The sequence below is a fragment of the Lepidochelys kempii genome, chromosome 2, assembly GCF_965140265.1.
Source record: "Lepidochelys kempii isolate rLepKem1 chromosome 2, rLepKem1.hap2, whole genome shotgun sequence".
Lineage (NCBI taxonomy): Eukaryota > Metazoa > Chordata > Testudines > Cheloniidae > Lepidochelys > Lepidochelys kempii.
In genome coordinates this window covers 130,035,777-130,107,865 of record NC_133257.1, presented here as the reverse complement: position 1 = coordinate 130,107,865, position 72,089 = coordinate 130,035,777, and positions in this window count along the sequence as shown.

Genomic DNA, 72,089 nt, shown 5'->3' with positions numbered 1-72,089 from the left:
AAATTAATTGTATCCAGTTTGCAAATTAAATCCAATTCAACAGTCTCTCATTGAAGTGTTCGCCAAGTGGTTTTTGAATGTTATAATTCTTGATGTCTGATTTGTGTCCATTTATTCTTTTACGTAGAGACTGTCCAGTTTGACCAATGTACATGGCAGAGGGGCATTGCTGGCACATGATGGCATATATCACATTGGTGGATGTGCAGGTGAACGAGCCTCTGATAGTGTGGCTGATGTGATTAGCTCTATGATGGTGTCCCCTGAATAGATATGTGGACACAGTTGTCGTCGGGCTTTGTTGCAAGAATAGGTTCCTGGGTTAGTGGTTCTGTTGTGTGGTGTGTGGTTGCTGGTGAGTATTTGCTTCAGGTTGGGGGCTGTCTGTAAGCAAGGACTAGCCTGTCTCCCAAGATCTGTGAGAGTGATGGGTCGTCCTTCAGGATAGGTTGTAGATCCTTGATGATGCACTGAAGAGGTTTTAGTTGGGGGCTGAAGGTGATAGCTAGTGGCGTTCTATTATTTTCTTTGTTGGGCCTGTCCTGTAGTAGGTAACTTCTGGGTACTCTTCTGGCTCTGTCAATCTGTTTCTTCACTTCAGCAGGTGAGTATTATAGTTGTAAGAATGCTTGATAGACATCAAGAATTATAACATTCAAAAACCAGTCGGAGAACACTTCAATCTCTTTGGTCACTCCATTACAGACCTAAAAGTTGCAATTCTTCAACAAAAAAAAACATCAAAAACAGACTCCACGGAGAGACTGCTGAATTGTAATTAATTTGCAAACTGGATACAATTAACTTGGGCTTGAATAAAGACTGGGAGTGGATGGGTCATTACACAAAGTAAAACTATTTCCCCATGTTTATTTCCCCACCACCACCACTGTTCCTGAGACGTTCTTGTCAACTGCTGGAAATGGCCCACCTTGATTATCACTACAAAAGGTCTCCCCCCGACCCTCCCGCTCTCCTGTTGGTAATAGCTCAAATTACCTGATCACTCTTGTTACAGTGTGTATGGTAACACCCATTGTTTCATGTTCTCTATGTATATACATCTCCCCACTGTATTTTCCACTGAATGCATCCAATGAAGTGAGCTGTAGCTCATAAAAGCTTATACTTAAATAAATGTGTTAGTCTCTAAGGTGCCACAAGCACTCCTTTTCTTTTTACAGTCTTCAGAGACTTTTTCCTTAGCAGTATCCATAGGGTCAGCTGTGATGCCCCCTAGAGTGCCGCGCTCATGCATCGGCATATCAGGAGCCACCGACCCCATGCCCTCTCAGTTCCTTCTTGCCAGCAGCTCCGACAGAGGGGCAGAAGAGCGGGTAATGGAATGGGCATGAGTAATACATCCTGAAGAACAACAGTTACGAAAGGTAGGTAACTGTTTTTTTTTATTCGAGTGCTTGCTCATGTCAATTCCATTCTAGGTGACTCACAAGCAGTATCCCTAGAGGTGGGCTCAGAGTTCACAGCCTAGTGGATTGCAGTACTGCTCTACCGAAGCCAGCATTGTTCCATGCCTGCTGGGTAAGCACCTAATGGGACATAAACGTGTAGACAGACGACCAGGTGGCTTCCCTACAGAGGTCCTGGATTGCCACTTGGGCTAGGAAAGCTGCCGAAGAGATTTGTGCCCTGGTTGAGTGGGCAGTGACAATCGCTGGAGGTGGCACCTTCACCTCGTCGTAGCAGTAGGGAATGCAGGCAGTGATCCAAAAAGAAATTATTTGAGCACCGGATGACCTTTCATTCTGTCGGGCACTGCAATGAACAGATGCATAGATTTGCGGAATGCCTTGGTCTGTTCAATGTAGAAGACTAGTAAGACAATGTAGAAGACATGTAGGGAATGCAGCCGATGCTCCTCCTCTGACTTATGGGTCTTTGGAAAAAAGATGGGCAGATACATTTCCTGATCCATATGAAGCTGGGAGACCATGTTGGGCAGGAAGACTGGGTGTGGATGCAGTTGGAACTTGTCCTTGTAAAAGACTGTATAGGGCGGTTCCAAGGTAAGTGTTCTAATCTCAGAGACCCTGTGAGCTGAAGTTATTGCGACCAAAAATGCGACCTTCCAAGAAAGGAGGAGGAGAGAACAGGAAGCCAGAGGCTTGAAAGGAAGTGCCAGGAACTGGGATAATACGACAATTAGGTCCCACGGAGGGACTGCGTCCCTGACGTGTGGGTAGAGGCACTCAAGGCTCTTGAGGAAGCTGGCACTTATGCTGTGGGCAAAATTCAACCTGCCCTCTAGTGGCAGATGGAAAGCCAAAATAGCAGCAGATGGACCTTAATGGATGACAGGGACAGGCCTCAGAGCTTGAGCTGCAGAAGGTAGTCCAGGATTAAGTGCAGCGAAGCCTGCTCGGGTCGAATGCCTTAATTCAAACTGCAGGGTGAAGCCTCAAGAATCTGTGTCGAGCACCCAATGGTCAGAGGTCAGCCACAACCAGGCCAATTGGAAGGGACATAGACGGTTGAGGAAAAAGCAGGGGGGAGGATCCTGGGCAGTGGCTGGGGCGCCATCCTTGGGCGCATCCTCAAATACCTGCTTCTGGTTGCCCTCATCTCAAGAGGGCCAAGCTGGGCAGAGGAGCAGGAAGATGAAGGATGCCATTACTTAAATCCCTTGACTTTCTCCTTCCTTCTGTAGGATATGGACTGGGGGATGCCCCATGACCTGGATGGAGGCAGAGGAGAGAGTGGCTGGAATGGCTTTCTAGTCTGTTGAGGGGTGTGCAGGCCTAAGGACCAAAGGGTGGCACGGGAGTCTTTAAGGCAGTGGAGCTGTGCATCGGTCAGCTCCAAGAGCCCTTCTCCCTCAAACGGGAGATCCTGGAGAGTAGTCTGCATCTCCTGGGACAGCCTGGAGCACTGTAACCAGGAGCTCCACCTCATGACCACTGCAGAGATGACCATCCTGGCTGCTGAGACTGTAGCGTCCCAGGCCATCTGGAGGGTGCCTCTTGTTACCTCTTTGCCCGCATCCATGAAGGTGGCAAACTCCTGGGCTTGGTCCTGTGGAAGGCCCTCCTTGAACTTGCTGATGGAGTCCCACAAGTTGAAGTTGAACCTGCCTAGCAGAGCCTGATGGTTAGACACCCAAACTTGCAGGCTGGCCACTGAATAAACTTTTCTGCCAAATAAGTCTAGTCTTTTGGCATCTTTATTTTTGGGGGTGCCACTGGCCTGGAGCTGCCTGTCTCTTTCTTTGATGGTAGACACTACCAGGGACCCTGCAGGAGGGTGGGTATACAGGTATTCAAATCTCTTTGCCGGAACATAATATTTGTTTTCCGCTTTCTTGGAAGTAGGTGGAATGTAAGATGGGGTCTGTCACACTGAGTTGGCAATTTTCAGGACCCCTGGGTGTACGGGCAACGCGACCCTGGCCAGGGTTGAGGAGGGTATGCCATTGAAGAGGTTGTTGAACTCCTCTTCTAGTTCCTCGATCTCCTCTGCTAGCTCCTCGACCCTTTTGAGCAGTGCCATGCTCCTTGAAATCATCAAGAGGACTACTTGCTTGCGAGGGGCCCTTCACCGCCTCATCCGGAGATGAAGAAGATGATTGTACAACAGAGGGAGGGGAGGCTTCCCCTTGCCTGTCTGGAGATGGCTGCTTGGGCGTCAAGTCCTGCTGCGCTGCTCCCTCGTCAGACTCGGCACTGTGCTCCGATGCCGGCTGGGCTGGAGGCAGTTTGTCTGATGCAGCCTGAGAGGAACGGTTGGAGTACGGGACTGGCATGATGGGTACACCTCATGGGCTCCAGTATTGACACTGGGTGGGTCACTGCCCTTGCTGCCACGTCGCCACCACTAGGGCCGCGCCCATTTCATGGGCTGTTGTGGCTGTCCAAGGTGAGGGGCTGAACTCTCCCTCCGGCTTGGACCACTGCCCTTCCAGTGACCAGGGTGGAGCCATAGATGCCTGAGTCTGTTGGCTGACTCTTGTCAGCGATCGGTGAGGAAAGGGTGAGAAAGCGCCCAAAGAGTGGTACTGGAGAGTCAGAGACCAATGCTGTGACTGGGAACAATTCTGCACCAAGCGGTATCAACACCAGGGGGGAAAGCCTAGGTGATGGGGATCTGTGCCTCAGTGAACTCTGGCGGGAGGCCCAGCAGTACTGTGGGTATGGGATCGGTATCATGGCTTTGGGCGTCCCATGCCTCGTAAGTGACAACCTTGGCATTAGAGACCTGGGTCTCCTACATGGAGTTAAAGGCTGTGGTGCCTGGGTTCTAGGCCGTGATGACACAGATCAATGCCTGCAGTCTGGGGACTGGGGAGGCTCCATCACTTTAGAGGAAGGTCCCATAACCTGCTTCCACTTAGATGTCGGGGCCTTAACCAGGTCCATCGCTTGGTTTGGCATCTGCAGTGCTGGACAGCCTACTTGATCCTTGGCCGCCAGGGCACCTTGGGCACAGGTGGCCCTACAAGGGGCCAGAATCCCCTGCCACTCCCGGGAATTGGAGGCAGATCCCTGGCTGGGCTTGGGGGTCTGACTACAGCAGTACCCCCAGTGTAGCTCCATAGCAGGCACGTGACCCTTTGCCCGAAGCCCCCATGTCCTGCGATGCCGACAGGCTCTTAGGCTTCAGCCACTTCTTGGGCACCAGCGAAGGGGAAGGCGTGTTCCGGTGCCAGCAGTGTGCTGCACGCCGACTCCAAAGTACTAGGCGTGGAGTCTGACTAGGAGGGATCCAAGGCAGGATGAAGAAGAGCAGCCTCCATGAGGAGGGCCCTCAAGTGGATATCTCACTCCTGAGTTTGAGGGTGAAAGTTCTTGCAGATCCTGCACTTACCTTTTCTGTGTGATTCCTCCAGACACTTCAGACAGCTATCGTGGGGTCACTAATGGGCTTCGACTGGGTACATGATGAACATGGCTTAAAGCCTGAGGAATGGGGCATGCCCCACTCCACAACAAAGTTTCAGCTGGGACTTTAACTACTAAAACTATCTAACACTAAACTTAATGGTCAAACTAAGTACCTAAAGCTAAGGAGACAGAACAATTGGCTGAAAGAACTGCTAATGCTCTTGCAGTGCAAGAAAAGGCACTCTGACCAATCATCACAGGGGGTAAGAAGGAACTGAGAGAGTGTAGGATCAGCGTCGTGTGATATACCAACGCATAAGCGTGGCACTCAAGGGGGTGCCACAGCCGACCCTATGGATACCGCTAGCGCAAAAGTCTCTGACGAATGTGCACATGGATGTGCACGCACCTGGAATGAAATTGACATGAGCAAGCACTCAAAGAACTCTCTTTTTAAATGAGAGCTTAGAATCTGCAGAATTTGAATGTATCAACTGAGACTCATAAAAACATTCATTCAACTGGATTCCTCTGTGGGCTGTTTGATACCTTGCCATTATTCAATATTCTTCAAATTCTAATTCTTTTTTGTTGCTCTTTTTATCCCACAAAACAGTCATACAATGTAATAAAATAAGGTGCCTCTCAGCTAAACCGATCTTGGAGAAAAGAGAAAACTGTTCAGCAAAACAACTGCAACTGTGTTAGGACTAACTAAGCAATAAAATAATCAAATTTAGGCATTCTCTCTCTGCTTTTACGTTTTATGCAGTTAGATTTTGGAGAAATGTTTATTGTTAGTTGTGATGCAGTTGTTTGTTTAGAAGCTTATTTAGATGTCATCACCACTATAAGTTGGTTCTTTCTGTCTTATTCTCTCTCTCCAGTGGAATAATTTCTTAAATGCAGAGCTACTGACCCAAGGATGCCATGCAAGAATATATATATATTTCATTATATCAGTGATAGAATCTGATCAGGAAGTGTAACACAGATAATTAATTATAGTTCTGGACCCTTAATATTTGTGACACTGCCTTTTTTGTTATATTAACTGTATACAATTTTAATGTGGAATTATTATTTATGCAATATTTTTGTTTCATGTAGGACCCAATTCAAAGTCTTTAGTCAGTCTTTACTCAGGCAAACTTCCCAGTTACTTCAATGGGAAATTTTCCTGTGTCAGGAGTGAATAAGGACTTCAAAATTAGATTCTATATTGTGAAAAAAATATATAGCTCAGGATTTAGGATTACAAAAAGTAGAAAATCATAAATGAATGATTGAGTCACATTGGTATTCCCAAGGGCCATCTAATTTTAAATAGACATACTTTTTATCTATTCTGAGCACAAGTACACAGGTATTTAAACATTTATTTTTTTTATTACTACAAAGACATCTTGGTTTTAGTTTGCATATTTCTTTAAGCCAAAACTACTCATGTATTTTTTTGGAAAGTTTAAACAAGTTAAAATAAGTTCATGCTCATAGAAAAGATTCTCTCAACAGGAAAGACAATATTTTTAATTAGTGTCATCCTAATTTAAGGTTAATCCTGGCTAACTGATTTGCATATATTTTCCCTATGGGCAGGGGAAAAAGAAGCTAACATTAAATTCAAAACAGAGAAGTACTCCACACTAAACTGCTAAAGTGAATAAAAAGCAGCATAAACATTCAAAAACTCGATTAGAATATTATAGTTAAACTGTTTGCTGCATAGTTAAGATGAAATTAACCCTACCATAGAGGTTTCTTAAAAAGTGCTTAGAAATGAGCTGAACTGTTGTGGTAGACTTGTCTAGGGGATGGTTATAAATAGGTCACATGTGTGTGGGGGGACATCACCTGTGTTCATGGTAGGTATTCTTCATGCTAGTCCTGGCTTAGCTGGTTCAAGGAAGAAAGTGAGTATTACTGGATCTGTGCTTATGCAATTTCCATGTGGAGTCACTGAGCAAGGAAGGTGCTGTATTGTAGCCCATTGTTGGGAACACTGGGCATGGCCACTATGTAACTCGAGGGGATGGAAGATCACGAGTGTCGATGAAGCCCCCTCGCACTAGGCCCAAGTGTCCTTGGCCCCCCAGCCTGGAGGCACTGACGCACAACGGGCAACAAACCTTGCTGTTGCTTGCCTCTGGCAATGGGTGCCGGCAACACCATGGGGTCCTTCACTTCAGTCGATTCCTCCTCCCTCACCCCACAGAGGTCACTAAACAAAACACATTTACTCATGCTTGTGCACATGTTCTGAATTTCACCTACAAATGGAGCTGGGTGAAACTTTTCAGATGAATAATGTACTCACTAAAAAATGTGGTTCCAAGTTGACCAAAACTATTCACAATTTGGCATCAATATTTGGTGAATAGACTCAGCTGAAAAAAAATCCTTTTTTTTTCAAAAGTCTACAAATTTAATTTCAATTTCTGAAATGCAGCATTCTACTTTTTGTTTTGAAACTAGATTTGAACAAGATTCATTTTTTTTCATAAAAGGGTTAAAAAACACTTGAAAAGCAAAGTATTTCAGGTTGGATGTTTCATTTGACCTAGGGAAAAAATGGTTTTCAATTCAAGCCATCAAACCAAAAAATTAATTATTTGCCCAGCTCTACCAACAATGAATAATAATGAGAAAATAACACTAGACAGCTGTGTACTCAGAACCAAAGTCAGCTCTCATTTCCCTTGGTGTAAATTCAGAGCAATGTTAACAGAACTACTCCAATGAAAATTCTGAGCAACTGAGTACTCCTAGGCGCGGGAAGTGGGGTGTGGGGGGTGCTGCAGCACTCCCAGGTTTTGTGCACAGTGTTGCGGCCACTGGCTCCATGCCCCTGCTGCCCAGGGTCCCGGCCACCAGTCCCGCTGCTGCCCGGGGCTCCGCCACCATCCCTGGGTCCTGCCTGGCTGCCAGCAACGGGGGCTCCGCTGCCAGCCCCAGGGTCCTGCCCAGCTGCCATTCCTGCACTTGGGGGCTCCACTTTTGGCCCCACGGTACCGGCCACTGGCCATGAATGCAGGGTCTCGGCTGCTGGCCCCAAGGTCCTGGCCGCCAGCCCCGCATGTGGGGTCCTGCCCAGCCATTGGCCCCACATGCGAAGTCTTGGCAGCTCGCCCTATGCCCTGGGCTTCACACCTGCCCCCAGCTGTGGCCGCCGTCTCTGCCACCTTATCCCTGTCAGCATCCCCACTCCTGGAGCCACGACCATGCTCCCAGCCCCAGCTCCATGGGGCAGTGAGGGGCATGGACAAAGGTAAGGGGGCGCAGCTCCACACACCCACTCCAAAAACTGTTCCAGTACCACTGGTGGCCCTGTATCTTTTCCCTCAACCCCAGTCCCTTTCCCCTCAACCTCAGCCCCTTTCCCTTACCACACTGTTTTAAATCTACTTATTGTGGTATAGGAAATAAGCAAATGAAGAATTTAATAGTGCAAAGAGGAAAAAGCTAGAGGGCAGTGTTATGTTCTTATTAGGCTAATCTACACTATAAGCACTACAGTGGCACCGCTTCCCTATCGGCATAATAAAACCACCTCCGAGAGTGGTGGTAGCTATGCCGGCCAGAGAAACTCTACCAACCATACCAGCCATACCAACACTTAGGTTGGTGTTATTGACATTGCTCAGGGGGTGGCTTATTCAACTGATTTAACTTGAGATTCTAGACTACAGAAAATACTAGAATTTGTACTAGGAAAATGTTTGTCTGCAGCTACTCCCTCCAAAACTCTCCTGTTAGCTGCCTCTCTTTGTGTCAATGAGTTACTTTCACCATCATTACATAGGAACTGATGAAAGACAAAAATTCATCACAATCTCCCCTCCCCCCCCAAAAAATCATTTATTCTTAAGTTAAATAAAAATAATTTTTGGACCAAATGTAATGAAATATTTTTGTCATGATTGTTTGAGGGCAAACTCTAAGCCATTCATTAGAAAATTCTTGTGAGTTTTTAAAAATCTCTCAAAGGAGAAAAAGGATTAGCTATGGATTTATTTTTCAAAAGACACAGACCCCAGTACTGCAAACTCTTACCTATCTACTTAACTTTACTCTTAGGAATTACTATCTAAGGGTTTGTCTACACTACCAGCTGGATCCACAGGCAGCGATCGATCCAGTGGGGGTCGATTTATCGCGTCTAGTATAAATCGACCGCCAGTCGCTCTACTGTCAACTCCTCCTCAATGAGAAGCGCAAGGGGAATTGACAGGAGAGCATCTCCCCGTCAACACACTGCAGTGAAAACACCAAGGTAAGTAGATCTAAATACGTCAACTTCAGCTACGTTATTCACCAGGCTGGACCCATCCTACTGTGCTAGGCCCTGTACAAACATATAATACAAGTAATTTCTACCACAAAACTGTATACTCTCTTAAGTGTTTTCAAGAGTGGGATTTTAATCTTGACTCTCCCACTAATTTGCTATGGGACTATAGTTATATTTTCAATCATCATAATAACCGAGTTTTTTGAGAATACTGTATACATTTAAAGGGTAATGTTTTCAAAAGTGCCTAAATGCCTTAGGAGTTTCAGTCTCATTTTCATAATGACTTAAGAAACCAACTTCCATTGACATTCAATGAGACTTAGGCTCCTAAATGCCTAAATCACGTTCAAAATGGCACTGAAGCTCCTAAGTCATTTAGGAGCCTTTGAAAATTTTACACCATATTAATGTAACAGAGTGACAGCTGTTAGAATAGAACACAGGACCCTTGCTCTTAGCACAATCCCTATACCATCCACAGGAGTGTTCCTTCTCCTTGAATTTTTGCAGTCTCTTTAAAAATGTGCACCACATGTATTGGCTGAAACGTCATAAAAATGATGTGTTCTCACTAGTTATCACATGCTTCACTTTGTTTCTGGGCATTTTTAAAATGTCATTGTAAAATTTCTTAATAATATTGAATCGACATAAACGGTATTTTTTGGCAAATAAATTATTTGTCCAAAAATATTCACTCACCTCTAGTCATGAGCTTTCCAACTGATACTAAAAATATCCAGATAAAAGGGATTTCCTCTGATATTTGCTTCCAGGTGCTTGAGGGCAATCAGTATGTCCTAAAATGTGAGAACTAAGGCACTACGTACACCTATTCTTTGTCTTTTATTGCAAGATCTTTTCACGTAGAACACTTACAACTGAAATATTTAAAAGTTCACAGAAAATGCAGGAGCACTGATAAGCACAGTAGTTAAAAGAACAGGAGTACTTGTGGCACCTTAGAGACTAACCAATTTATTAGAGCATAAGCTTTCGTGGGCTTATGTCAGGGTTCCCTCCCCACTCTGAACTCAAGGGTACAGATGTGGGGACCCACATGAAAGACCCCCTAAGTTTATTTCTACCAGCTTAGGTTAAAACTTCCCCAAATTCTTTGTCCTTGGAGGGTACGCTGCCACCACCAAGTGATTTAACAAAGAATCAGGGAAAGGACCACTTGGAGTTCCTAATCCCCCAAAATATCCCACCCCACCCCCAAGCTCTTACACCCCCTTTGCTGGGGAGGCTTGAGAATAATATTCTAATCAATTGGTTACAAAGTGATAACAGACCCAAACCCCTGGGTCTTAGGACAATAGAGAAATCAGTCAGGTTCTTAAAAGAAGGATTTTATTTAAAAAAAAAAAGGTAAAAATCACCTCTATAAAATCAGGATGGAAAATAACTTTACAGGGTAACAAAAGATTCAAAAACACACAGAACTTCCTCTAGGCTTAGTTTCAAAGTTACAAAAAAACAGCAATAAACTTCCCTCCAGCAAAGGAAAAATTCACAAGCAGAACAAAAGATAATCTAACACGCCTTGCCTGGCGTTAAGTTAAATTGCTTAAGCCTCTTCATTCTCTCACTGTTTTCAGTCAGCTATAGTTTTCTAAATCATTATGACATTTTTCAGGTTAAGCCCAACTGCAAACAAACAAACCAAACTTGTGCAAAAGTTGTCAACTCTTTTAGATTGAGGACTCTCAAAAAAAAACAAAAACCCTTTACTTTCCTATGTAATATTCTAGAGACTTTTTTTGACTAGAGTAGAAAGCTGGAATTTTGTACAGAAGAAGCCCATATAAAGGAGGAAATGCCTTTGAGGGTCCTGTGAAGTGCTTTTGATAGTACTGAGTTCTAAGGCTGAGAATTGTATTTTATATATGAATAGTGCAAGTGACATGATTTTAGCAGCTTTTAGCAATGGTTAGAGGAAAGGTAGAGTATGTTGCATGTAAATTCTTAGATTACTTAATGGCTAAATGAAAGATTAATACAAATGAACAATAAACGAGGCAAGGCTTTTCAGGAGCTCTTATGTCTGTTCAATGTTTGCACAGTACCTAGAATGATGGGGTCCTAGTCCATGACTTGGGATTCTAGGTGCCACAGTAATACAAATAATTAATAATAAAACTTATTTCCTGCACCTTATAAAAACATATAACCTTAATTTTTGTCTCCTTGTGCTTATGCATGGTGGGGATATGGTCATATACTGCCACATGAATAATACAATCTACCACATATAGTTTATAAAATATTTTTTCTTCACCTCACTGTGAGGTAGATTGTGCCTTTCGGCATAGATTCATAGATATTCATAGATATTTAGGTCAGAAGGGACCATTATGATCATCTAGTCTGACCTCCTGCACAATGCAGGCCACAGAATTTCACCCACCACTCCTAAAAAAGACCTCACACCTATATCTGTGCTATTGAAGTCCTCAAATTGTAGTTTGAAGACCTCAAGGAGCAGAGAATCCTCCAGCAAGTGACCCGTGCCCCATGCTACAGAGGAAGGCGAAAAACCTCCAGGGCCTTCCAATCTGCCCTGGAGGAAAATTCCTTCCCGACCCCAAATATGGCGATCAGCTAAACCCTGAGCATATGGGCAAGATTCATCAGCCAGATACTACAGAAAATTCTTTCCCGGGTAACTTGGATCTTACCCCATCTAAAAACCCATCACAGGCCATTGTGCCTATTTACCATGAATATTTAATTACCAAAACCATGTTATCCCATCATACCATCTCCTCCATAAACTTATCGAGTTTAATCTTAAAGCAAGATAGATCTTTTGCCCCCACTACTTCCCTCGGAAGGCTATTCCAAAACTTCACTCCTCTGATGGTTAGAAACCTTCGTCTAATTTCTAATCTAAATTTCCTAGTGGCCAGTTTATATCCATTTGTTCTTGTGTCCACATTGGTATTGAGTTTAAATAATTCCTCTCCCTCTCTGGTATTTATCCCTCTGATATATTTATAGAGAGCAATCATATCTCCCCTCAACCTTCTTTTAGTTAGGCTAAACAAGCCAAGCTCCCTGAGTCTCCTTTCATAAGACAAGTTTTCCATTCCTCGGATCATCCTAGTAGCCCTTCTCTGTACCTGTTCCAGTTTGAATTCATCCTTCTTAAACATGGGAGACCAGAACTGCACACAGTATTCCAGGTGAGGTCTCACCAGTGCCTTATATAACGGTACTAAAACCTCCTTATCCCTACTGGAAATACCTCTCCTGATGCATCCCAAGACGACATTAGCTTTTTTCACAGCCATATCACATTGGCAGCTCATAGTCAACCTATGATCAACCAATACTCCAAGGTCCTTTTCCTCCTCCGTTACTTCTAGTTGATGCGTCCCTAGCTTATAACTAAAATTCTTGTTATTAATCCCTAAATGCATGACCTTACACTTCTCACTATTAAATTTCATCCTATTCCTATTACTCCAGTTTACAAGGTCATCCAGATCCTCCTGTAGGGTATCCCTATCCTTCTCTAAATTAGCAATACCTCCCAGCTTTGTATCATCTGCAAACTTTATTAGCACACTCCCACTTTTTGTGCCCAGGTCAGTAATAAAAAGATTAAATAAGATTGGTCCCAAAACTGATCCTTGAGGAACTCCACTGGTAACCTCCCTCCAACTTGACAGTTCACCTTTCAGTAGGACCCGTTGTAGTCTCCCCTTTAACCAATTCCCTATCCACCTTTCAATTTTCCTATTGATGCCCATCTTATCCAATTTAACTAATAATTCCCCATGTGGCACAGTATCAAACGCCTTACTAAAATCTAAATAAATTAGATCCACTGCGTTTCCTTTATCTAAAAAATCTGTTACTCTCTCAAAGAAGGAAATCAGGTTGGTTTGGCACGATCTACCTTTTGTAAAACCATGTTGTATTTTGTCCCATTTACCATTGACTTCAATGTCCTTAACTACCTTCTCCTTCAAAATTTTTTCCAAGACCTTGCATACTACAGATGTCAAACTAACAGGCCTATAATTACTTGGATCACTTTTTTTCCCTTTCTTAAAAATAGGAACTATGTTAGCAATTCTCCAATCATACGGTACAACCCCTGAATTTACAGATTCATTAAAAATTCTTGCTAATGGGCTTGCAATTTCTTGTGCCAATTCTTTTAATATTCTTGGATGAAGATTATCTGGGCCCCCCGATTTAGCCCCATTAAGCTGTTTGAGTTTCGCTTCTACCTCAGATATGGTGATGTCTACCTCCATATCCTCATTCCCATTTATCATGCTACCATTATCCCTAAGATCCTCTTTAGTCTTATTAAAGACTGAGGCAAAGTATTTGTTTAGATATTGGGCCATGCCTAGATTATCCTTGACCTCCACTCCATCCTCAGTTTTTAGCGGTCCCACTTCTTCTTTCTTTGTTTTTTTTGCATAGCTCTGAGCACCAACCCAAAAGTACCCTCTGGAGGCAGAGTGACTTTCACACACTTCTCTGAACAACAGTTCTCCTCTTGCTTCCTCCTTGCTCTGGAGAATGTAAATATTTGCTACTCACCTACCAACATCAGATTACAACCTGTACTGGCTAAACTGTGCTGATCAGTAAGGGGATGAGGTGAAGCCAAGTGTCGGTCTTTTCCCTGACACTCTTCAAACACCTACTTGGGGTGCGGAGAATAAAAGGGCATGCAGCACTTTCTTACTCCATGGGTTTTGTGGCCATGGCTTGAACCTCATGCTAGCAGAAACTCTTTGAAAAGCTGCTAAGTAAAGCCTGAGCTATTAAACTGTTTTATACAATAAAGGCAAGTGCTGGGAAATCACCCTCAGGACATACTTTGCATGTGTGGGATGTAGGAGAGAGGTGGCTGGGACCGCTAGCTGTTTTTATTGTTTATTTTCAAGTTGCTTTCCCATTGAGGGAAATTTTGGAGCCTTTTAATTGCTCTCTTAGCTGAGCACTTGGACTGGCCATGCACTCCCTTTATAAGACTAGCTGAGGGAAGAGATTGGGGGTGAGGGTGGTCGGGTCTTTGGGATACTCCTTGTTCTACCCAGAATGGGAGAGGGGATTTAAAACAGAGCCTGCATGACACAGATGCTGAGTGTGGGTCTTAGCAGCATGAGTAGAGTGCACTTGTTTAAAAAAAAATCATGGCCGTCTGAGAGGATCTTACTATTCACAGTAGAAAGGAGAGGCTAGGAGCGTAGCTAAGAGAGACACTTTTATAGAAATAAGGGAGCAAACCAAAATGTGTTGCTTCTTAACCTGGAGAACTCTTTGAATACTCTAAGGGCCAGATGGGGGTTCTTGTTTTATAAATAGGCTGGGCCAGACCTTCATATGCATCAACAATCTTGGGAATTAAACTGCCCCCCAAGTAGAGCAGCTCTATGTCAATCCTGCAGCCATCCTTTTCACCACACCGCTGCCTCCTGGGAAATGGCATAGCACATTCCAGGGATAGGTTGGGTGGCATAGTGGGCAAGGGGAATCCCTACCTGCATAGGACTAGGCATGTCTAAAGGCTTAGCCATCCCACAGCTTGGACAAGAGTAGAGCCTGTACCCTTATGGTGCTAGCTAGATAATGAACATATAAACTGAGTATGTACAATGTTCTATTTCCAGAGTCATCTGAGTTAGAGATGGAAAAGACTCTATCACAGGGGAGTGGTCCCTACAGCACATTTGCAAGTATTTAGTTAAGTCTCTTTAAACATAGCGAAGTATGGGCTTTTCACCTCTCATCTTGAGAGAAAAATCCTTTGTTTAAAACCTGTCTGTAAAAGAAGTTTTCCCTGATATCCAGACTACATTTTCCCCTCTTACCTCTTGTCCTTTACTCCTAGTTGTGACACTGTAAATTACTTCTCTCTGCCCAAATATGGTCTATAATAGCAAGATGTGATCACACCAGGACCATCTACAGAGGAACTATTATTTCCATGTTAACTGGTGATGCTATGTACATAGTTCAACATTGCATTCACCTTTCTATTGCTTTGTCACATTGTAAATTAATGTATAGTTTGGTATTCTCTATAATGGCCAGCTCTTTACAGTATAAGCAGTTTCCAGGTTCCTCCCTCCCACTGAAAACCTGCATGCTGGATTATTTTCCACAAATATATTAGCTGCATTTTTGTCCAAGTTAAATCTCATTCTGTTTTCTATACAGGTTTCTAATGTCATTAGGTCACTATTTCCCTCTCCTGTCTGGTGGTGGCAACTCTACCCAGTTGAGTATAATCTGTAAATGTGACTGATATGATAATTATTCCTTTTTCCAGATATCTAGTGAATATATTAAATAACAGTTCTTGCAGTACACTACTAGACACTTCCTCTCTCCAATTACACAGCACATTATTTATAATTCCCCTTTCTCTAAAGTGCTTCAGACAGTTTTTTGGCCCATATGACAGTGGTATTCCAAGCAACAGGACATTTTCAAGTGAGCTTTCATGAAGCAGTATCAAATTTTGATGATTATTCTATGCTAAAAGGCCTAGCTAAAAGGCTAAAAGGTACAGTAATATTCTCAAACAACTAAAAAGATATGACTCTTTTAACTGGTTAACCCAGCAGGACTGTCAAATACCTCTCCTCTCCTTCAAGACTACTTACGGCCTCCTTACCTTCCCCCATTTTTGGAAGCGTGGGGAAACAGAGAAATTGTGCTGCATAACTTGAAATCCAGCCAGACTGTCAACCCAGAACTGAGGATCACTCTTTAAGAGTTCATAGAATCATAGAATAGCAGGGTTGGAAGGGACCTCAGGAGGTCATCTATCCAACCCTCTGCTCAAAGCAGGACTAATCCACAACGAAATCAGACCAATCCGCAACTAAATTATCCACTTCATAACTGGACAAGAAGACTGTCAGATGAAGCCCCTTACTGGCCTCAGCTGCCACACAGGGAGAGAGGTAGCCTCCTGGGTAATTAGATCTCAACACATTTAGGGCCATCTAAGCAAAAATCAAGATGTTGGAAATACAATGGGAAATGAATTGGAAGCCAGTGAAGATCTTGGAGCACTGGTGCAATGCAGAACACTTTTTAAGCACCAATAAGAATGTAGGCCATTACATTTGCACTCGTAGAGATTTTCTGAATTATCTCCAGGAATAGCAGCACTTAGAACAAGTTAGAATTGTCTAATCAATACATGACAAAAGCGTGAATAATTTAAGTGAGTTCTGCTTACAAAGAAAGGGCCCAAGCTTCTAGCCTAGCACAGATGGGGAAAAAAAGTGTTGTCCACACAGCAGCAGTGGTCATTCAGAAACCATTGAGGAATCTAACATGAGTGCACAGTTATTAGCTTCTGTTACTTGATCTCTCAAGTGAACGGAGGTAATCAACAATTCTTCATAAGCTTTCAGAAATGTTTCACTTATTGTGTTCCCTTCCTCTAATAATTGTCAAAAGTTAATTAAAAACAGAAAGTTTGTTTGGAAAGATCTGTGCTTTAGAAATCCACTATTCTCAGTGTTTCTGGTTCCTTATCTTCTAGATATGTAATGGTGTTCACAAATTGCCAGGATAATTTTTGAGTCAGTGTATTTTCTTTACACCAGTCATTTGGTACTGCCCTCAGCTGTGAACTAATTACAAAAAATGATTCACCACCTTACTGTGGACTAGCTTTCTGAGGCTGCCACAGGAAAAATGGTGTGCAGGGACTTGAACAATAAAGATTCCAACAGCAGCCCCATCTCATGAAACCCCAACCCCACTTCTGGGGCCTATTCCAGCAGACACTGAGGCACATTGGCACATTTACTTCTCAGTCCCACAGTGCACAAAGTTAAGCAAGTACGATTTTAGAGGACAGAGTTTGCAAGATTAAGCCCTTCAGGGTACAGCAGTCCTATACCAGGATCCATCCCATACTATGGACCAGATCCTCAGATGGTGTAAAACAGCATAGCATCATCTAAATCAATGGAGCAGTGCCAATTTAACACCAGCTGAGGGTCTGACCCTTGATGTATTAATGCAAACTAGAGTTCAAAGAACAGAACGGAGTTTCATGAAAATGTCATCCACTTTGTTGAGATTTTGACCAGCTCTACAGCAAATAATCCTAATGTCTTTTTTTTAAATCAGGAATATATGGAAATGTTTCCATTAATGTCATGAATTATCAATGTACTCATTTATGAAGACTCACATTCTAAAGGGGCAATTAAGCTAGAGGGCAATACAAATGTGCCATGAGCTTTAATTTCCCACTTGTATTAAACTGTAATGATCTGTTTCAATTGTAAAATCAAACTGAGTAACTGGATAAGTTTATAATACTTACACAGAACTAGGTGAGAAGTGAGGATCAACTATTTTTTGTTCCTTTTCATTGGAATTTTGCTGAAGTGAACCTGTCAAAATAACTACAGTTATTGCAAGAATAATGAGTTTACAAAATGTGAAAACATTTGAGCCAATCTTCATACTGAAATGCCTCTTCACCTTTTTTTAAAATAAAAGACGCCAACATTCACAGTGCAGTTAGTGGACCTGATGATTCTGATCCCACTTCAGTGAACACCAGAAGTAGCCCCAAGAAAGTCAGTGGAGTTGCACTGGTGTAAAACCAGCATGTGAGATCAGAATCAGTTTGAATGGGAGTGTCCCTTAGTAAGGTCGAAATAAAAACTGACCAGAAAGTTCCTAAGAACCTTACGACTTAGCTAATATTTATTTTCATTTTACTTCTTACTGAGCAAAAGACTTAAGTAATTAAACATGAAGTTGGGAGGATGCTTTAGAAATAATGATGGTAAAATGAGGCCCATTCTCCTCTCCCTACATTCAGGAACTCCTATTAGTGTCAGTGAGAATGATGTACATGTAGGGGCTGACAAATAGGCTCCCAACAGTGTTCACATTTAATTCCAGCCTTCTGGTTTGGAAAGCAGAAGCTGTCATCTAATTGTCCTCTTGTTACTGGCTCTAGTAATTAACTATTTAGACAAATGATTGATAGTTACCAGATAATTACATGGTTACAACACAGTGGTTATATGTGCTTTGTAGTAAAAGAAATAACCAAGCAACAGTAAAAGTAAAGAGCTGGATATTTTACTGTCTATTCATCTCGTGCATCCTGCGATATGAAACTTTAAAATAGTCTACTAGGGCTTTAAGCAAGACACTGCATCTTTCTTTCTTTCTTTCTTTCTTTCTTTCTTTCTTTCTTTCTTTCTTTCTTTCTTTCTTTCTTTCTTTCTTTCTTTCTTTCTTTCTTTCTTTCTTTCTAAGAGATTGCATGGAACATTGCCTTTCCCTACCCCTTCCTTCTTATATACTGTATGGTGTTTTACTTGCTTAAAAAGAGATCCTCCGTATCCTTTATATTATGATTAATAAGATTCCACTGTTGGCACAGAGCCCTTTGGGAATTGGTTATTTATTCAACAGAAAAATACATTTCTGAGAAAAGAGGTTTCAAATCTGGGAGAATAAATAACTCAAGCTAGTTCTCTTCCTTTTTGTTTCAATCCTCAGGTGTTCATGCCTTATGCATAAGAAATTTCACACAGTCCTCTCCAACCATCCGCACAGCCTGCACTAGTGCATTTAACACTTTCACCCTTTCTCCAGGAAGGAAAGCAGGTAGGTACTCCATTCAGATGGGGTAACCACTAATTAGCATACTAGTTTACTTATGGTGAGAGGAGGAAAGGAAATTCTACTTCTACTAGAAGTAAATCTGATAGTATCAGCTATTCCCTTTTGGAAAAGAGGTATACAATTTAATATAGATGAAATGGTTCCATAGAAATTACTCAAATGTACTGAATTAAATAATTATCCTTTTTTTGTGTAGGTTTTTGAACCATCCTTTACAAATAGTAAGGAGGGATACTTTTCTATTACATTGTATAGAGTATTTTGAAAAAATTAAAGCATATTTTTTCTAATATATTTTATGAGACTTTTCTACAAGGGAGAAAAGGAAAAGTCTTCAGTCATTTCTTTTAACCTAGTAGGACAGATTTTCCCATGCTGAAAATATTGCAGCAACAGGTAGACGCTAATGCCCAAGAACTTAATCTTTGCCCTAGAGGTTCTGGTGAGTAGCCTAAGAATTTGCTGATAATAACTGTTAAGGAAAGTCCCCTGGAACATTTCAATTATAATTTATCTGTACGCTGCAACACCTCCCAGTGAAACACAGTGTCACACATAATTATACAGAACCCAGAGATAACACAAAAGACCATCTGTAAGCTATGAACAAATGTAGCTTTTGAATATTTGAGCTTATATTAGGCTTGAAATTTTTAAAGCTCAAAACAAGTGTGGCTTAACAAAATGGTATGAGAGTAGTAACATTTTAAAAAACAGGGCTCTTCAGATTTCTCTACTGTTCTGTAGTCTGCTCAGTATTGTTTAGAAACTAATATCTGTTTGTCCTACAGTAATATTTTGTAAGTAAACTTATCTCTGTTTTTGACACACACTTTGTTACTCAACTACCAGTGACCTCTATACGTGAAATGTCCTCTGAAATGGTCTGAAACTTAGTACAGAAACATAAGATCTGATTAAAGGTTGGCAGGGAGTGATGCACTCCCTCTGGAGTTGCACTCAGTTTTGGATGGCATTCCTGCTTTAGGTATCAACCATTTAACTCCCCTTCAGACCTAAAAACACACATGGGGCTTGTCTAGATGAAGCAGTAGTGCATGGCAAGCTGGGGTATAAATCTACAGCATAATAGTGTGCCACCTGCTAACAGTCCATATGGACCCTGCTGCTGCGCTCTACAAGTTTCCAAATATGGACACACAAACCCATACAAAACTCCCAGGCACCACAAAACCACCATGAGAACTTGCCATTTTGGATAGAAGTCTGAGAACAGGAGACATGTCTTGAACAGGCTTTAAACATGGACCTCTCTGTCCTGCAGATATAATACATCCAGGTGAAAGGGGAAGCTTATTGGTGGGGCACGATAGGAAATTTTCACTTAACATGCCTGTGCCATAATTGTTCCCTGGATTAGTGGCTGTCAACCAGTTTATCATGATGGGCCGCATATGCAGCTCTCTATGTGTTATGTGGTCCGCATCCGCACTCCTGTATGGCCCTGAGGTTGTCCCCGGGTCTGCAGCTGTGTGCTGATTGGACTGCAAATGGTGTGCGGGACATGGGTTTGAGAACCAAAGCACTTCAGACTCTAGTGCTGTTAATCTGATATCTTTGACTAACAGTATATTTATTTAGTATATAGTAGAAACTGACTACTTTAATTCAGTAATCACGAAGGGTAAAGAATGGATGAAGAGTAAAACAGTTGGATTTCCCACTGCCCATAAAGTAACCATTATGAAAGATAAAAGTAAAGTCAAGGACAATTGAGCCCAAGATGACAAGTAACTTTATAGAAAGTAGATGACAGACTTACAGGTGAACAAGGTAATCTCTGGAGGTTAATAGAAACTGTACACAAAGACAATTTGAAAGACAAACTCTAAAAATTTGTTCCCATTTACAGGCACCTTATCTAAGTGTGCTGAAGGGCAAAACAGAGATTAACTGAGTCAGAAAAGCTCTGTTAATGGAGGCAACCTGGGAGAATCAGAAAGGTGCTTTAAATAAGTGAAAAAGCTACGCATATGGGATAAGACTATATTGATGATATCCAAAAATACCAGCTTAGTGGCATGACAGATATGGCAATCGTAGGCATATCTTGAGGCTATTGTGTTTAACATTATGAATGTCATCTGTGGGGGAGAGCCAGCCTTGAAAGCATGAAAAACTTCAAGACTATTACACTACAATGGACCAGATGATAATTGGCCCTTATTCATAGACCTTAGTGTCATTTGTTATATGTATCTTTGAGTTCCTTACTGACTGAGTGGGTTCATTGTAAAATCTGGAATCATTAGGAGGTGATTAGTGCAAAATACAAATTTGGTTATGCAGATGCCCAGCCATTGAACTCTTAACCCCTGGGGAAACAGCAATGACTAGCTTCACCTGTTTCAGGTAGCTGGGTAAAAAGGGGGACTGAGGTATGAAGGCTAAGTTTGAAATGACTTAAGAGGCTGCTTCTTTGGCTACAAACTGACTTGATGAAAGCAAGAGAGACAACCCCTTAGAGAAGGGTTTGAAAGGCTTTGGAACCTTTCAGAGACTCCCATGATGACTGATGGGGTGGCACTCTGGTAAACTTAAATATGAGTTTAGATCCTTTTATTATTTTATGGGTTTTCTCTATAAATCTTTTTATCCTAAACTAAACTGCTTTGAAAGTGCTGTGTAGTTACTTGTAGCCACTGGCATACAGAGCACATAGCCTTTGGAGAGAAAGCAAAGCACGGGGCAGGATTTTAGTCAGACCTCCCGGGATAAAACAGTGAAGTGCAAGGGGGCAGCAAGCCTAATCCCCTCATCTAGAAGCAGAGAGAAACAAAATCCCTGCTCAGACAGATGACAGCTAAAGGCCTGAGTCCCGGGAGGGCATTCTTTGAGCAGACCACAGAGTGGGACAAAGTTTGGCCCACTCTGTGGTCTGCTCAAGGACAAAGCTGCAGTTACTCCAGACCCTGTGGCAAATAGACCTCTTTAGAAAAGGAGACATTAAAGAGAAACATTTGTCAAGGAGAGAAAAACCTATAGATTTAAGGGGTCCCCTGGATGATGAGTTTGAGGAGGATGAACCACCCTCACTCACTTACAATACATCTCATTTTTCTAACTGCAGACACAAATTTCAGAGCATTCTCTCTGATGGCTCAGCCTGCAACTGGTCATGCTTAAAATTTGCCAGCAACCATATTGAGGAAGATTCCTAGTAGTTTTTTGATCTTAGTCGAGTTTCCATTACTAATTTTGAATGGACCAGACAGGCAACCAGAGAGGTGAGAGGGCCCAATATACGTCTGTGGAACAGACTGTACTTACTTCAACCATCCTATAAAACTTTCTCTAGATTTTTTTCAATCCCATGGTTTTCCAGGTGTTCAAGGGCATGATCCAGCAAGATAGTAAGCACCTTCCACTTTTCTTGCAATCAGTGGGACTGAGTACTCAGGACTTTGCACTATCAGGCCCCAATTGGTCAAATTATAATAGATGTTCAGATCATCGAAACATAGGGCTGGAAGGCACCTCAAGCTGTCATCAAGTCCAGCTTCCTGTGCTGAGGCTGGACCAAGTAAACCTAGACCAACCCTGACAGGTGCTTGTCCAAGCTGTTCTTAAAAACGTCCAATGGTGGGGATTCCACAGATTCCCTTGGAACCTATTCCAGAACTTACCTACCCATAGTTAGAAATGTTTTACTAATATTTAAACTAATCTCCCTTGCTTCAGATTAAGCCCATTACTTCTTGTATTAAGACCATAACTTCATGTCATCTTTCAAATTTTCTTTAGAGCTTCCTGAATGGACGTTTGCATCCAGTCCTTTCTGATGTTTCCCATTCCCAGTCTAAACTTTTTTGCTGTTTTTGCAAGATCAGGCAATGATCTCTCCCCTTCTCCTCCTCCCAAAGAACGACTGCAGAAGTGTGTGTGTGGGGGGGAAAGCAACCAAAATGGGACAAATTCCAGCAGTGTTACAAACCTGTGTGCCAGGTTGCAATGCCACACACTGAAATTTGGCCTAGTCATGACTCCATCATGTCAGTACAGATGGGGCTCTGCTATTATGCTACACAATTCCAGTCAAGGGCCAAGAGGTGGCACGTTGCTCCCTGGCCAAGGTCAAGTTCTCAGAAGTTGATGTCATGCCCCCCACCTCTTTAAAAAGTGGGAGGAGCAAGGCAATGCCCTCCTCCCCCATTCTCTGGCACCTATGAGAACCAGCTTTGTCTGGAGAATTCTCACCAGATTTTTTATGTGTATAGATAAGTTTCTGGTGAAATGGAGGTTGGAGGAAAAAAGAGACCAAAGATTTCAAGTACAATATATGCAGGAAGTGTTGGCTTGATGAAAATCTGTTAGAACAACAGTCCATAAATTTAATCTTAGAAAACAGTTGAGAAATTTCTAAGTGAGATCAATTATACTAGGAGAGTGCAAAGTCAGTTTATAATAACCACAGTTTACATCAGTGATTGTCTAATCTGGCTCAACTGTGTGAAGCATCATTCTCACTCTTTTTCTTTTTGTTTTGTTTTTAAAGCAAGGCAACAAGAGAGACATAATGTTAGCCAGATTAATTAAGGGTATTACAGGCACTCTCTTCCATCTATGATCTGCACAGTGAATAATGTTTAGCTAATATAAGCAATGTTAATTATATCAATTCTACAAATTCAAGACATTTTCCATGATGTGCTACATTGAGGTCATATTAAATGTTCTTTGCTTCCTACTGAGTTGCTTCAGAAGCACATTTGAACCTTTAGTTTAAAAGAAACTTTTTCAATAATGTCACCATTGAAAACAGGTATCATCCAAGTTTTCATGAATGTTTGTCAGCTAATCCGGCACTTCCTTGTTGATTACGCACAAAAGAGTTTTTAAACTGGAGAATCCTCACACTCGTCTATTGTACTGGTAAATCACTAACAGTTTAAAAAGTTATGGTATTGAGACAATTATATTTGATAGGTCAATTTCATTATTAAATGTTGATATAAAATATATTCCAAAATTGATGCATGGCTATATATTTTTATTATACAGAGATCAGATTTATTCATTTTTAATAATACATGTCACCTATTTTGTTTTTCATGTTGATTTCAAGTTAAAACTTGGGGAAATTGATATTAACATCTTCCTGCATACAGATAAAGCACCTGCTTCTCCACTGCATTGCAACTTGTACACTCATTTTTATATTTGTGTAAAGAAGATGTAAAATGCTACCAAATACGAATGAACTCACATAGAAGTTTGATAAAAGACAAAAACAACACATCTCCCATGGGATCCCATCTCACAAAATGGTCACTCTATATCCGACCTTTCAGTCCTCACCTTCAAATGAAACCTACATGACACCTTCAAAAAGACAAGCCTGGGATCTTAAATTCATAGCTTTGTTAGACAATAAAAAATATGTACTGAATCAGGGCTGTCCTTACCCATACGCAAAACACGCAGCTGCGCAGGGCACCAGGAAATTTGTCCCCAAATTTCCTGGTGCCCTACGCAGCTGCGTGCTACTCCAGCCCCTGCTCCGGCTCTTCCCCAGGCTCCTGCCCCTGCTCTGCCCCACCCTGCTCCGCCCCAGCCCCACCCCCACCCCCACTCCTCTGAAGACTGCAGCCAGGCCTGACCCTGCACTCACCGCGTGGTAAGCGGAGCGACCTGGTCCCAGCCACGCTGCTGGCGAGTTCCCTCCTCCCCCCAAGCCTGGGAGCAAGGGGAGCAGAGCAGCCTGGGGCCTCAGGCCTCCATGGGATGGGGTGGGGCTGGCCTCAGGCCTCCATGGGGGATGGGAGGGGGCCTAGCCACTTCCTGTGGGAAGTGGAGTGACTCAGCCTCAGCCTGCTCTGCTCCCCTGGCTCCCAGGCTTGGGGGGTGGGGGGAATCACCCCCCCCAGCACTCCCCGGTGGCACAGCTGGGAGCCAGGGGAGCGGAGCAGGCTGAGGCTGGGTCACTCCACTTCCCACAGGAAGTGGCCACCCCCTGTCCCCCGTGGAAACCTGGGGCCAGCCCCTCTCCCCCTGCTCTTCCCGCGGAGGTCTGGGGCCCCACACAGTCCGCTCGTGGGGGACTGTATAGGGCCCCACAATAGCTAGGGTCGGCCCTGTAGTGAATAGAGACCCTGGATTTATGGCTTATTACAACAATCTATAACCCACTAACCCCTTCTCCCTTTTTTTTCCGCTTTTCCCTGGTGACTTGAGAGGCATTAACTGGCTACTTCTGCTTGAATGGCCCCTTGACATGTGTGTTAACTACTTATGCTGAACAATCTGTTCCACCTTGTATTTAGCTGTGATTCACTGAGTCCATTTCCCAGACATGAAGAACAATTCTGTGTAAGCTTAAAATTTTGTCTCTCTCACCAACAGAAATTGGTCCAGCAAAAGAAATTACCTAAGCCACCTTGGTTTATTCACCAAATAAGAAGGCAGAGAAAGGTTATTCCATTTCACAGAGGATTTCGATATTTTCAGATTTGCTTTTGTTCTGATTTTGATCAAAAATAAAAATCTGGAAATTCTCCATGAAAAGAAATGGAGTACTGGCTCTGAAACAGACCACCCCCAGGGGATGTCCTGGACCACAGAACTGAGAAGCCTTGGAGTCCCTGAATCTGAGATGGTCTGCCAGGCAGACTGCTTCAGAACTGTGGATTCTGGGAGCCCTGAAAGCTTGGGCTGCTCAGGAGCCATAAGGCTGGAAGCCAGGACTCTTAGGACTGGCAGGGATTCAGGTAGATTTATGGTGGAAACGTGCCTGGGTTCTGCTGGAACTTTATCAAAATCAAACCGCCTTCATGGCACATTTCAATTTCGATGAATCAGAAAATTTCAACTAACAAATATTTCTTTTGATTTTTTTTCTGACCTGTTCCCCCTGAAATCTTTGGGTCACATTCAGTCCTGTTCCCCCTTATAGAGAGTTGAATTTAATCCTCTAGCAAGGCTGCATGATTTAACATGTCCAAGACTTTTCACACATATAGGAATCAGTATTATCTTGATCTGCAAGAGCAGGGTGCTTTAGAAATGTGCGTAATACAAAATAATGACCTTAATTAATATTTTGTGGCACAATACCTAGACTTATAGTATTTTGTGACTCTCACTTCACTGTTTCTAGTCATTCATGTGTCTCACTGTAGTAATCCAGTGTCAAGAATATATTAGCAAACTCTGATATTAATGGAGTTAATTTAAACTAATTTAAAGCTTTGCTGTTAACAAATGACACAAAAGGCACTGGAAAGGGATTTTAGGTTTATCATTAATGATCTTGAAATACAAATGTCTGCTTAAAAATATCTGACAACATTTCTGTTGTCCATAAATAGCAGAAATTGTATTTATAATTTTGACTGTTTCATGGCATTCCATGTTTCAGATAAGTTTGCAATTTGGATGGCATAACTTTGGATATAATTTGAAAAAAAAATTATGTTATATTAACCATAGATTAAAATGTTGTATATCATCTATGTAAAATGAAAGGCAATGGTCAATTGGTTCTATATTTTGCTTTACTTAGAAAAAAGAATGAATAATTCTGGTCTGAGAGGGCAAAGAAGATCAACCAAAATTCCAAAATAAGGTGTCTAAAATGAAGCATTTAGAGGAAGATTTTAAAAGGCACAAATATAAATCGGGCACCTAATTCCCATGACATTTCAGTGAGAGTTAAGTGTCTAATTGCCATGAGTGCCTTCTAAACACTCTCTCATACATTTGTAGACACGAGTGCTGGCTTCTTCCTTTCCCTGAGGGCGCTCAACTCCCGCTCAGCCCCAGGCACCTCCCCCACTCAACTCCTTCCCTCTAGGCCCCCCCGCCCTTGCTCTGCCTCTTCCTGCCCTGACACCACCCCTGCCCCCCCTCTTCCTTCCCTGTTCTGCCTCCTCCCACAAATGCGCCCCGGCCCTGCTCCTCCCCCTCCCCCCCCCCAGTGCCTGCTGCACACTGCGGAACAGCTGATTGTAGCAGAGGGGAGGCGCTGGGAGGGAGGGAGAGGAATTGATTGGTGGGGCCACCAGTGGGCGGGAGGCGCTCGGGGGGAGGAGAGGAGCTGGGTGCCAGTGGATACTAATCATCCCCTATTTTTTCCGTGGGTGCTCCAGCCTTGGAGAACCCACAGAGTTGGCACCTATGTTTGTAGGTATTTAAAGAAGAGCTCAGATTTTTCACAGATGCTGAGCACAGTTCCCATTAGACTTGTAGGTTTTCCTCATCTTAGAGAATCAAACAACTTCTTCTATTGGGAGCCTAAAAATAAAATGTAGTTCAGGAATCCAGGTTAGAACATTTTGACCAGAATACAGTGTGTCAAACTTGACCATTGGCTTCTGGAAGAGGTATATTCTGTTCATAACAATTTCTTATTTTCATTTGTTATGAATGACTTTTCTGGAAGAAGATAAAGTAGTCACCCAAATCAAATGGGGAGCTGGAAGAGGCAAATTTACAAATGTCTTGATTTGGCCAATGTACAACTTTTGTAACAATGATATTTAATAACAATGTTATGTGGAGTCCATTTTCCTTAATTATTACTAATTTTATGAGGGTTAAACAACTGTTGCATGTTATATTTTTTGCAGATACATTGGAACTTCGCAAGGAGGTATTTTCAGCATGATCACATATTTATGCTAGATTTTTCCTCGATAGATAGATAGAAAGAGATCCTAGAAATGTAGCAATAACAATACAAAATTAAGTGAATTTTATGTAATCTTGCACCTTGGCCTTGAATATTAATTACTGTTATTAATTAACTAATTTATTTTTTATTGAGTTAGCACGTAGGAGCCTCTGTCATGGGTCAAGATCTCACAGTGGTAGGCACCTTGCAAACATCTGACAAAAAGACAACTCTTACTCCAGAAAGTTCATAATCTACGTAATATCACTGCTTCCCTAGTTGATTGAACATGGCCACGCCACATGATCTAGTAATGTGTAAATTTAATATTTTAACAATGTCTTTACATAAAATCCTGATGTAGATTCCTTATGTGTAAAAAGATAAGATACAAATGTAAATGTTGCCTTCAAACTTTCCTTTCTGCCTAATGAAGTTCATCCCTACTAATCCAGTCAGAGAAATGTAAAAGGTCAGAGAGATTTAAAAAGTCATGAAAATATATTAATTGCTGGTGCATTAGTCCATCTGTCATGAAGCAAGAGCCGTGGTCCTCCACAGTGCACTCAGCTGTATCAATAATGTTAACTGGTGTTCAAAGGCTATACTTCAGTTTAGCTCCTCCTGGAGCAGACATTTAATTGAAACACAGGCTGACTCAGTGCATGGCTCCCTGTTGTTAATTGGTCTTTGGAGACCCTTAGTAAGTGTGCCAATTATCTCCAGTCCCACAACAAGAACAACAAACATAAAAATGAAGAAAAATAATAAGGTCACCTTTCCACTTTGTTAATGAACAACACTAAAAAGTTTCAATTTAAAGGACATGTAAGTCTAGGCGGTGTGGTCTTTGGACCTGAAGTTGAACACAAGTATGGCACAGCAGTTGTTCATGCTAAGACAGGTGGCCTAAAAAGAGTCTGATCAATGACAGTACGGCAACCTTTTTTCCTTCAGTTAAAATTGTTCTCCCTGGGAAAAAAAAATTAAAAGAATCTTCAAGAAAGATACATGAAAAAAAGAATAAACTATAAAATGTCATGTTGCTTTACAAGACTGGGTGGTGGAACTAGAGCAACCACTGATATATAAGAGACAGTGCAAATATGGGTTATAAATCCGCTATAGTGAGGGAGACTTTATAAACTCTATATACACTAATTTGGATTTGAGCAATAAACTGTGTGTCGTAGGCAAGTCACTTAACCTTCATGAAAACAGAGATAATAACACTGAGCCACCACTCTAAAACAAACAATGAGATATATGTGTGAAATATGTAACACATATTATTGTTGTCCTGTAAAATAGCACTTGTGTGAACCTACAGTCTTCATACATTCTCCATCAATTTCTTTGCCACACTACAGAAAACAATTGTCTGGGCATATGACTTGCACTGTGTTTTGCTCTATTTTTATGAAACCAACAGTCACTATCTCAACAGTATAAAGAAAGTGACACCTATTTTGAATTTTTAAAAAGCCCAAGATGGGGACAATCAGCAAAATATGGATCAGGATCTGAACTCTCTTAAAGTTTAAAAGTGTTTGGATGTGAGATTTTAATTTCAGCACCTCTAGCACAAAACAATTTGCACAATGCAACCTCATATGCAATATCATTTGAACTTACAAACCAGGAAAATTAAATATCTATATTCAGTCATCTGAGTCTGTAATTAGTTATATCTGAAAAATGAGGCTGTTTTTGAAGATTTGTCCCTAAATTACCATAAACTATTTGTATCTCTTCCTGTCCTGGATCATTACCTGGATAATTTGCTAAAAGTATTCAGTAGACAGAAGCTTTCTTCTTTTTAACCGCTATAATAATTTATTCATTGACAAAAGAAGAATGTGTGTGTGCAAATATTTATGTTCCAATCCTGAAAACTCAGAAGCATGTAAGTAACTTTACACAGATGAGGATTTACCATTCTGTTGATCATAGGTTATTAAAAGCTTATGTTTACACAATGTAAATGCTGGGTTAAATTCGGGTTGACATCGTCACTTTAAATTATTCACCAAAATTCACTCAGTGAGCGGTAGACCTAAAAACTGAACCCATGATCCCAGGTCTCTTGGCTCCCCATCTACTGTTGTATCCAATAAATCAGCGGTTCTCAAACTGGGGTCCGTGGAACACTGGGGGTCCGCGAAGATAATCCAAGGGGTCCATGAGTTATGTCCAGGGCTGCCAGCTCTGCTGATCAACTCCTCCCCCTCCCTCCCAGTGCCTCCTACATGCTGTGGAACAGCTGTTCACTGGCGTGCAGGAAGCGCTGGGAAGGTGGGGCGGAAATGGGGAAGCGGTGCACTCAGGAGAGGAGGTGAAAAGAGGCAGGGATGAGGTGGGGCAGGTGTGGAGTTGGGGTGGGAGGAGGTGGGGCAGTGGGGGGGCCTTGGGGGGAAGGGGGGAAGTGCGAGTTGGCCTGGGGCTGAGCAGAGGTTGAGCATCCCTGGGGAAAATTAAAAGCTGGCTTGGGGGTCCGTGAAAAAAAATAAATCAAAATGGGTTTCCTCAGGGTGCTAAAGTTTGAGAACGGCTGCATTAAATCATACTCCTTGCTAATATCTCAAAAGCTGTTTATTGTTCTAAAAAAAGCAATAAGTTAGAAAATTAAACTCATGTACCTATAAGGTAATTTAGTTTAGAGAAAACAGAAATCTTTTCAAAGGTATCTAGAGGAGATAGTTGCCTTTGAAAACCTCACCCACAATGCTTAATACCTTTTCACTCTCATTTGGGATGAAAACAAATGTTGACATATCAGAATTTCTCATGGGAGAGAAATTCCATTTTTTTCTCAGCTATACATCTAACATAATAACTTTCTGATACTACTGCTATGTGAATAGAATGATTTTACACCGATATGGAATTAAATTATCTTAACATAGCTGTTACGAATATAAAAACCCATCTGAGTACAAAAATATTAATATTAATGTAGGAATTAATTAATTATCTGAAAATGGTTAAGCAAATTCCACATCAAAATCAGAAAGACAAGATCCATTTCTCTGGTGGTGATATACGCTAATCTTGGTGAACAAAGAGAAACAGTAGATTTATTTTGAATTTAAGAGGGTAGCTGTAAAACTGCTGTTAAACATATAGCTGTAGTTAAAGAGAGATAATAGTTTTAATTTACTAAAAGCACTTTAACTGTATTTATATAGAGTTTTATACAGTTTACATCAGTTGGGGAACTGGCCCAAAGAGTTTACTGCATTTTTTTAATTGTGTAGACAGTTCTGTTCTCGGTTTGCTAGCCAAATCCCCTCCTCTTTCAGGGTCCTGTTGGTTCACATTAGAGTTAATGAAAAATATTGTTTTTTTTCTTTCCTTATTCTTATCTTGTATCTTCTGATTCTAACTCTCAACAGAAGTACTTAAAGGGACACACATCAACTTGAAAATCACCTTTCTCTGTAAATTTTGTACTTATTAGTTACAAGAAACACCTATTTATTACTCTAAATGAAAGATTAGAGAAAAATATTTTCTCTGTTTTTTTAGTTTGTGCATTTGGCAGCACTTTTGTATAGGCATTTTTGCTGCTTCTCCTGTACAGTGAGTCAATTTCTCCCTTGCTGAAAAATGCTTTTAAACATCAAAAGTTGAACAAGAAACCTTCATGTTTTGTTAACGTTTTTTAAACAAATAAAAAAGGCCAAGGTATACTATTTAAAGTGTGCTGTATCAGTAACTGGAAACGCAGGCAGCCTTGCACAGCTCATGTCCATTTAAAATGCTGCTACTAAAAACCTCTTCCTGGATCATCTATCTCACCGCCTCACCCTTCTCTGGCCCTCTATTGAATTCCCCTGTTCCACCACATCAGAAAAAAATAATTCTCCATAATTTAGCCCTGCCCTAACTATCCATCTTATTATTTTATTGTAGTGTCTTCAGAGGTGAATGATAGGGAGTTACAGAGCAATGTCAACCAATCACATCATATATGCAAATTAAGGTATGCTAATTACTTGTACTTTTATTCAGTGTATACTACTCCAGTTCATCCAAGAAGGGAATAGTTTCTCCCCAACCCCAACCTCTTACTCCTGGACTGATAAATTCTTCTCCCTCTCAGAAGGTAACTTTTACTGGAAAAGCAGTTACGCTTCTGAAATTAATGGTCATAATGATGAAATTCCAAATTATTTCTGAGGATAACATTCAGAAGGTATGTAACTATAGAAATATGGATTTCATATGTCAATAAACATCCATAGTTTCTATCCTTCATGTTATTAAATATTGTCTGTAATTTTGCCTCTACGAAGAGTCACTTCCTCGGACAATACATCTCAATATTTACCTCAAGTGGAGACAAAATTGACTAATTATTAATTTTTATGTAAGTACCATTGTTTTACAGTTGGTTTAATAGAATTAATGTTTTTCCAGCTGAACACAAAAGCCCATATGCCCAAAATGAAATACCTACAGCACATTATATAACTTTTCATTAAGATTTACAGAAATATAAATATTTAAGGTTAGAATGGAATGATTTTGATCATCTAGTCTGACCTCCTGCATAACACAGCACAAAGATTACCCAGTAATTTCTGCATCAAAGCCCATAACTTCTATTTGTGCTGTATCATAACTTTGATAAAGACATTCAATACTGATTTTAAGACTTCAAGTGATGGAGAATCCACACGTTCCTACGTAAATTGTTCCAATGTTTACTTACCCTCACTTTAATAAGGTGCACCTTATTTCAATTCTGAATTTGTCTATCTTCAACTTCCAATTATTGGTTCTCATTATGTCTTTTTTCTGCTAAATTAAAGAGCCGCCTATCAGAAATCTCTTTCCCGTGTTTAAGTACTTTCTTTTGGATGAACTAAACAGAATGAGCTTCGTTGTCTGTCACTATAAGGCAGGCTTTCATTTCAAATCATTGTTAAACCTTTTTACTGAACCCTTTCCAATTGATCAAATTCTTCTTGAATTGTGGACATCAGAATTAGACACAATTATCTGAGTAATATTCTCACTAATGCAGTATACAGAGGTAATACCCCCTCCCTACTTCTACCTGAAAAGCCCCTGCTTATCAATTCCAAGGATCATGTTCACTCTCTTAGCTACAACATTGCACTAGCAGCACATGTTCAATTGCTTATCAACCAAATCCTTTCCAGAGTCACTGCTTTCCCCACCTTATAAGTGTGACCTGCATTCTTTGTTTCTAGATATATTACTTTGTACTTGGCCATGTAAAAACACGTTGTATAAAACACATATTGTGCAAATTGGTCCACCTTAACAAGAGATCGTGGCTCATCCTTATAACTGATCCATTCCTATCATTAGTTACCATTCTGCTAATTTATGTGTCATTTACAAATTGAATGTTTGACAGAGTGGAGACCATTGGCCTACCTCCCTTGTCCCTTTCCACTCCCTATAATGTGTCTTAGCTCTTTACAATGGTATAATGGTACTGTCAGGTAACAGATTTGTCTTGTAAGAAATATTTAGGTTTCTGTTCATCATTGCCTTGTGCCATCATTTACATCTATACAAAATGGGTGGGAAATGCTGCCAAATCAGAATGATATACCCTCTCTGTTCTGGTGTATATAAATAAGCAATGAGCATGATAATGGCAAATTAGATCCTGACCTGTGAAGAGAAGACTTTGCTGTCTGCATTTGGGTTTTCTGCAGAGTCACAAAGGTACCTGAGCTGTTTCACAAACTGCATCCAGTTTTATATCTCAAAAGTACCCTCAGTGCACCACTTTTTTCTATTTGCATCTAACACTATTTGTTTGGCTATAGTGTGATCCACCATAAAGACCTCATTGTGAACATCACAGCTAGTACCTGACTGTTCAACTACAGTCAGACAGTTCTTTGGGGATTTTGAGCAGATCTTCATATTTATGTTGTTAAAAAAAACAGGTACTGGTTTGAAGGGGAAAGGAGAGTAGCCTTTGGTTTTAAATGCTTTTGCTTGTTGGTCATTCAGTTGTACTGCCACTAGCTAAGTGTGTGATTCTGGGTCAGTGAATGGATCTCGTGGCAGCAGCAGAAACTTTGTGCTCGCCCCCTCCCCCCCAATCTCCTCCTCCAGTAATAAAGTTTTAAGCACACTAGACATTTCAGATTTACTGAGGTGAAGATTCAAGGGAATACTTCTTAAGCCAATAGTGCTTAAGCCAAATATAAGTAATTTTATTTGATAATTGTTTGAGAATCAAATTGGTAGATAGCATGGTTTCAACATGGTTTCATTATCTAACGTGGACAGGCATTGGTATAGACCAGCGTTTCCCAAACTGTGTTCGGGGGAACACTGGTGTTCCACATGACGTGAATGGGTGTTCCGTGAAAGAATCATAATTTTAAAAAGGGGTCTTGCACTTGATTTATCTACTATTTTATACGCAGTTTCCAGTTAGAAATTGTTAGTTCAAGTTGTTTTAAATTTGTATTTTTGTTTTGTTTTATAAAATAAAGTATATTCGAGCATAAATAACGCAATTTTTTATTTGAAAACCAAACGACTACAAAATAATATTAGAAGCGTTCTGTAAATATATACCAGGTGTTCCGTGGCCAAAAAAGTTTGGGAAACGCTGGTATAGACAATCATGCTGAGTCTGGTATATACTTTCCCCAACACTTTCACAGATGTTTTTATCCTATTTAAAAAGATGCACCTAATACCCACTGGCAGTGACATATCCCCTGGCAGTGACAGATTTCTCATCTTCATAAGGAACTTACTTCTGTCTCTAATAGTTAAATGCCCAACATGCCACAAACTACCCTGCTTCACAGTATTACACATAACCTTAATTATGACCCCACAAACACATAACTAGAGCTGAAGGAATAATGGAGTTTTGGTTTGAGGACCAAACTGAAAAAGTCAGTTCAACTATAACAAAAAACTTTTTTCTTTTCAAAATTTTCATCAAATCAAGAAACTAAAAAAAGAAAAAAAGGTTTATCTTTTGGTGTTTTGATTGATTTTGAGTTTAAAAAAAACAGTTTGAGCAACTTGAAACATTTTTGTTTGTTTTTAGTTTTGATTTGGCTGTGTCTGGTGTTTTTAACCCTTTTGTTTGTTTTCCCTCCTAAATTGGCCATGTTTGAAATTGAAACATCAATTCAAATAGAAAAGTCAAAACAAAACTTTCGACATCGAAACATAACTAAGGTGACCGGATGTCCCGATTTTATAGGGACATTCCCAATTTTGGGGTCTTTTTCTTATATAGAAGGTTCCTATTACCTCCCACCCCCATCCCAATTTTTCACACGTGCTGCCTGGTCACCCTAAACATAACAGTCTAAACAAAATGTTTCAAAATGGTCAAAACAAAACTTTTAAACTCTTTTTAAAAAACCCTGCAAAACTGTTTATTGAATTCAGGTTGAATTTGGCAAATAGTTTTGTACTATAGGATTGGGCTATCATTCTGATTTGACAAAAAATAAAATAAAATAAAATATTTCACCCAGCTCTATATATAACAAATGGCACACTTAACCTATGCCTCTGTGTCAACCTTGTATATTTGCTAAAGTTGCTGAGTTGATCATTTAGATTTTGTAAAAAGAAAAGGAGTACTTGTGGCACCTTAGAGACTAACCAATTTATTTGAGCATGAGCTTTCGTGAGCTACAGCTCACTTCATTGGATGCACACCGTGGAAACTGCAGCAGACTTTATATACACACAGAGATCATGAAACAATACCTCTTCCCACCCCACTGTCCTGCTGGTAATAGCTTATCTAAAGTGATCATCAAGTTGGGCCATTTCCAGCACAAATCCAGGTTTTCTCACCCTCCACCCCCCCTGAAGGTCGCTATCTTAAAACAAAAAAACTTCAAATCCAGACTCGAGCGAGAAACTGCTGAATTGGAATTCATTTGCAAATTGGATACTATTAATTTAGGCTTAAATAGAGACTGGGAATGGCTAAGTCATTATGCAAGGTAGCCTATTTCCCCTTATTATTTCCTACCCCCCCCCCCCCCCCCAGACGTTCTGGTTAAACTTGGATTTAAACTTGGAGAGCGGTCAGTTTGGATGAGCTATTGCCAGCAGGCGAGTGAGTTTGTGTGTGTGTGTGTGTCCCCGGAAAAAAAAGGGGGGGGGTGAGAAAGCCTGGATTTGTGCTGGACATGGCCCACCTTGATTACCATGCACATTGTAGGGAGAGTGGTCACTTTGGATGAGCTATTACCAGCAGGAGAGTGAGTTTGTGTGTGTATGGGGATGGGGGGTGGTGTGAGAAAACCTGGATTTGTGCTGGAAATGGCCCACCTTGATTATCATGCACATTGTAGGGAGAGTGGTCACTTTGGATGAGCTATTACCAGCAGGAGAGTGAGTTTGTGTGTGGGGGGTGGAGGGTGAGAAAACCTGGATTTGTGCTGGAAATGGCCCAACTTGATGATCACTTTAGATAAGCTATTACCAGCAGGACAGTGGGGTGGGAGGAGGTATTGTTTCATGATCTCTGTGTGTATATAAAGTGTGCTGCAGTTTCCACGGTATGCATCCGATGAAGTGAGCTGTAGCTCACGAAAGCTCATGCTCAAATAAATTGGTTAGTCTCTAAGGTGCCACAAGTACTCCTTTTCTTTTTGCGAATACAGACTAACATGGCTGTTACTCTGAAACCTTTAGATTTTGTGTTATAACATGAGAGAGTTTTGTGTTTTCTGTAGCACGTTTCCTCTTGGGACACAGAAGGAAGTTCCTTGTGAATGGGTGAAATCTGCTACTGTCATTGGGAATGTCTGAGTGTTTATGGGAAAGAGGTGTCCTGTGTCTTCGACTTTGCTTATTTTTAATTGGAGGGATGTCACAATCAACATTATTTCCTTTTAAATGTATTTTTTGTGCATGGAATGTATATAAGAACAAACACACACACAGTATTATTGTTAATAATAAATTAGAAGAACACTAGCATCATGTGAGTTGGAGAAAAATTTGGGTCTGAAATGAGAGGTGTCCTTCACAATGAATGACATTTTGAATGTAAATTCAGCAGATTATATTTAAGCTATTCTTTTTTCTGTGATTTGTTAGGGTTTTATATTTCCAAATGCAGCTGAAAGAAAAAGAAAGAAAATGTTAGATAATTCATATGACACATTGAAAAAGAGAGCGCAAGAAATGATCAGAACACAAAAATAGTTTTGGAGCAGCTAGTAGTTAACTTTTTTTTCTTATGGGTCCTGATGAACACTTCCTTTACTGCAATTACAGCATTATTTTAGTCAAGAAAAGCAAGGAAGGAGAGATGGAGACATTACATAAATGACTAAGCATGAGCTTAACAATAAGAAAAGATTTTTTAATATTACTATTAATTACTTTCCTCTTCCACAAGCATACTAATAAGAGGCGGCAGGTAGAGATCTATAATAGGGAAACCTCCAATAGATATGTCTCAAAAGTGTATGAGACCAAATTTAGTCCTTCCTTTCATGCATGAAACTCCACTGACTGGGATCACATAAGTGCATTTTACCACTGGTGTTTTTGCTTGCAATGGGCATCAGATGAGAGTGCTGAGTAGTTTGTGGATAAATTCCTTGGTATGTTTATAATAAATAATAATAATAATACTCCACAATTCTATAGTGTTTCCCACCTTCTATATGCTGTACAAACATTAACTAACATACATTACCCTCATTCTAGAGATGGGGTAACTAACTCTAAATGAATTACTAAAAACAACATACTCGGTGTGTAACAGCTATGGTTAGAACTCAGGAGTTCCTGTGTCACTATCCCACATTCAAATCAGTAAACCATACTCCTTTCACTTTAGGAGATGCTGCCATTTTGAATGCCACACCTTAAGTACCTGACAGTACTAAAAAGCCGAGCCAAGATATAAAGTGCCTCAAGATCTCCTTGTCTCACTACTGTCGGTAAGAGCTGGGCCCTACAGCTTGCCAGGAATGTCAATAAAGTTCATATATTTACATGCGAGTTTGCTGGAGGCAATATAAAAAGGTGATTTATGGATCTTTTTATTTTTAATAGGGGTAGCATTTAAAGATCTGACTCTCTACTACATGATGCATACATGCAAAGCAGTAGAGGATCAAACACTGAGTATTCTGTTACCAGAGAACAAATATTATATCTAATGTATATATATATATAATTTTAGATGCTCTAGGGAAAGGAGATAATTTGATAAGTAAATTTAAAAAATCTTCCAGAAACACCACTGCCCCTCTGTCTCAAACTTTCATAAAATCTCTTAAACTACCATAAAAGAAAATATGGTATTTTTGGTGTCACTTTTAGTCCTTAAACAATGTGGACTGATCTGCCAGTACATCGTACCTTGCTGAATAGTTTGCACCTAAACATGAACAGAGGGTGCAGCAGGCTAGCATTCTTATTGTAGGCATTTTATAGCCACTCAGAGAAGGTGTAAGGTAGTGGAGAATCAGGCCCAATATTCCTGAATTACTATATCTATGGCCTGATTCTGTTCTCTGGTAAAGATGTACAACTCCCATTGAAGTGAAAGTGTACCAAATGGGAGAATTTAGCTTCTGGGGCTGAATCCTGCCTGAGGAAATTGCACTGGGAAAAGGGGGGAACAATCCTCTTATTAGAATGAGGAAGAGAGGTAGCTGTAGCAGTGAATGGAATGAGATGAAGCTGGCCAGCGAAATCACTATGCAAATGTATTTAATTCATCATTCTCAAGGTGAGTATTTTGCCTAATACAGTTTTTTCTGTCACCTGGTATCTTAACAGTTGCTATTTCAGCTTTGACTACTGTGGGCACTTCATTTTTAAAATGAATTTTTCAGCTTAAGCAATGTGGTGCCACATGAAAGTAACTTTGTGTCTAGTATGCTCCATGTCCAAATTCTCATTTTAAACACAAATTATAATCCCTCTTCAAAATTAGATCAACGATATCAATATCTGAGTTCTGAGTTACAACCTCAGCACCCGAGACACAAGCATGAGAAAGATCCAAGGAGAGCTAGCCAGACTAAAAAAAGATTAATAAGAGGATTTCTTATAAAGGAAAACTAAGATATGTCATTTAAAAATTAACTCCCTAATGCATTAGATTTTACCCTATGACCTTCCAGTTCAAATATATTTCTTTTTAAATGTTTCACTCTTTATAAAGACATAGAGTGTTCCTTAGGGAAAAGAGGGTGTCTATAGTCAAGGGAAATTTGTTTCCATATTAATGTGTTTTAATTTTATTCATATATAAAATATCATATTTCTACTTATAAAAATCTTCCAGAGATGTTTGCAACGTGTGATTATATAGGAACATAAGTAAGATTTTCAAAAGTGACCAGTGATTGTAGGTGCTAAACCTGAGACTCTAAAAGAGCTCAGGACTTCCTGAAAATCAGGCACCTTGAGTTAGACATCCAAAAAATCATTAGGCACTTACAGAAATCTTGGCCTAGTTTGTCACAGATTAATCCAACCACTGACATCTTCCAGAGTGGTTTCAGCTGACCATCTCCAGTATAGGCAGACAACTACAAGCAGTGGGGTTGACTAATGGAGCTCAATGCCTTGTGGAAAGTATTCCTTGCTCATGAAAGTCATAGATGACAATAGTTCGTTTTCTTATTTGGTTCGTCTGCAACTCTCTGTACATTTTCCCTTTTATTCTGCTCTTTCTCCTAACCTCTTTTTATTCTAGTTAAAATGAACACTTACAACCATATACTTTTTCAAGTGTGAAATCAAAGTATGACCTTAGTGGCATATTTATAACCTTGGAGGTTGCTTTCTAGTCCCCTTTCTCTCCAATCCTAGAAGTTGGAAGAAAGAGCTATTCCCCCTGGATACTGCACAAATGAACTAAATTCTGATGGCTTTTCATGTGTTGAACAGCCTATCACAACAGACAAATCCCATTCAAGCATCATAATTAGTATTCCAAGGTTAGGATCCTACCTATTCCATGTATTACAACAACATGAAGCAGAGAGGGGAGGGTGTGAGGGGCAAAGTCTCCCAGTAGATCTCAACATGACAGACTGCACGAATCAATTTTAATTAATTCTGCCTCTTTAAATCTGTCTGCTCTTTTGGAAAGATTGCTATCTGCATCAGACGCTATGGCAAGATAATTAACAAAACCACTGCAGGATGCTGATAGCACAAGCGGCCAATTTACTTGGCAGCATCTCAGTTTTATGAGAGTGCCAGGTTAGAAGGTCTATGGTATTAGGAGGGGGATTTGCAGTGTAATATCATGTCTAAAATACACATATTTTACCAGAGAACACCTTGCGAGGTTTTAATGATGTGGCTTCGAGCAAGGATTAATGAGGCACAGAGCTTCTGAAAAACAACTTTAGTGTTACAAAGCAAAAAACTGTTTCAGCACAAGATTGCTGAGAACCAAAACTCAATGTGCCACTCCTTTAAAGTTCATTCTGAGAAACATACGCTTATAAACAGCTCTCATTTTTTATGCTATTTGGCATTCATTTCAGGCCACCTACTGTAAAAGACTGACTTCTCCGAAGCAACAATGTCTCTGCTAAATCATATTATTCCATTTCCCACTAAGGGGCTTTGGTGAGGTGACATGATTCAGCACAACACTATGTCACCATCAGTGTCCATCAGCTGTCATTTGTTTGACATGTTTCATTAGTGTAAGCAGTTAACACTTGTTGCAAGCATATGTAGCATGCACCAGGAACACACAGCTGCTCTCTTACAATTCACAGGCCTAAAATCATTACTACCATTTTTTTTTAATCACTTCACATTTGTAAAAGAAACAAACCAACAAATCTCTTCTCTAAGACAGTGCCTCCCAGGGCATATTGTATGTCCCTTGTGCGGTCCATTACAGCTGTTTAAAAACACCCCCAAAATCATGAAACCTCTTTTTTGTCAAAATATTAAATTTTGTCCAAAAATCTCATTTAAGACAAATCTAATTTCAGCCATCTCTACAGTGTATAAGGGCCCTAATCCCACTGTGAGCACCATGCAAAGCCGCACTGCATTCAGTAGAACTCTATGTAGATAGAGTGTTCTGTTTGCACAGATCTTCTTGAAGGATCAGAGTGTTAGAAAGCAAGCTCCTTGAAACAGGGGCTGTGTCCCTGTTTGTGTTCCCATATAGCACTGTTAAGAAATACTAATGCTATCTTTGAGGTTAGGTCTCCTCTCAGAGCTCTTGTCCTGATTCAGCAAGGTGCTTAAGCATGTGAGGAGTCTGAGTGATATGAAAGGGTATTGCTCATGTACCTCGGTACTTTGCTAAATTAGGGTCTCTATTACCAAAATATTATGGTGACAGTTATTTTTCTCCGTATTTCATGGTATCTGATAGAAGCAGGTAGGCCTTGTCCCCCCACAAGCAGCCAGTGGATTTTAATTTGATGGTCCTCAGAACTAATTGTTGTGCTGTCAGATCATTTAACTCTGACTTTCATTGTGGCTGATAACTGAACTAGAGGAATAGATGATCTCAGCACATTTTCAGTTCAGCAACAAAACTTTAATTTTTTACCTAGACAAGGTGGTGTTCAGGCCAACTCCTGAATTCTGCCATATGAAAAATCTCTTAATTCCATTTCAAACAGTGCTTTACTTTACCATCATTTTGTCCAAACTGCAAATATTTAACTGAATAAAACCATGACATGGGACACCTACAAATCAGTGAAGCATTATGGAGGGGAAAAAATAAATATTCAATTTGTGTGAGGGCCAAAGTTTGTAAATCCTCCCTCTCCAGGCGAATCAACCATACCAGCAGGCAGACCTATATACTGGTTGACAAGGTTCCTTCTTGAAGTGTCAAAGCTCAGTGAATCACATTCTTGGCCAATTAACAGCAAAATGGAACAGAGACTCTTACAAAAACAAACAAACTTACCCTTTAAAACAAATCTATGGCCAAATCTATTGCAGTCATTCTTAAACACTATGGGTAACATTTCAAAAGAACCTATGTGATTTTGGAGTCTAAGTTCCATAGACTTTTAACGGGATTTAGACACTTGAAAAATTTGTCCATTCCATGTACAGAAATCAAAGCAAAAAACTTTCTTCACCCTTGGGTGCTTGTTCCTTAACTGTTTTTACATTCTCAATAGTGTCATTCAGATTAGTGAATTTCTGAATGTAGGAGAAAGGTGAACTTTGTTTTCAATGTTGGTGGCTCACAAGGAAACCCACAAATCTAGAAGAATCCCCACTCCACCAAAAGCAAACAAAAATCGGGATTGAAGCACCCTGATTTCATTAGGGCTTCTCTATGCCAAAATCCTTCTGCATGCTCCCTCCATAGGTAGCTCAGGTAGCACAGGTTGCTCGGCCCACTTACATCCACCACACTGGAGATGTCATTATTAGAAAGTCCATTGAAATCAGTGAGAGTTTTTCCATCAACATCAATGGTTTTTAGATCCAGTCCTAAGATATCAAGTGCCTCTCCCATTGTTCCCCATACACGATGGATCAAAAATGGTTTATTATGAAAGTTTTTATATTATTTTACATCCCAACCATTGCATACAAAACCCTGATGAAAAGCGCTATGTAAGAGCTCGGTACAATTAATATCATTTCAAGGACATAATTCTATTTCTAATGAGAGTGGATCATAATTATTAAACACAAAACAATAATTCTCCAGATAGACCAGATGTCTGGAAGTCACTAGGACTCCATCCATCACTGTAATTTATGTGCATTCTGGTGAATTTGAGAATGTTATTAATGGGAGAGATCCATAACTGTGCACAGACCAAGCACAAGTCCTATAAGCACCATTTAAGTCCTGTTAAGTTGGACATGTTCCAACTGGCTCTATTAATGACAAACTCCTCTTTGCTCAGGTTGAAGTGGCAGATGGTGTTTAGCCTGCCCAATATAAAATGGATCAGCTACAATGGGTTGCTCTGGTGGTTTTAATACTTTATGGCCTGCAAAAGGGCCTACCTCTATTTGTACATTAATTAATGCTTCTTTTCTAAAGGTCCTGAAGGCAATGAATGAGCTAATGAGACATTTTTGAAAACCACTTAAGATCACACACTGGTCTTACCCATTTAGATCAAAAATATACAGTGAAAGAAGGGAAAAGCTGATATGTAAGTACACACTAATCATCAGGTAAATATTAAAATAAGATATAAGAACTTTGCATAAACCAATTGAGGGGAGGAATAGTGCCAACCCCAGAACTCAAAAAATCATGAGTCAGTCCCACAATACAGTGAGATTGAAAACAATCAGTTCAGTTTTTGGTGGTGGTTTTCTTTCTCTTTCTTTCTTTCTTTTTTTTTTTTTTCCCACTTGTTTTCTGGCTTTGAACCTTTTTCTCTGCAGTCATGAGGTTAGAAACCTTATCTATGGTTAATTATGAAAACTGAGATTTTCATGACCTCAGGAGCTTGAGCTTTAAGCAAATTTCAAATATTACAAGATTTATAATAAAGCGTTGAGAACTAGCAACAGTGGAAGAGAAATCAGTTTTGCAGAAAAGCAAAGGACTGAACCAATGTGGTAGTTTCTCATAGACACTGCCGCAGGAATTCCACACCATCACACTCTACCAGGTGCCCCCACTTTCTGGGCTTGATCTAGGTCCATTGAAATCAATGGAAGTTTTCTCTTGACTCCAAAGGGGTTTGGATTAGGCCCTCTGGGAATGGCCTATTAAAAGTCCTTCCCTGTTCCCTAAACACCTGCATCAGAAGCAGGAGCCAGGGGACAGACCAACAACTTTGTAGTATTTCTGGGCTCATTACTCAACCATTCACCTTGTGAGTGGTATTAATTATTGTCTTCCTGCCATGCTCTTAACTTAGGGGTGCCAACCCTCCAGGAGTGACCTGGAGTCTCAAGGAATTAAAGATTAATCTTTAATTAAATATTATGTCACGTAATTAAATCTTCAGAAATAGATCCAACCAAAACTGGCAACTTTACCTTAATCTCCTTGTCCCCTCCACTGCCCAGATTTATTCACACCTCCCACTCTACATCTCACTTTACTTATCTGCCTAGCTTCATCCATTTTAATGTTCCTCTTCTCCTCCTTCTACGCACAACTTCCTCTCTCACCAATACCACAGTTTCTTCCTCCCTTCTTTCTACAACTCAGTCTCCTAAATCATAATCACTGTCAACAATGTTAGTTATTAACAATGGGTGAGTTTAAAACAAAACAAATTCATCTAGAACCCTTTGGAAATGTGCACAGTCAAAACACAACACCACATAGTCTTATTATCTAACCCAAGTCCTTTCTTCCTCTACTCTTTATCCTTCTGCTAATTCTGGTTTTGTGCGTGTGTGTGTGTTTTCTGTGTAATTTTAGACTAAGCTTTTCAGAGAAAGAACTACACATTTTTCTCAAATACTTAGCACACTGAGCTCTAATTAAATAAATATAGCAATCTAAAATTAAAAATTATTAATAATTACAGTGGTTATGTTACAGGAAGAAATGAACTGTATGACTAACTACTCTCTCAAGAATGATGGGCAAGATTTTCCAAAAGGACTTAATGATGTTGGTTGCCAAACTTGACATACTTATTAGGAGCTTGACTTTAAGGAAGTGCTGTTGCACTTTTAAGGTGTCTCAGGTTTGGCTCCCAACATCACAAGTTACTTTTCAACATTTTTGTTGATGTCTTCTCACAGTACTTAAACAGGCTATGTACACATGTAAGACATAAAGCCTAGACATTTATCTTGCTTATGCTAAAGAACTCCCATGAAGCTTTGCAAAACGTAATGCTAAAAGAGTTTATACAGAATTATTATCAAATAGAAGCAAATCTGCTTGTTAAGTGGAAATACGTTTAAGAGAATTATATTTTTCATAGTTGTTTGCAGTGCTGTTGTAGCCATGTTGGTCCCAGAATATTAGAGAGACAAGATGGGTGAGGTAATATATTTTATGAGACCAACTTCTGTTGGTGAAAAAGACAAGGTTTCAAGCAACACAGAGATCTTCTTTAGGTCTGGCAAAGGCATTCAGAGTATCACAGCTAAATACAAGGAGGAACAGATTGTTTGGCCTACACAGTTAACAAAAAGTGTTAGAGACCACTCAAGGTGAAGTGGTCTCTCCAGTCATTGGACAAAAAAGAGGGGCTATTGTATTACAGATTGCTGTAATAAATCATAAACCCAGTGCATTTATTAAGACCATCATTTTCAGCATCTAGCAAAGTTATGAATTTAAGTTCCTATACTCCACTTTAGAAGGTGTTATGCAGTTTTCCTTGGAGAACGAGGATTGAGAAGTCAGTGATCTTTTTGTGAAAAGTGTCCATCCATGGGTGATACAGTGTTTTTGTCTCTTATGATTTTCCTGTGTGAGCTCATTCAAGAGCAGAGTGATTATCTGGTTGCACCCATATAGTTCTTACTGGGGCATTTAGTACACTGGATGAGGTAGATCACATGTTGTGATAGCCACAAATTGTAATATGGGATAAAGATGTTGTGTATAAAAGTCCATTAAAACTGTTGTCATGTGGCCCACTGCATGCAGATAGCCTGGTGTTCCCAGCGGTTGGCAAGCTGTTGGCTCTCTGCAATGTGCTGTCATTTTCTCTGGTCAGGGAAACCTGATTTAATAAACTTGGTTGAGCTTACTGTTTAATGTCTCATTAATTAATACTTTAATAGAACCCATTATTTACAGCAAAATAAACTCTTATCCAAATCAAAGGAAGAGGACTATTTTTACAGATTTCCTCCTTGTCACATGGATTCTGAGAGAAAATAGCTACTAGAGACCTTTTGGGACAGGAAACAGGGATTTCCTGACTTGTGGAAGATCAATATATTAGAAGATGATGTTCATTGCTAATTATAGCATGGACTACTTGCTTATCAACTTTGTGTTTGAGTTTGCATTGTTATTACCAAAAGGGTGTTAATTAGGCCCTGGCAGAGATAGGAACTTTTCTAGCAGAGATAGGAACTTTCACATTTAAAATGCCTAATCGAAAAAAAAAATACTATGAAATTCTACTAACATAAAGGAAACAAAAATAAAACTTCCACCATAGCAAAATTTGGACTATAATAGGATAAAAGAACTAGAAACACGTAAATAAAAAAAATCTGGTTTAAAGACATAAATAAATACTGTATTGGTATTTAATTAGTTTTTAAAATCAGGACATGTATTTATCCAGTTCTAGAAGTGACAATAGGAACTCTGAGCAGACTGGTGGGAGCAGGGTAAAGAGAAATGACCTGAAAGGTGCTCAGTCCAATTACAGCTGATGATTCAGAATATCCTACAGAATTTGTAGAAAAGGAAGCATTGGGAGACTGACTAAGGCTAAGATCTTCTTAGAATTTGGGTACCCAGTTCCTGAGTTTTTGAGAGATGTAGCAGTGGGATTAAGACCCACGTATGAATATCAGGAAAATCTCCTACTATGGGGCAGGTTCTGATCTCTTATTTAGATAAGAATCCAGGATAACTCAATTGAAGTTAATGGCATACTCCAGATTTCACCAATGCATTTGAGATTAGGATCTGCCCTAGTGACATTATTAGCCCTGAAATAGTACCCCAAAATAAGTGGTGGACACTTTTCAGCGTGTTCAAAAGTGTTCTGGATAAAACATGCAGAAGATGGACTAGATGACCTAATACATCTTTTCCATGTTTAGATTCTGTGCTTGCCAATGGGGTATCTGATAGTGTAAATAAGGGGGAAAGGAAATGGGGAAACGAGACAGTTTCCTTATTTTCTCTCCTTCTTATTTTCAATTATTTTTTTAAAAAATTACACACCTAAAAGTATGTTATATTCCCTCTCCCATAAGTGCCTCCTGTTCAGCTTCTCTTCATGTGGAAAAGCTGCTGTGAAACATGAACTTAACAATTTTTATATAAATCAAAAACATCTATTTTTTTCTTAAGTGAAACTCCAGAAATAGGCTAGCTGCCTCTCAAATGTTATTGAGTACAGAAGCCAAAAAGGGAGAGAGACAATATTTCTCTTTGAAGTTCAGCTGTTTGAGAATGCTAGTGGCTAAACTTCAAAAAGAAACTGCCCTGCATACCTGGCTGTAGCACTTCAGAGAAAACTAATTTAACTTCTCTGGTGAAAGTCAAACCTTCCTGCACGGTAGCTGCCTAGGAAATGCTGCAGCTGGTGGACTCTTGAATAAGGTGGCTATTTTCTTTGAAGTTCAGATACTCGACACATTAGCAATTCAGAAGTGGTGAAGATACTTTTTTAAATTTTAATATCACTTAAAAAGCTAAATCGGGAGTTCCTGATTTATTTCTTAAAGTCATAGTCACACTTTAAAGGGCAACACTTCTAAAAACAGCCTCTAATTTTCTGGAATTAAAATGGCATCATCATGTTTTGTTTTCGCTTGTTCATTTCATGCATTCAGGCTGGGACCCTCAACTTTCTGCATTTTCCTAAAGAATGTATTTCAATGCACAAGTGGTACTTACACTTAAAATGTAAATGATCTAACTACAGTAACTTATTTGGGCACAATAGTATCAATCCATGAATATTTTGTGGTTCACAACTTGGTTGCTCACATTTGCATCCCTCAAACTAGCAGGAGTTTGGGCACACAAACAATTATCCTGATGAAGTAAATACTTATGTAAATGAATAGTCTCATTGAACTCTATGAGCTTAATCACCTGTGTAAAATTCCTTGTGTGGAATTGGATTGGAATTCAGGATTGGAACTTGCGAAACCAGATTCAGATTACTTTGAAAAGTCAACATTAAAATCAGCCCAGCAATTTACCAAGCAATGATGCATATAGAGGATGGGCAAGTTCTCAAAGGGGGGGAAATGCACTAAATAAAGAACTTTTGCTAAGTGTGAATGAGAGGGAATATGTAAAGAATTGGAAGGAGAGAGGAAATGAAGAAATGGAACAAAGGATGTAGAGAGGAGGAAAGAAAAGACTCCTATTCAGTGAAAAACAGAATAGGGGATTCAAATGAAGAGATCTTTAAAATAAGAAATTATAAAGAGCCGAAAAAAAAGCTATGGCAAAGAAGACTTTTTCTAGTCCATCCTCTTACTACTAAGACTTGTTTTCCTTTTTACATAGTGGAAAGTTATGTTAAAAAAAAAGATTTTTTTTTCCAAAAATATAGTTTAAATAAATTAATTGAAGCTTAAAGAGCCATATTGTAATAGAATTAAGGCACTCCAGGGCATGTTTTATTGGTCCATTAATACACACCTCAGGTGGTTAAAAAGCACTCAACCACACAATGCACCTGAAATGTGCATTAATTGATCAATAAAACACACTCTGTCCAGTCTCAGTGCTATAGTGTTGTTACAAATGTAATAAGCACACTTTTGTTTACAAAATATCCCTAGATGCTATCTGTACCTACAGTGACATTGTATTCAAGCAGACAGGATGTTAGATAAAATAACCAAGTATATTTATAAATGCAGGAGGAGCAAGTTGTCCCTGTCCCCTCTGAGGATGAGGATGCCTGGAGCATTCCCTTCATTTTGTGCACCCTGCACAATGGCTAAAGGGAGCACAGGAGTAGCCCATTCTGTTCTCCTAAAGGGGATGCATATGGTCTCAGAGGGATTAGGTAGAGGACGATCTGAGGAAGACCCTTGGCCCCAGCCACCCTTCCACACCAATTCAGTTAACAGGCTAGGACATCCTAAAGGATGACTATCTTTATGCTTTTAGAAGCTCAGAGATAGATTTTGGCTCCCCGAAGCACACTCGTTCCTCAAGCTCCCCATGGGGTGGTGAAGTTCCTCATGGCCCCTTACTGAAGGGCTGTTCCGCGTTCTAGTTGAAAATAAGAAAGTTCAGAAATTGTGATAGGTTGTGTTTACAATTCAGTCAAATTCTTGATACAGAGATGTATCTACACTTTTGTGGCATATCATCACTATTAAGTACATGTAATTACATCTGAAAAGTAAGCACTTATATGGTGAGTGTTTGCAGTGTACTTACATTATGTGCAATGTACTAAGGGCACATCTACATTTGCAAAGTTACAGCGCCGGCAGTTACAGCGCCACTCAGAGAGCGCAAAAAGGAAATCCTGTCAGTGTGAACAGTGTGTGTTCACACTGACAGCTGCCTGCACAACAGCGTGTTCACACTTGCGGCACTATTCGGAGTGGTGCACTCTGGGCAGCTATCCCACAGATCACCTCTTTCCTTTTTTTGCCACTAAGACTTGTGGGAAGGCGGAAGGAGTCGCACGGCACCCTGGGTCCTGTCCCAATGCCCCGTGATGCATTGCTTCGCATTCCCGCAATCCTTGTGCTTCCATCCACATTTGGTGCCATCTTTCAATGGCGTGTATACTGAGTGCCCTGCTCTGCCTCTTTCAGGCTGCAGGAATGGATCCCGAGCTGTTGACCAGTATGCTGCTCACACTGACCAACATGTCACAAGTGGCAGTGGAGTTATTCCTTAAACTACAAAGGCAAGAGGAGTGCAACATTGATCTCACCACACATACTAGCTACAACATGAGATTGCTTGTGGCATGCACGGAGGGGGGAGGAGGGAAGTGCATGGGAAAGAGTTTTGCGACAGTGGCTGCAGGGGAGGGTGGGCGCGGAGCTGCTCGGTTTGAAAAGCTAGTATCGTCTGGAGCATATCCACTTGGTGCTCCATAACTGTTTCCGGCGTGCCGTGTTCTCCTTTTGGTCCCTCTTCTCGCTGTCCCGCCACTCCTTCAATTCTTTTTTCTCGGCAGCAGAGTGCATCATAATCTCATGCATAAAGTTCCCCTTAGTTCTTCTTGGACACTTTCTAATTCTGCACAGCCGTTCTGCTGTCAATAACAAAGAGGGAGGCTGTGCTCCCAAGGTCATCTCTGTGAAGTTTAAATGCAACATTTTACAGAAACAGTATTGTTTGCAACACAGACACCACTCTTCCAGTGCTTTAAAACACAGCCAGTACTCACACACCTGTCACTAACTGGCTGACCCCAGGCAAGCACACATGAGCCACAAGACCCCCAAAATGGTGAGTAGCCGCAGGGGCAGGGTAAATCACTGTTCCCGGAACCTGCTGTACACTGGGCACGTGGCTCTTGGGCATTTGGGGAGAGCCAGCACTGTATGATGGGCCTGATAATCATTCCTGTCCCCACACTTTCCACAGGAGTTGATCATTATGGAAGATATCTCGCTACTGAGGGTGAGCAGGGAATCAAGGGTGGGTCTTCTCCAAGCCTGCAGCTTCCCCCCGGCACCTATGCGGCTAGCCTGTGTGCAGCAATTGTCCCCCAAACCCCTCACAGCAGACTGGTGTGGGAAAGTTACCATTAATGGGGCAAGAAACAAAGCAGCTCTGATGAGGAACCTGCAGCAATGGATTGCCCAGTATCTCCACGAGAGTTTCCTGGAGATCTCTGAGGCAGATTCCCGTGAAGTGAGGAAGTCAGTCAACAGCCTATTCTGCCGCTCAGACTAGGCATGAGGTGGGAGACAAGCCTGCTTTCTGCAACCCTCCTGCCCCCAACAACTGGCTTCAGCGATTCCCAAAATCAGATCCACTTCCCAGGGGCCTCCTCTCCTGTTTGCACTTTGCCAAGATCCGACTGCTGTGACTGGCTAGGCTCCTCCGGGGTAGAAAAGAGCTTCTGACTGCATGCAGCTTTGGCCTTCGAGTCATCCTCTCCATCTGGGTCTCCCTCCCCCTCTCCGTCCAAGATTGCCTCCTCCTGGCTCGGTCGACTCTCGACTGGCACGCAAGCCAACAAAGTATCCATAGGGTCCTTCGCAGTGGAGGTGGGGTCGCCACCGACTATCGCATCCAGCTCTTTGTAGAACTGGCAGCTCGTGGGGGCAGCACCGGAGTGGCTGTTTGCCTCCTGCACCTTGTGGTAGGTGTTCCACAGCTCCTTCACTTTGACCCTGCACTGCAATGTGTCCCGGGTCATGGCCACTTTCTATGATGCATCTGGAAATCTGTCTGTAGGGATCATAATTCTGACAGCTGGAGCGCAGCTGTGACTGCTCTGCCTCCTCTGCCCAAATGCTGATGAGGTCCAGCAGCTCGGTGTTGCTCCAAGCGGGGGATCTCCTGGTACATGGACCAGGCATGACCACCTGGAAAGATGCGCTGAGATCACTGTATGCCTCACCGAGCAAACAGGAAGAGGATTTTGAAGTTTTCAAAGAATGTACGGAGTGCGGCTGATGGTTGGTCACCTGATGACAGGGCAGTAGAGTTCAAACCGATGGCCAGAGAGGTGAGAACAGGCATTGTGGGACACCTCCCGGAGGCCAATTGCAGTGCTGTAATTGCCATGGTGTCTACACTGGCACTGCAGCACTGTAGCCCCGACGCAGAAAGCTCTACGCCTTTCATCGGGGTGGTTTTTTTAGAGCACTGCATCTGCAAAGTTTCTGCGCACTAAGTGGCTTGGCAATGTGTACACCTCGGGAGTTACAGTGTTCAAAGTTGCTTTACTGCACACAAACTTGCCAGTGTAGACAGGGCCTAAGACAGGTCTGACCAGGTTTTAATGCCGGAGTGTGGAACTATAAACTATCCTACCCAGTGTGCCTCAAAAACTCTCATGTGTGTCCAAGCAGCTACAAATATACAAATCAGGTCACCACATGTAAATAGGAGGCAGGAAGACAATTACCCAACATGCACACAGTAAATAACCAGTTGCACATACAAAGATAGGGGACAGCAGGCATAGATATAGTTGTTTTTTTTTGTGGGTACACACATTGCACACACATTAAAATATATATATTTATTTAAAATGTCACTTCATTTTCTCTGACTTCTGTACAGGTGGACCTGGTAGTGCCTGCTATAGCTAAGTGAGCTGAGGAAGGAGTGGGACTGGGAGCCAGTGATAGGGAGGCAAGGTGGTGGGGAGTAAAAGACTGAGATCGGATGAGTAGAAGGATGGGGAGAACTGGGCTTGGCTGGACAAGGAGATTTAGATGAGGGATGCAGGGAGGGGGCATGGTATTCTGTAATCAGAAGCCCAAGGTGAGGAGACTGGAACTGGGATGACAAGCTTGAGGCAAAAGTGAAGCTGGCAGGGGGACAGAGCACTGGCTCAGGCAGTAGGGGTCAGGTCTGAGTGAATGAGGGGTGCAAGGGTCTGTGACCATTAGCGTCACCTTTCCTTTGCTGTCAGCAAACATGTGTGATACCCACTGGCAAAGATTGTATCATCCCTCTCTTCTGGCTGGAATCTATGAATGATAAGAACATAGGAACGACTAGAGGTCCATCTAGCCCAGTATCCTGTCTTCCGACAGTGGCCAATGCCAGGTGCCCCAGAGGGATCGAACAGAACAGGAAATCATCAAATGATCCAACCCCTGTCGCCCATTCTCAGCTTCTGGCAAACAGAGGCCAGGGACACCTTCCCTCCCCATCCTGGCTAATAGCCATTGATCCTACTATTGCTATCAGTTACTCTGTTATCTCAAATAGCAGAAGTCTGGGCTGAGATCTAAAGGTTCCAACGCTACTGTGACCCATATGGGTATCAATATGACCCCACATGATGGAATTTCTGTTTTAGTTTTATTTAAAACCTAGGAAAAATAGTATGTAGGCATGAAATTAAAGATTGTATTATAATGCATACAAAGGGGGCTGAATTAAGGTTTCCCTGGCAGTCTATAGTGTGTGTGTTTGTAATTTTATATACACTGTAGTATTATGGATACTGTAACATAATAGCATTTAATGACTTATATAGTGGCTGATATTTAACTTTTAAAAATAGTATTAGACTTTGCATCTGCTGAAGTAATTTTAAAAAGAGTTCAAGGTAAAGATTGTTTAATTTTGTGAGGAAGTCAGACAGTAGATCAGCCTCATGTTCTAGGATATAGAATGTTCTTATCTGACTATAAAATATATCATAGCGATAAAGAAGTTGCAGATTAAGAATGCCAGTCTAACTGTGATTTGTGTCATTACTGTGTACAGTAGATCACTGTCACATTCCATACTATCACCACCAATTCATAAGAATATCGAAAATATATGTAGTAATTGTGGAGGTAGGACAGAAAAGGAACCTCCTGCCCTGAGAGTAGCCTCTTTCCCTAATCCAAGCAGTAGAGGCCACTGCCCAGCTCAGAAAGGGCAAAGGAGGCAGGGGCCCAGCCCCATAATCCCTTCCCCTCAGTGACATATCAAAAGGTCACCAGAATGGGCTTGCAGATCACAGTTGTGCAGGGGCAAATAGAGGAGCAGGAAGCGCAGCATGTAGGAACTGTTTCGATAACTGCCCTCTCCCCTGCAGGATCATGAGATATTTCAATCCTTAAACCTGTCACTTGTGTGAATAGTGTCCATCCTTGGGCCTTGGGTAAACATAATTCATGGGATAATCTGACATGTGGAGAAAGAAGGGGTTAATGTTGTTAGATTTGGAACCTAAGAATAAATCCTGGCAGAGATGGTGGGCACAATGCAAATGATGGGGTCAAAAATCCATGATACACAGTTTTAGGGAAAATGGCGCCCTGGGCAAACGTTCTCTGCTCTCCGAGCAGCGGGTGGGGAGCAGCAGCAGGCGGAGCAGACTGCAGGTGTCATACTGCCGGAAGCGCAGAGAGGGGTCGTGTGTGAGCACCTGGCTCCCACATTGCAGCTCCCTTTATCCCTTCCTCCCACATCCCTGGTTGGCAAGGACCTTCTGCCGTCTCTTGACCACAGCGCCCCTCCCCTCCTGACCACAGCATCCTGGGCGGTCGCACACATTGCCCACCCATAAGGCCAGTCCTGATGATACATGCTCCTTAATCACATGGCTCTACAAGTCTCACATTATTATTGCTACTGCATTTGCACTGTAGCAGGTGAATATACATAAATATTATCTATTGATATCTATTTATATGTGTACAAACGTAGATATGGCTATAGATAGTCCTGCTTTAACTGGATCTAACTGGCATTCTCACAAGCTGCAATGTTTCTTATCTGTAGCTAAGAGACACTCAAGTGAAATCTCTTCACACTGAGAACAAAGAAAAGCAACAAAATTATTTCTTTGCAATCAAATGCCTCTTGATAAGTGAACACAAATGACGAACATCAGCACAGAAGGAAATTATTTGGAATGCTATGTTTTGATCCGTAAACTGCATGATTTGAATGACCACTATGCGTGCTAATCACTAAAGCTGAATTTCACAGCATATTTACTAATAATTTAAGTGATTTATTTGGCATGTGTTACATGCAATGACAAACTTCTCCTGAAATAACATGTAACTTTCAAAATTATTTCTGGAGTTCTGTTTTGCTTTCTATCTATTTTGGTCCATAGCCATACCTCCTTGCGTTAGTTAAGATGGGGAAGTATTTACATGGGAAAAATCCCAGGTTTTACTAGGAAATGGTGTTGGTGATTCAGTAGGTGGCACAATTTGTTGTAAACTAGTAATTAACTAGTCGCACAGCATTGAGCATCCATTAAATGCCCTCAAGGCACTTTTTGTAAGAATGTCAACCACAGTGTTCTAGGCTAAATCCCAACAGGGGTACTTGCATCCTTCCTCACTAAATTATTTTATGTCAAATGAAGAAAGTGTTTTTCCTTTCCTGTCATAATTGTTGTGTTGTGTGCTGGTAAGTAGGGTCTGTGTTTTTTTTCCCAAGAGGTGGCTTTCAGTGGTAGATAAAATGATTTCTTTGTAGAGTAGTCTGTAAAGCTCTTTGAGATCCTCTGAATTGAACAGTGATATCCAAATGTAAGATTATTACAGCTTTGGTTCTTTAAATAAAATAAAGGTTATTTTGATGTATGCAAAGTCTTTTCAGTAATCTCATTTTAGGACTAAGACAGGTAGGTTACTTCACATTTGGTATCCCCATGCAGCCAGCAAAGCCCAAAAAAGTCAGAACTATAAAGTTCTTGAACCCAATAAAATTCAGTAACATTTAGAGTTGGATTAACTGTTACTGAAGCTGATGACAGTCACCAAGAGTAATGATTTTTATGAGTAATACTATCCTGCATTTATTATCTGCTTGCTACAAAACTCATCATGTTGAAGTGCTCATGTACTCATTAAATTTACAGTATGGCTGTAGTCAATCAGCCTTTTGGGGAGCCTCCTGTGGATAGACATCTAGGAAAATTCCGGGAATTAAGCCCATCAGATGAGTGAATTACATTTTTATGGTTAAATGTTTAAACAACGGGGAGTGTGGGGCAAATTCTCTAGTATTGTAAATGAATACAATTCCACGAGGCCCAGGGACAACTGTATTTCCAGTTTGCCCTCTGCACATCTATATTAAACTAATGGACTGATGTTTCTTTTAAAAATGAGAGTTGTGTTTGAGCCCCGTTAACTGGAGCTTTTATGGGGATCAAGGCAAGCCTCTTGGCTCTGCTCTGCCGAACGGAATGTCAATTAAACCTTGAGTCAGAACTTCTTAATAGCAGTGGTCTTTGGGAAATATTTTAGTAATAGAATCAGTCTGCTTCCATACACTTTTTGAAAGATCAGTGGAAATTTCTGTAAAAAGGTTTTTACTCTTTTTAGGAGAAAGTTGTGAGTGAAGGCTTCAGTGATATATAAATAAGCACTGCTCACTGTCAAGAGATCCAGCAAAACATGGACTCACCTGTGGACTCTTTTCTTGCCAGTTTGAATAGCTATACAGCTGACATGAATAGAACATCACCATGAACCTAGTACACTATACAGCAATTCAAGGGTAAATTTTAATGCTAAGAAACCCCTTGTTGACTTAAATGGGGCCAAAAGATTTCCCATACAGGTCTCATTCTTTAGCTCAATTAAAAACTATGTTGTGTACGTGTTTGTGTGTGCACACATGCTCATGTGCACACACACACGCATATATATGTACATACACAATTTTAAATGGCACTTTACACATTTTCACATACTTGTACCCCTATAAATTGTACTGCCTTTCAGGAGTAAATCTACACAAGTTCATGTTTTAGCAACCATACACCTGGATAACTAGCATCAGACTAACCACTGCAACCGCTAGGGTTTTCAGACTATAATATTATGGTGTCCTTAAAAAGAAAAATCATTATAGCTCTTCCTAATGCTTTTGAACCCCCATAAGTGTAGATAAACAAACCTCTCTCAAGTGTCGCTCTCATACAAAGCACTGTTACTATTACCGTCCTAAAGGCTTTTTTCACCGATAGTTGTGTTCTCACCATGGTCACATTTAAAATGCTTTTCTATTTATAGTTGTAATTGTATTCGGGAGTCTGCTTTTCAAAATTTTCTAACTGATGGCTGTGATTTGGAGTCATTTTACCATCAGTCTGCCAGGATTATTTGAGAGACAAGTAATATCTTTTATATGACCAACTTCGGTTGGTAAAAGAAAGCAACTTTCAAGCTACACAGAGCTCTTCTTTAGGTCTTCTTCAGGATAATCTGTGGCTTTGTTTCTGAAAGAACTTGCTTATTTTCCTTTCTTGTCTCTATCTAAATTACCTGGAATGGAAGGCAAGATGTATTTGTCTTCCTAGTTCTACCTGTTGTCTATTGAACTTTCAATGCACATTCAGAGTTCCTCCTGGAGCAGTTTAATTTTTTCCTTTGTCTATGTCTGCCACCAGATTTCACGGACACTCTGAATATGTGCATGTTTTAACAATGTTTTACTTTTTTGGAAACCCGTTAATTTATTCCTGTTCTTTCCGAAGGTCCTTTTCAAGCACTTACTTTTCAGTCCACAAGTGTTTGACATCTTGATTCTGCTCTGTCAATGTGTCTTTCAGCTTCTTTGCTTTGGCTTCTAATTTCCTCTTCACAGTATCAGTTTTTGTATGGCTTTTGTTTTCCACAAGTTTATGCAAAGGAATGCTGTTGGTAAACTTTGATAGATTGCTTTTTCTCTTACAGTTTTGCTCTCAGTGCACTGCATTTCTGATTTGCTGTGAGCTGTTCTCCACTTACTGTAAATGTGTTCAGCATCCTCTGATTCAACATCAGCTTCGTCTATAGCCATTATTGGACCAATCCATACTTCTTGCACCTGGGCTTTATGTTTCCCTTGTCTATGAAGGATGGTTTCCCCTTTCTCTGGCCTAGGGTCTGCTGGTGCCACAGGCTTATGTGCTTTTGGCATGCACACATACATTACTTTCCATTCTCAAGGTTTATTACTCTGCCATTTCCACAGCTCATCCAATACCCACATCAAAGCTGGCTACCACACATTTCCTATTGGCATCTTTTGCCCTCAGCAAAGATCATGACTACAGACATGCAGCAGTTCCACAACTATATATATATATATATATATATATATATATATATATATATATATATATATATATATGAGTCAGCTTGTCGTCTTGAATATGGTATGTTTGAAGATGCAGTCCAGCAAAGCACTTAAACACATGCTTAATTTGAAATCAATGGGACTACTCACATGATTACAGTTAAGTGTTTTGCTGGAATGGGTTCTGAGTGCATATTTGTGTGCCTCTTGCTAGTGGGTTTCTTTTTTTCTTTCTTTCCTTCCTTCCTTCCATCCTTTTTGGTGAAGAGAGGGTGTTCCCCCCATTTTCTCAACACAGATTCAGTATCCTCACCAGTTGCAATGTCTTGTGGTCATAAATCCAGAGGTGCACAATGACCAGGGTTAATGCTCTTTTATTAGCAGAGCTCCAGGCATTCTAGCAAGTCATGCACAAGACTCACCTCTAGCCATCCTGGAGTTCTCCTATTACAGTACCACAGTAGTCTTTAAAGACACATACCATTATGGAAAGTAGAAGCAGAAGTACATCGTTTCCTGCACATGCGGCAGTATGGAACAAAGCTGAATTACAGAAGATATTCTGATGTGTTCCACTTGTGTTAAATCCCCTGGGCATGAGTAGGGCATTGAACTGGTTCATGTTCTCTTATTTTAAAGACACCCATGTTAAATGAGCCTTTCCTCCTTCCCTCAGCAATCCAGCTAATTTCTTTTACTGTGCGTAAAGAAGACCTTATGTGGCCATAAACACGCATTTCTCAAATATAGTAAAACTTAATCCAGTGAAGAGGTGGATTAATGGCTATGGAAAGTGCATATATCGCTGGGAAGGTTAATGATATGCCATGTATATAAAGGTTATATTAGAAGTTATAATCTGTACTTTACATTTTGTTGTGTTATCTGATATTTTAAGGGATACCATGTTTAATAGCACATCACAAGTAGGAAGTATTATGCTTGAGCATTCAACCTAAATTTTGAGGATTTTCTTACTTTGATGTGTTAATTCAATGATAAGATTGCAAAATGGAATATTAGGGCTTTTTTAACTTTAAATTTTTGTGATGGCTAAAAATACAAAAGTGATAGAGATGCTTAGCAAAGAGTATGGAAAGTATGGAAGAGTAGGAAAGAGTATGCACCGCACCCCATAAATGGATGCAGTGAGCTTCCTTCAATGATTTCTGAAGAAATTCTCTCTTGCTTCTCTCCCTTGGGCCATATGACTCTGCACCATCCCTTACACTTGGTTCTTCCTGAGTAGCACAATCTATGCCTCATGGTCAGCCAAGTTTGGCTGAACCACTGTGATTGTGGCCCAGAGCCCATTTGGAAAATATACTCAATCAGGTCCCTAAAGAAAATCAGTTTCACATTATAATAATAAACATGCACATAGTGTATTAGTACAGTTATGTAGGGACAAAATCAGAAGGCTAAGGCACAAAATGAATTACACCTAGTAAGGGACTTAAAAGGCAATAGGAAGAGGTTCTACACACATATGAGGAGCAAGAGAAAGATAAAGGAAATTGTGGGTTCTTACTTAGCAAGGAAGCTAATAACAGATGACATCAAGAAGGCAGAGGTGTTTAACGCCTATTTTGCTTCAGTTTTCACTAAACAGGTTAATTGTGACACAATTCATAACAACTTGTGGAGGAAACACAAGTAAAATATGGAAAGAATAGGTTAAAGAGTATTTAGATAAGTTAGATGTATCCAATTCAGCATGGTCTGATGAAATTCACCTTAAAGTATATAAGGAACTAGCTGAAGTGATCTCTGAACAGTTAGCAATTATCTTTGAGAACTCATGAAGAACGTGTGAGGTCCCAGAAGGCTAGAGAAGGACAGACATAGAACCTATCTTTAAAAAGGGGAACAAAGGGAACTAGGAGAATTATAGACAAGTCAGACTAACTTTGATACCTGGAAAGATACTGAAACAAATGATTAAACCATTAATTTTTAAGCATCTAGAGGAAAATAGGTTATAAAGAATAGCCAACATGGATTTGTCAAGAACAAATCATGCCATTCCAAACTAATTTCTATCTTTGACAGGGTTACTGGTTAAGTGCATATGGGGGAATCAGTAAATGTGATATATCTTGATTTTAGTAAGGCAGTTCTATATGACATTCTCATAAGAAAACGAGGGAAAAGTGGTCTAGACAAAATTAGTGTAAGGTGGGTGCATAACTGTTGAAAGACTGTACCAAAAAAGTAGTTGATCAATGTTTCACTGTCAAACTGTGGGACTTCCCTGTGGGGTCCAGCAGGTATCTGTCCTGGATCTGATATTATTCAATATTTTAATTAATTATTTGGATAATGGTGTTGAGAGTACACTTATGACATTTGTAGATGATACAAGCTGGAAGGGGTTGTAGGCACTTTGGAAGGCAGGAATAGAATTCAAAATTATTTTAAGAAATTGAAGAATTGGTCTTAAACCACAAGATGAAATTCAATAAAGAAAAGTGCAAAGTACTACATTTAAGAATGAAAAATTAGATGCACAGCTACAAAATGGAGATATAATTGGCTAGGCAGTAATACTACAGAAAAAGATCTGGGGGTATATTGGATCATAAACTGAATATGAGTCAACAGTGTGATGCAGCTGCAGAAAAGGCTAATATAATTCTGGGGCATATTGCCAGAAATGTCATATGTAAGATAGTTCCACTCTACTCAGGACTGGTGAGGCCTCAGCTGGAGTACTGTGTCCCGTTCTGTGTGCCACACTATGAGAAAGATCTGGACAAACTGGAGATATTCCAGAAGAAAGCAGCAAAAATGATAAAATGTTTAGAAAACCTAACTTAGGAGAGAAGGTTAAAAAAACTGGGCAAGTTTAGTCTTTAGAAAAGAAGACTAAGGGGGAACCTGATAACAGTCTTCAAATATGTTAAGGGCTTTCATAAAGAAGATGGTGATCTCTGTTTCTCCATGCCCTCTGAAGACAGAAAAAGTAATAATAGGTTTAATCTACAGCATGGGAGATTTAGGTTAGATGCTAGGAAAAACTTTCTACCTACAAGTATTGTCATGTTCTGAAATAGGCTTCCAAGAGACGTGGATTCCCTGTCACTGGAGGGTTTTAAGGTGGTTAAACAAACATCTATCAGAGATGGTCAATGGTCTCAATATACATGTTCCTGTCTCAGCACACAGGGCTGGACGATAGATAGATAGATAGATAGATAGATAGATAGATAGATAGATAGATAGATAGATAGATAGATAGATCTCAAAACTTTTTTGTAAATTTGTAAAAGAGAGGGGGAAATTACTTACCTTTTGTGATGCTTTGCATAAAAAAGATGACCATTTGATATCATTGTTGCTACCAATGTTACACAATTGCATCAAATCTTGTATAAAGTGTGTCATATAAGGTGTCAAGGAAAATGTTATGATGTGCTAAATATGATTATCCTGTTCATATTCATGTATCATATTTGTATCTGAAGCTATGAATATTGGCTATGTACTTGTATCTTACATGCGTGTTTTATTACCCAGTAACACTCCTCCAGATAGGATTTACATCAAGGTTACACAGCTATCTGCTGATGGCCCATTAAGGTCACTCTGCTCTAACAATGGGCTATAGAAGAAACTCATCCTATCCAGATAGCTCTTCCTGAGAATGCCTCCAACAAAAAGGGGCCAATGGCCATCCCCTATGATTCAGCAAAACGTAAGTGTATGTGACGTGCTCATGAGACCCTGGAATCCAGCTTGGGCCAATAACTTTCCACAAACAAGGGCTGTGGACCTTGTTTGGGACAATAAAACTCAATGCACATGGCAGAGGATATAAAAGGGCACCTGAAACAAGACATTTAATTTCTGAGTGCTTCAGTTCCCCGTCCTCATTACAGAGGATATGTCCAGTGATGATACTGAAGTTCTCATTTACCACAGTGGTGGAAGTCATATAAGTACCGAGGGAGGATTCTCAAGCATGGATGCACAGGGACGATGGTCAAGTGGTTAGGGGACTAGCCTGGCATTTGGAGACCTGGATTCAATTCCCTGCTCTGCCACAAGTTTCCTGTCAGATTTTGGGCAGTCTGTGCCTCAGTTCTCCATCTGTAAAACAGGAAGATAATACCACTTCTCTGTCTAACAGGGTATTATGAGGATGTATACATTAAAAGTGAGGGGATCAGATACTATAGTAACTGGGGCCATTATAAGTACTCCAGATGGATAGATAGGTACCATAGGTGGTTTACAATTGGCTGTTAAGCTAGAAAAAAAAATTAGAAACTATGTAAAACATAAAAAAAAATCAATGAACGATACATTTTATTGTTCATTTAAGGTCAGCTTCAGACTATGAATATAAACTAGAATGCTTATATTTGACTGAAGGAAATTAAATATAATAAGAATTTTAGTTAATACTGCATCTGGGGTTTTGTTGCTGGAAAACGTTTTAGTGTTAACATATTCTCACAAAAGAGCCTCAAATGTGTTAATTTCATGGATGACACAACATTTCATGGGCTTCATGGTTTTATAATATCCCAGATTTCTGTGCTGCTATAGTAGCATCGGATGATAAAACAAAACATTGAAGATATTTTAAATGCTGAAAGAAGATTTCTGCTTATGAAGTAACTAAACAGTTTGGCTGGTTCATTGTGTAACATGAAAGCTGATTAAGCCCCTAACTATCAGAGTCAATTTTTAGGGCACTTAGGTCTGTGCTTTTTAAAAAAGAAAAAAAAAGAGAGAGAGAGAGAGAGAGAGAGAGATTCCAATCTACCAGCCAAAAGTCTTCCTCTAGGATCAATTTGCATAAGAAAGTGCCATTACTGAGAAGGTTGTAGTTTTTTTGGTTGGTTTTGTTTTTTTTTTTGTTCTGGGTTGGGTTTTTTTGGCTGGCACATTGCTTGGTGTGACCTGATTGTGGGAACAAAGGATGGGAGGATACTATAATGACATGCCCCACATACAAGAAAAAAATAAATGTCAGTATTGGTTTTCCATTTGCTCTTCAGCTGTTTTGCACAGTGATACAAGCCTTCTCAGAGGGCATTTTAATCATCTGCTTTATTATTGGACTTTACATGGTTGCAATGAAAAGAAACTAAACTATTGTGTCCCGAGGGGCAAGAAGTACCTGGAGGGGGAAATTATCCCTTTAAACTTGCATTACTGTATTCAGTGCTGTGTTTATTGGCCAGATTTCATTTTAACTCTTGTCACTGTGATTCTTTCTTCTCCATCCACCTTCACTGAAGAGCAGTGATGATCAATGAAAGAAACCAAGGATGCCAAATCAGATGGCTTATGAAGAAAAGCACAAGCAGGAGCACTGCAGCTTGAGACCAAGCATGTGACTGAAGAAAAAGTTATAGTTACTGAAGAGGGAAACACATAAAGGAATAAGGTACCCAGGAAGAGTAGTAACGCAGAGAAACAATGTCTATGGAGCCTTCGAATCTTGTCATTAACAAAACATTTTCTACCCTGGAGAAGGAGAGAGAAAAGACACCAAAGATAGATATTAGCCTGGCCTATGACCAACAAGCAAGTGCTAACAGGGAGCTTCCACAAACAAAGAAGTAATATCAATGAGCGAATCCATAGGAAGTAATCCAGCACAAGATGTCTGTAAGCCAGATAAAGAGCAAATAACAAAATGCTGCCTCTTAGGAGTTTTGACATAAAGAGAAGATCATATCTCATGTGTGAACAAATGAGAAGTACCAACTGAGAACCTGCTGCAGGAAACAACCTTTCACAGGTCGCGTTTCCACCTGCAACCCTAGTAGAATTGCAGGGAAGGGGAGATGGTCCCATGTTGGTTCTATTTCTTTCCCTCCAGCAGTTTTGGTCCCAATGAAGTAAAATTTCACTGCTTTGGTTCTTTTGGTACCACACAGCAGAGGGGACAGAACAAAACAGAAGAGTCCTCTGATTTCAAAGTAAAACAAGCAGCATTAGCCTACTTACCTAACCTTCCTGAAGGATCACTAAAGTTTTACATGTTTAGAGTTACATGCTCCAGACTAACTTGTTCAGCTCACTCATGTTGGAAACAACAATATGTTCAAACCAACATGTTGTTAAGTTAGGTAGCACATATTTTTGCCAAAATGCAATACAGAATGGTACAACACCAAATCTGTCTAGGTATTTATATGGCCTCATCATCATAGTATCAAACCACCTATGTACAATACCAATTTATTGCAAATACAGGGGGAAAAATCGTGGAGCAGAGAAGATCTCTCTGGATTAAAATTCAGGATGATTTTTTTTTCCAATCTTCAATCTAAAATGACTTCACTTAGGTGCTAGAAGGTTAATGAATAGTTCAGTGACAAGTATCAAAGTGGACAGCTTAATGACACCTTGTTCTCTTGATCTTAGGAGGAGACACCTCTGTCCATAGATGATTTTCAACACTTTAATCAATGTTACGGTTCAGGTATCCCTGACCTTTGATGCCATATGCCCTGGTGCAACTACTTGCTTTAAAGGAACAATCATAATTGGTATATTAATCATAGAACTAAACATGGACCTGGGTCTTGTAAGAAAGAGGCTGCAAGAGGAGTTAGAATTAAGATCACAATATTAATAACAAATTAGCTAACTGATGCATTACACTTTAACTGATGGGTATAGAAAAGGAAAGGATGAAGGTAAAAAAGGAACCTAAGATAAAACAAAGGCTTTGCTTATAAAACAGGAAAACCTGTTGAGAGATTTTAGCCAGATCTTTGCATTGGAGCAAAGCATGATTTATTATCTCTGAATGCCAGGGGGAAAATGAGGGTTACCCTTCTTTTTATTCAAGGGTGATTTAGCTATGTTACAGTGTGCTATAAAGAAGCCCCTTGATAACAGGCTCTATTTAAAGTAAAAATTTCCCTTACTTTAAACGCCTTCAACATTCTTTTTAGAGTCAATTGGAATGAGTTTGGTATTTGGGTAAATCAGGAGATGTGTACAGCATACTAAATGCAGCTATTTAAATGCAACAAATTTCCCATTGATTTTTCATGCAGATACGTAGCATATTCTGCATTTTTTTTTTGGTCTTTTATTCGGTGCTTTGGAAACTTCACATTGCATGTCAGCTTTCTTTTGAAACTATTTCATGTCCAGCATGTTCTCTGGTATTAATTAAGGGCTATTGGTTATATTTTGTTTTTATTTAAAAATTAAAGCTCTTAGAAAAAACTCACTAACTGATGTATTTTTTCCCTTAGCTTTGACTCAGTGCAGATGGCTGTAAAGATTAGCAGTCCTGTTAAGTCTAGCATAGTTCCAGATGAACAATTCCGTGTACTAAGTCCAAGGTGACATTCTCAGTAAAGGCTTCTGCATCGGATTCACTTTGTGTGCAGTATCATACAAAATTCAAAATTTGTATGGTAAATAATCTCTGCTTCAATAAGCATTGCAAAACAACGATACTACAAGTTTTTACAGTGAATGGAATGGCCTCAGGAATGCCTCCTTTACATACATATGTGGATCTCTCTAATGGGACACATTTTACTGACTCCAGAGCTAGTCCTGCAACAATATATACCCTATTAATACGTTATTCAGCCAGTACAAAATGGTCTGTCAAGGAATGAAATGTATTTTTTTCTGATGTCCAGTATATATTGTAACCTATCAAATGGCTGCCTTTAGGTTTGCCAGCATAGTTTTTTCATTTCAGTAATCCAGATAATCAGCTGGTATAAATCAGCATAATTTCATTCACTTCATGTATATAAGGATGATTTAGGAATACAGAGCTGACTCAAACCCATTAATTTCAATAGGCTTTGGTTCAGGTGCACAGAGGCTACTTGAGTTCCTGTCTGACTAAGTTTCATAGTGGGAGCTATTGCTTATCCGCATATCTCAACCAAAACCATCTATGTATTTGACTGTCCTACATTGTTCCCTGATTTGTTCAGGCAGTAAAATCTCACCTTTCGCCCATCTCCTTTGTATCTGACATGGAGCTCAGCAGAGGTAGGTGGAAGGTTTGTAATTGGATATCTATCCAAATGTGGGAGGTTTAATAAGCAACAGCATCCTTCTACGCTTCAGCATTACTCCAAGCAGACCTGTTCAGTTGTGGTGTCACCAAGACACAGAGACAGATAAGGCAGGATGAAAAGGAGAAGCAGAAAAGCAAGAGAAGAAAAAAAACACTTTCATATCCTTCCTCTCATAATAATTCTGATGAATCTTCAACCACAATAAAAGTTTTGACCCCTCCAGAATCGTTGTGCAACCCAAAATCCATTACTCTAGTTACCAATGGACATCTCAAAAGGTTGTGTTGGTTTGGATTGAATAGAAACCAAAAATTCAGATGCTTACATGAACTTATGGAAAACAATCAAGTTCTCAAGAAATCATGGTAGAAATCTCTGAAGAACAAGTTCTAGTGATATATGCATTAATTCCTGGTTGCAGTCAAGTCAAAAATACCGTGAGCCAGAGTCTGATCTCAGTTACATTACAATATTTCCACTTGAGGCTCTACTCAAAGTCACAAGCAATAGAGGTGCACAACTTATAATGACATGACATGTTTTGAATCTCCAAAATGTTTGTAGTTTTGTGTGAAGATCTGGCCAGTTTTTCTTTCATATTTTATCCAAAAGGGTGTTATTCCTGAGTCTATGACATTGCCAACCCCTATGATTTTATCACAATTCCAGAAATTTTAAGGATTTTTTAACCTGTCTCATGAAAATATAATAACAGGCCACAAATATGTTAATTTCCCCTTACTCAGAATGGCCATCATTTCCTATTACTGTCAACAGGTCTGAAGCCAGCAAGATGGCTGCCATTTCCTTAAATCAATCCACAAGCAATGCTTCCTTTAATAAAGATGGCAGCCACCTCCCACTGCTTTCAATTAGACTGAAGCCATGCCAAGAAGCAAAAGAGATGGTTCAAGGTACAGACAGGACACTATTAGGACACAGGGATGGTGAGGAACAGCAAAGACAATGTAAAAGGAGCATCAGGAGACTCAGGGAGGGCAGAATGCAGATTTAAGGGTTGCAGGAGGATGTGAGGGCAGGAAGGAGGCTGAGGGGGGCAAGAGGAGACTAAGGGGAAAAGGATTAATATAACAAGCAGGTAGGAGAGTGAAGAGACGGAGGAAGAGACTGAGGAGGGTACAAAGGATAACAATGGGGTGGTAAATGGAGTGAGGTAAAATGACAGCTCCCGTACTCAGGGAGTAGTAGAAATTAAGAGCAATCCCTTTTGAGCAGCAAGTGAGAAGAACACAGTTTTGCTTGTGAATTTAAGGCTGGATTTTGATGCTTAAAAGGTCTCACATAAGAAGTGGGCAGCATTATCTAACGCAAATGTGAACACACTTGTTTGTCAGAGCGATTGCTGAACAAGAAGTCGGACTGAGTAGACTTGTAGGCTCTACAGTTTTACATTGTTTTGGTTTTGAATGCAGTTATTTTTGTACATAGTTCTAAATTTGTAAGTTCAACTTTCATGATCAAGAGATTTCACTACAGTACTTGTAATGAGGGAATTAAAAAATAGTATTACTTTAGTTTTTTACAGTGCAAATATTTGTAATAAAAATAAATATAAAATGAGCACTGTACACTTCGTATTCTGTGTTGTATTTGAAATAAAAATATTTGAAAATGTAGAAAACATCCAAAATATTTAAATAAATGGTATTCTATTATTGTTTAACAGCACAATTAATTGTGCAATTAATCGTAATTTATTTTCTAATCACGAGATATTGCACGATTAATCATGATTACTTTTTTAATCGCTTGACAGCCCTAATTTAAACTGAAAGCATCAGCTCTTACTTTAACTGTTCTGTCGTAACAGAAGAAACAAGTATTACTATTTGTAATACAACATTCTACTGTTCTATTGCTGTTTAGCATTGAAGTTGATCTGAAAGTTAAATTTTTATTCTTATGATTCTCCTTTCAATGTAAGGAAAACAATCATTTTTGACTGGGGGGCGGGCAGGGGAGAAGAATCTTTAGTTGCCCTTCAGCTGCAAGACATGTACGTTCTCTAACGTAGTTAACAGTTGTATCTGCTTCATTTTTTACTCTGCCGATGTTCAGATCTTTCAAACAACCAATGAATTGCCAGCCACTTCCATTTCAAATCTGTCCACCTCCACTCCAACAATGTATTGCTGTTTTCACTTAAATTAGAAAAACTGTACTTATTAAGCAGTAAGTGCCTTTTAAATATCATTCCTTTGAGTACTGTGGCTCCATGTGAAAAGTTTAATTGTTTTTTGAACAACAAATCCTTCAAAATGGCCTTGCAAACTGCCAATTGGCCTTTTGAAAAGTACATAAATAATAGGCCCAGTTTTGAAACTTTGGTGCCTAGTTAGGCACTTAAATACCTATTTTAGAGCCTGGCCCTAGGTATTGAATCAAGCATTTAGGATCAAGCTCTCCACTGGTGACTTAAGTGGACCTTTGTTCAATTACACTCGCACAGAATTTTGCTTCTAAAATGGATTAAAACACTTAACTATTGGGCCCAATAGTGTCAAAGAAATGTTGTAACTTTAAATTCAAGTTCAGCACATGTGCCCAGGAAGAGTCATTTGAATAAGTTTGTACAGTTGGGAAAATTATCTAGCTAGTTGTTGGTGTTGTTTTTCTTTTGTGGCTTTCCTACCCACTGCTGGTTAAGCTATCTCATCTGTTTATGTTTGCCAAAGGTTCTGCCAAGTGGCTGGGTTCCAGTCCTATGTGTGATGTGAGAGACTTGCTGCCTGTTCTGACAGAGATATAAAGAGGGAGTACACTGAGCGTGTTAAAGGATAAGCCAGCACATAAGGGGAGTTCTCTGGAAGAGACCGTTTATGGTGCCAAAAAGAAAAATAAAGAACTCCAAAATAAAGGGATGGACTATCCTTAGCAACTATCTGCATAAGTCTTTAGTTGAGCTGAAGTCTGGCAATGAACAAACCAAAGCCTGAATGCCATAAACAAACAACTGGGGTACCAAAATAAAAAATATGTTGTAGAGGGTTCAGCCCAGAACAGGGAGTCAATAATTCTAATGTTAAGTCTGACATTTACTCCTTCTGTGGTCTTGGACTAGCCACTTATCCTCTCTGCCTCAGCTTCCCCAGCAGTAAAATAAAGATAAGACTATTTGCAACCACAGGAGCATTGTGGAGATTAATTACTGCTTGTAAAGTGCTTTGAAGCTGAAAAAGTACCACAGTGCTAAGTATCATAAAAACAAGTGTTATCAAGCAAGCCTCTTCTTCTCACTCCAGTGTATTCAACAGGAGAAAAGAAGGCATTCTGTTGAATCTGTATATACTGTAATTCTTTGTAAATATCTGCAGTTACATGATAATAGCAGCAGAGAGATTAGACAGACATTTTTTTTCTTTGCTGCCCTTTTATATTCATTTAAATATGAGGACTAAATATAAAGCATTACTTTGCTTGGCTTTACAAAGTTTGTTCTGTAGTTTGCTTTTGGGTTGTTAGTATTACTTCATGGAGTGCAGAAGCATTAGTAACTGTAGGTTAGATCGTACCCTAGTCCTAGGTGGACAAGTAGGGGAGAAAGTACCTCCCTTCCTCCCATCTCCCTGCACAGCTACCTACCAGAGGACCTACCAAGGTCTTGGGTCCAGGCCAGGGGAAAAGGGCATGGGCTATGTTCCTCACATACTTCTCTATCTGAGGAAATAAGGATAGAGAGGCAGGAAACAGGCACAGCCATGGCTCTGCACATGACACACCAGCTAGTAAAAAGAAAAGGAGGACTTGTGGCACCTTAGAGACTAACCAATTTATTTGAGCATAAGCTTTCGTGAGCTACAGCTCACTTCACCAGCCAGTGGAGCTTGACCAAACTCACAGGGAAAGTAAGTTAAGTCTTTGGAAGAGCTTATGCTGCACACTCCCCATTCCAATATAAAAGGACTGCATGGGAGTAATTGTGCTTCAAAGAGCTGTACCTAAAGCACAGTTTCTTCCTAGAGTTTCTCCTGCAGTGGCACAGCTATATGCTGGGCCCACATTAAGGACCTAACCTAAAGGCTTAATCTAGCCATATGTGGGACTGGGTAGAGAGCTCCAGCCCCCTTCTTCCTCCCTCCTTTTCCCCCACTCCTTGCTACTGCGTAAATCCAATTGGCTTGGAGGAGAGAGATGGAGAGTGCCACTCCAAAACACGGACATGGTAATAACTATGGACCCACCTGGGAGGGTCTGAGCCAAAGAATAGATGAGGCGGGACAGGGGAGAATCCCGGAATGTTTTGGGGAGAGAACAAAGAGCTGGGCAGCAACAGAAGCAACAGCACTGATTGAGCTGGGGCAGAGTTTGAACTAGGAGCTGCTTGGAGGAGAGCCAGCTAGTTCTCGCAGAAGGGGATGCTTACAGCCACATAGCCTGGAGCTGACAGGAGAGCAAGACCCCTCAGTCTGAGTTCACAGTGCATGCCAGGCTTAAAGTGCTTGGACAGGCTGAACTCTGGGGATTGCATTGCTGTGGGGCTGTTTTGCTGCATGCTGTGCCAGGGTGAGCATGCCTATGTAATTCCTGCCAGAGATTCTGACCTGGATCTACTCTTGGCTTTGCCTGGGTTAGATAATAGTGCTGTCCTATTGTTAAGTGTGGTGCTTGTTTCAGGTCTTAACTCTGATCTCCTGGGAAGGAGGGCTGGTGTTTGTGCAGAGATGCATGGCTAGGGCCTGGAATCCCTTCTTCCATCCTGGGAATCTCCCCCACCTGGTACACAAATAAACACATCTCTCAGGCTCAAGGATAGATGTGTCCCCAGGGGTATGTTTTCACTGCCACCCTCCTTTGGGTTTTCTATGAGGAGGGCAGCTTTAAACTGTTGTCAGGAGTGTAGCTGGGCAAAATTTCAGCCAAAACTTTTTTTCCAATGAAAAATGGAGATTCGGCATCAAGCGAATTCATGTCAGTTTTACCAAAGTTTTCATTTTGGAAAACACAACAAAACAAAAACAGATCTGAAAGACGTCTAAACATTTCACTTCAACATTTTCAACATTTTGATTTTTTTGAAACATTTTGACTTTTTGTTTCAAGATTTCCTTTCCTTTTTTAAAAGAAATGCAAAAATGTAAAAACGTTTAAAACTGAAATGAAACATTTCATTTTTGATCAAACAAAACATTTCAGTTGGTCGAAAATGATTTTTTTCCAATTTTTCAATTCACTGAAAACATTGAAAGAAAACATTTTCAGATTAAGCCAAAACAATTTCCCCCCCTACAATTTTTTGAACTGTCAATGAACTGAAAAACCCTTTGTTTGCAGAGCTCTAGCCAAGGATCCCTCTTCATGCTCCATCCCCATCAAAGACCATTGATTTCTGGGGTTTCTGTGATTGTTTATAGGCTTTGCCTGAGGGAAAGTTGATGACTTTCCATCATTTAGACTCTCCGCCTGGGTTAGGATGGCAGAAGCAAACGTGTGCGCGTGTGTGTTGAGAGACACATGGTATAAACTGAAATGAAACAAATCTATATTGAAAATGTGGAAAAGCGGGGGGGACAGGGACCATGCACTGAGGTAATGATAGTGTTGGGATTCCAGAGAGAACTGTCAGTGTCTGCAATTAGAGCATCAAAGCACATTAATGACACTCTAGGCTCCTAGGGCATGTCTACACAACATTTTGGAGTGAGCCTCCCAGCCTAGGTTGACAAACTCAGGCTAGGAGGGCTCATACTAGTGGTTTTAAAACAGTTTTACAGACAGTGTTTTGAAATTGTGGCTAGTGCTGGACCTCTGGTTCTGAAGCCTGGGGGTGGAGAAGGAAGGGGGCTTGAGAGCCCAAGTTTCAGCCTGAACCTCAACTTCAAAGTGTTGCCTACACAGCTATTTTTCCAGCACTAGTGTAAGCCCTGTTAGCCCGAGTCTGTTGACGTGGGCTGGGATGCTCACTGCCATGGGCTGTATAGACATACCCTTAGTGACGTGTCTAGTCAGAGATAGTCAAAACAAAAATGAAAATTTCATCTCAGGAGCCTGGTGCTGATCTCACTTATGTTGGCTTAAACCAGAAATTTCAATCAACAGAGTGGTACTGTTGTAAAACTAATGTAAGGAAGGACAGCATCAGACCCTACATTTTAAAGTCTCTTAGTCTTTCAGAACTGTGATTTCAATTAAGTTAAATAGTATGTGGTGATTTTATAGACAGTATGTCCACTCAGGACAAATGAGATCCAAGTAATTTCATTTACTCCTCCAGACATTAACAACCCTTACAGTAGCCTCATGATATCACTTAAAAAAATTAAACACCCCAGGCTCTTAATGAATGAGCAAATTTATTTACTTTTGTTGTTGGAATGAACCTTGCCCTAATGGTAATTTCCCTGATGTGGTGCCAGTGGTACCCTGATTTTTTCATGCCAAGTAAGGGTACAGTAAACTGCATGTTGAATTCTACATCAAAGATTAAATTTAAAAACCCACAATTTTTAAACTGTGAGATTCCAAATACCCACGAATGCACACATTCTCGCTACGGGCCCTGGCAAATAACTGGATGTTTACCCTCCAAATTAATTACATTTTAAGTACTCCTAAAATGGGGAAAAAGCAAATCTTAGTTATGTAAATCCATTAAACAAATTTCATCTGCTTCTAAAGGTGTATAATAGCTAATTCTATAGTGAAATAAAAAAGTTTTTATTTCAGGTATTTATGCCCACTGGGTGTGCAACAATTACAAGTTTCACTTTCATGTGGCTCTTCTTAGTGACCTGATAATTTTAAGAAAGCATTGTAAGAGAAATAGGTGGAACTGTTATTAATTCTGCAGTAAATTGCCAAAAGATTTATTCATAATGGTCACTGTATTGTTAGTCATTACTAGAACTGATCATTTTTACCAGAGCCAACATTAAACAAATCTGTTGGGAGAATGGTGCAGAAGTTACTGTATACAGGAAAAAATAATATGTAATTACCCTTTGACAGCCATACAAAATCCAGTCGATCCAAGCTATGGCATGAAAGCCTGATAAGCTATCACTCATTTAACTGTACAGATGGTCAGGAAAAAAAAAGACTGAAAAATAGACACGCTTTTTGCAGGAATTTTTTTACAATTTTTTTTTACCAGCCCTATTCAATAAAATCACATATTCTGTATCAGCCAATTGAACGAAACATTATTGTTGGTGTTCTATTTTGCCTCTTTATGTGTGCAACCACTTCCTCCACGTTTCATTTTTTTTAAATTAGTTCATGGTTATTGTCATGCTGTCTTCAGTGGCTCATGACTATGAATGCCAACCTCAAGGCAGACTGTCAAGAATCAGGGCAAAAAACGCAAACTTGTTGC